The 60948-nt window shown below is 38.0% G+C and overlaps 2 protein-coding genes across 4 annotated transcripts; one reads left to right on the forward strand and one right to left on the reverse strand.

The window, feature by feature from the left end:
- Nucleotides 1–19745: 19745 nt before the first annotated feature.
- kcns3a (potassium voltage-gated channel, delayed-rectifier, subfamily S, member 3a) lies at nt 19746–50890 on the reverse strand. Of its 3 annotated transcripts, XR_015935444.1 has the most exons (5): nt 50672–50890; nt 48202–49235; nt 44726–44783; nt 33090–33141; nt 19746–19961 (listed from the first exon to the last, which is right to left on the reverse strand). XR_015935444.1 is itself a non-coding variant. In XM_088626100.1 (3 exons), exons 2-3 carry the CDS (start codon nt 49180–49182, stop codon nt 47686–47688), a joined length of 1275 nt encoding a protein of 424 aa, XP_088482226.1. In that variant the 5' UTR covers nt 49183–49235; nt 50672–50890; the 3' UTR covers nt 47209–47685. The 3 variants fall into 3 exon arrangements, 2 of the variants coding, with proteins under 2 accessions (XP_088482226.1, XP_088482225.1); XM_088626100.1 differs by lacking the exons at nt 19746–19961; nt 33090–33141; nt 44726–44783 and having other exon boundaries at nt 47209–48879; nt 49102–49235; XM_088626099.1 differs by lacking the exons at nt 19746–19961; nt 33090–33141; nt 44726–44783 and having other exon boundaries at nt 47209–49235.
- A 3429-nt stretch (nt 50891–54319) lies between these two features.
- On the forward strand, nt 54320–59017 carry LOC148675100 (uncharacterized). The gene is made up of 22 exons (XM_088626102.1): nt 54320–54483; nt 54561–54619; nt 54700–54792; nt 54873–54997; nt 55079–55225; nt 55334–55408; nt 55485–55649; nt 55726–55822; nt 55914–56134; nt 56270–56423; nt 56506–56714; nt 56789–56906; nt 56986–57185; nt 57308–57422; nt 57497–57666; nt 57743–57807; nt 57885–58012; nt 58097–58286; nt 58364–58505; nt 58594–58687; nt 58766–58852; nt 58932–59017. Exons 1-21 carry the CDS (start codon nt 54458–54460, stop codon nt 58831–58833), a joined length of 2661 nt encoding a protein of 886 aa, XP_088482228.1. The 5' UTR covers nt 54320–54457; the 3' UTR covers nt 58834–58852; nt 58932–59017.
- Nucleotides 59018–60948: the final 1931 nt, after the last annotated feature.

A 60948-nucleotide genomic window follows, 5' to 3' on the forward strand; every position in this document is an offset into this window, starting at 1 on the left:
AAGTTGAGATTCAATTGTCCCAGAAGAGCCTGTTGACATGAATTAAAACTTAAATCCTGCTTAATTTAAGAAAACTAGCACTTGTAAACTACTGAAAGTGACAGTGGACAAATCTTATTAGGGAACTATTCTTCTATATGTAGAGACGTAATGGCTGAAACACTAAAGAAGAAAAGAGCTAGTTCAAGTACTCTGAATCAACAGTGAATCCCAAAGAAGAAGACTAGCAGAAACAATTTGGAGGTGCTTTTAAAACAGAGACAGTGGTCATTCTTGGAGTTTTATGGTGTTGTAAATTGAATAGCAGTAGAATTCCCAGATGAATATTTAACTGTGTGCATTTTTCAATATTGTACACAATAACAATATTCTTTTTTTCTTTTTATAGTACTTGATAACCAAATATGATGTCTAGAGAATGCAGTGGTGTACAGTACATGAAGAAAATCTTCTGCCAGCATCATCAACTGAGACTGTATAAAAGTACAATGTGGTTGCAAATTCAGGTATTGAGTCTTGACAGGTATTGAGTTTATTGGAAGCAGTTTGAACTGCAAGAAAGCATAGCTGAAAGGTTTTGTTATTTGTACTGTATTACTGCCATCCATCAGCTGCCTGTTGCTTGCATGGATTGAACCTATCCTGGAAGCACAGGACACACAGACTGGGACAACCAAACAAGTTGCCAATTCACTTAGACGGCATTTCTGGGGAGGTGCAAAGAAACCCAAGCAAGAAGACCAAACATTGAGATGACATGCAAAATCCACATAGAATGAGCCTCAGGTGGGAACTGAACTCAGGAGAATTATGATATTATAATTAAAATGAACAACTCATACTGAGAAATAAGCAATACTTAATAAACCACTGGATTAAACTCTCAGAAACTCTGAAACTAACTTATCAGCATTTAAAACACATAAGACTGAATGTTTTTGAAATTTTAAAAAATACAAAATATCACCTTAGGTGTTTTGTAAGATAATTAACATTTTCATTTTATAGAACATCTCTATTAAAAAAATTGTCAGATAATAAACTATAACATTAGGACTAAGTTTCAGATACTATGGACATCCACTGATACTGAACAGGGCCAGGGGCTATTGGTTCAGGATCAGAGGGTAATGACTCCCATGTATCACTACATCTCTGAATGCTTCGTCTTCATCTAAGCACCATCTTCCCCTACAGCCACTGAGCAATTTGCAAAACCTCTGCATGTCCTTAGCATACTCAGCATGTAGAATGTGGTTTATAACATGACTGCTAGAAAAGCAAGCTAAGAAACTTTAAAAAGTACATTGGAAAACTAACTTTGCAATATCATATTATACAGCTTCCTATGGTTCTTATGAAGGTTTCTGCATTTTATTTAGAAAAGACAGAAATTTGGACTACAGGATTTAGGATGTTCATGTACTGTAATTCATCAAGAAGGTTAATTAACATCTTGTAGTATTTATCTACAGTGGGTACTAATACAATTTTGTTTATAGGCTATTGATGAGTTTAATGCAGTAACCTAAAGTCTGGCCATGTTTTTAATCATAAATATCTCAAGACATTTGCAAAGAACAGAATTTAAATGTGGTGCTGCCAACATTTAATACACGTTAAAGCCAGATTCACAATCACCATTTCTGGAATTATTCTAATTTGAGTTTACTCCTCTTATAGGAGTTTACAGATTTACTCATCCTCATAGGAAAGTGGACAGTATTAGAGCAGCCATAAGTAAATATTCTAGTAGAATACAATTTTTTACATCTTATTCAAGGAGTACAATGTTTTTGTATGCAAGGCACCACATACATCTCAAGAGAATGCTTTGACCTTTTAAAAATTCTAACAAAAAATAACTAACCATAAAAAAGAATAATAAAGTGAATCTCTACCTTAACTTTTCATTTTCTGCTAAAATGAACTTTTTTATATGGATTTTCTATTTTGAAAGAGTAAATCAAAACATTTTGACAATTCTGAAAACTCTCAAACAGGAATACATATTTTGAGTAAACTATAATAAATATATCTGTAAAGAATAAAGTCAGGGAAGTGTAATCTTTTTTGGGTCTTCTAGATAATAAGAAATAGGCATATGCTGGAGGTTAAAAAAATTGAATTGTCTGGAAAATTATATCCAAGATCTTAATATACAGTAAAGATTTAAACCACTTAGCCCGGATCGTGGTCGCCGACGACCACGCTGGTCTAACCAGCCTCCACTTTTTTTAAAGATAAACGCAAGATAAACAACATTTTTTTCAAACCACTCCACAAATTTTCTCACATGCATGTATTCTCCAGTATCATCACAACAAAACCATAAAGTTTGTTTCCACAGATGTGACACTATTGTGCAATAAACCACATTTTTACCAACAAAACCGCAAAAGCAAAAACCAGCAAAATATATATATATATATCCCATGTTTTTACCTTATTCTGAAGCATGATATATATCCACAGTAGCCCAGACTAGTTTATCTCCAGACCTTGAGGCTACTGACTGTTATTGCCTGTGTTGTAAATAGTAGTAAATGTTTAAAGCAGGACCACGAGAAATAAGGCGATCTGATTGGTAAAAAACGCCGTCATTCATTGTATTTTCAGCCATTCAGAGGCCTTAGGGGGTAAGACTTCCTCTAGAAGCCTCAGGGTGTAATCCGCCTGCCTTTTAGCTGTCAATCATTGACTCAGAAGGGGTAACCAATGAGTTTTTTATCAGTTTCTTATCAGTGCTCCTTTTTTTCACACCAGAAGGCAACTCTGGGGGTTTTTTTCATTGCATAACAGGAGATAAAGGCTCTCTAGCAGTGTCTAAAGGTGTTTATAGCAATTGCAATTGTCTTAATTCTTATTATTTTGAATATTTTTATGATTTTGTATTATAGGCGTGAAATTTCATTCCGGGTCCAGTCTTCACAAAACATGATGTAGAATTTTTTCTAATTGATCAATTTGTCACAGAGTTTTATCCAAGCAAGTAGTCACCTAGAACAAGGTTTTCAAAACATTCCCAGGCCTTCTTACATGCATAGAGTTGAAAAATCTGACCTCTGAAGACCAAACAAACATACAAAAGAATAACTAATAGGTTTATTCCATGCTGAAAACAAAAGAATATGTTCACACTCAAAGCCAAGGGGGTTAGCTACAATTTAAGACCTGAACCAGGCTCCTGCTATGTTCTGCTGCAGAGATATAACAAATCAAATCAAATCAAAGTTTATTTATCAAATGCACAACAATACAGCGTGCAGCAGTAGTTGTTGGCAATGAAATGTCTTTTTCGCAAGCTCACAAAAATCACAAGAATCACAGAAATCACAAAAACACAAAAATCACAAAATTTAGGTTATGAAAATAAGGTTACATAATAATAGATGTAATAGAAACGGAATAAAACTCAATATGAGTAGAGCTGCTATGTGTCAATGGTGTATGCAATATATACAAGTAGTGCAGTTAAGCTGAATACAGTGAAAACCATGTAGCCATTACAGGTGATTTGGCTATTTAGCAGTCTTATTGCCTGGAGATAGAAGCTGTTCCGTAGTCTGTTGGACTTGGACTGAAATGCTTTGGTACTGTTTACTGGACGGTAGGAGGGAAAACAATTTGTAACTGGGATGACTGGGGTCCTTGAGAATGGACCTGACCTCTTCAGATATCTGAATGTTAAAGGGGAGGAAATTCCAGGCGGACATTGGCTAAATTTGTCACTGGAAATAAGACGTTAAAGGCAAAGTAGGAAATCTAGGTGGGGTACCACAAGAGTCAGGTCGAGAGTATCCAAATCCAAAACGGGAGACAAGATAAATTCGAAACCAGAGAAAAAACAAAGTCGGGTAGCCAGAAATCAGGTCGATAATAGTAAATGCGCACAAGAGAAAGCCAAAATTTAATCTCAATAGTGAGCCAAGCACTGAGTGGAGCAGGAGGGTATAAATAGAGAAGAGCGTGAGGAATGACAATTCATTAATTAGTACACGGGTGTTGGCAGCAAGAGGTGCACGTAGGAGTGTGGTTCGTGACAAGTACTTACAGTACATAAAACAGAGGACACGAGTGGCAGCTTACGTGGAACTGCATTTATATCCAAGAACAGGAGGTACTTCTTTTTCCAAAGGGATTGTGGAAGTGTGCAACAAGTAACCACTCAGGTTGCTGAAGCCGATACCCTGGCTTCTTTCGAGAAATGGATGTATGAAATCTTTTAAACAGTTAGCTAAATGGGTTAGATCGGCCATCTCTTGTGGCTTTCTTAAGCTCTTATGAATAATGGAAATTCATAAGTTACAATCTACAGAATTTTGATTCTACCTTGTTTCACCTCAAGGGTATTTTAAGTTCTTTTCAAGAATGTTATAGTGTTTTAAATGAGTTAAATATAATAAAGTGTTACATGTATATTTCCCTTTGTGGTCTGTTTTCTATCTTTTCTGAAAAAGTGAAATTTCATCCATATGAAAAAGATGAAGTATATACTTATCATAGTAATAAGTTACAGACATTAATTTAGAATATTCAAGGTTGTTTTCATAAATGTGTTTTTGTATAGTATATTGAAGGACAATTAGGTAAAACTATGGAATCAGACTGTTCAAATTTAGTTAAGAACCACAGTCTGCTTATAATCAATTGTTTGACTGTACAATTATACCTCCAATTTGCTCTCATGAAGTCAACTTACAGTAAGTCATTATAGAATTTGAAATACTGTAAACTTTTCAAACAGTCTATCAAAATTCTAATACTATTCCAATTAATGTGAAATATTGAATGTATTCATGTCTTTTTCAAAGATCTTTTAACAGTAAAACATTGTACTGTAATGCAAAATGTGAGTTCAGTCACTAGCAACACAGAATTTATTTCCAGTCATAATTTTTGTGAGTTGACGGTTTTGTGAGTTGATTTAGCATTATGTGAATTCATGGGGCCTGACTTATAAATCAAGTGGACTTTATTTTATTTTTAGATGTAGAAATTGAAGGATATGAAGGATGTTGAAGGATATATTCTTATGTTGATTTTTGGGTCTGGCATTTATCAACATTTAGAACTTTATAAAATGTCATTTTTATCAAACAAAATGGCAATCTGTTATCTCCAGAGAAGGCTAAATGAGTTGTATTTTTTTTTACACAGGCCACTGTTGAGAACAGAGGGATTTAAATAAATTGGTGTTTTGGATCTATTATCAACACAACAAGTATTTTTCCAGTGAAGCTCGCATTCAAATGAAATGTGTGGTTTCTTCAGAAGCATATGTGTAGGTCATGCAACATTTATAGTTATAAGAAAGATATAACACTAAAAGTCCAAGTGGCATTTTAGGATATGAGTTCTTCCTACACTATATGGGTGGGAAACATATAGCACAAGAGCAAAATTAGCTATTTACCATCTGAATAGATGTAAAATGTCCATTGACATTAACCCAGTGCACAATAAAGGGCTCATTTACATTTATTTAGTATTCATAGTATCTTTACAGGGCTTCTGAGATGCGCAAGTAGCTGAAATGTTCTGGTCATTTAACAACTGCAATTACAAGAAGAAAAATAATGATCAAAGCAAAGTTGCTTTGAGAGCAAGTAAACAGTGATGTTACGAAAGGGCAAGGAAAACCTAAGAAGAACAGAGCAGCCTAGATTTAAGACAATCAAAAGTGTTGGTGTGTCTGTGGCATGAAGTGGTGGAGAGGTTCTGAGTGAAGGAACAATCATAGATTTGATGGAGCCAGTCAGAACTTGGACAGGCAGACTTCAGGGAAAACCTGGTTGGAGTTGTAATAGATGTAGTCAGACCAGCACATAGGACTTTATCATCTGGTGCCGAATGTCCAGTCTAATACCACAGTGACAGGAAGAGGAACCAGAGACAGGTGCTGTAGAAGGTTTCATCCTTTGGATAAGACTTTAAACTGTATTCTTGACTAATTGGTGAGGAAACATCCCACAGCTGGCAATTTTCATACAAGTAGGGAGTTAATCCTAAAATGCACTTTGGCCTTATGTACTCTGCTTTGCCTGAAGTTCGCCCTTAATTCAATTTCTGAAGTATTGTATGTTCTTACTTCTCATGCTGTGAAGTACGGCTTAAAATACATCATGGCTGCTTCTCATCACCCTAACTGCTGTTTCAATGTTTCCGTGGTGATGTGCCCCTGTATGTAAAGTGCTTTCAGATCCTTAGGCATATACAGTAAATCCAAGCAATTATTGTAATACCCTTTGGATGTAATATACTGTAGCTGAAAAGCTTTTTGCAAGTGCACTGCTATTGGCTGAAGAACCTATAATTATTGGAACTGTGTTGCCTAATAGAAATAAATACAATGAGCCTGCGAAATTATAGAAATAGGAGGTTTCACAGCATGGGGAGCTTGTTGTGTCAGAAGAAAGGTTTGGCAAACCTCTAAAGAGGAAATTAATCTCCATTAATTATACATCAACAGATCATTGGAATCCGAAACGGTCTTAAGCATGGAAAGAAACCATTGTATTGAATTGCAATACTGTCTGTGAAGCCCACTCCAGATTCCACACTACAGAATTTGATGTCATGCAAAAGAAAATATGGCACAAACAAGGTCATAAAATGTGATTCCAAATGTCTTAAAAATTAATATTTTCCTGTATATAGTAAAAATTGTAAGTAAAAGTTACAGTATGAGGTGTTTTCCTTGTGAAAACTGCCCCCCGAGTGTCTAATCATCATAGCTAAGCATCTCACCTGTCATGGGGGATAACACCACAATGATAGACTTACAATGATAGACACATTACTCTAGCAAATAATTACATGAGTGTATTTAAAATATTACGCTTTTTAGATTTTTAAATTGTTTTTGTAATGGTTTGTAATTTTGTGGCCACTTAATGGGAAATCGGGAATTGTGTCTTTACATCTTGGTTTGCAGCAGGGAATCCCATCCAGCACTGGCGAGAAAGAAGTGTTGATCTCCACCCACCTGTGAAGCCATTTATCTTTTGGGAAATTGGTGCATCTTTCGCCGACATCATTGCAAGCCTGCTGGGACCCAGGAAGCTGGGGGAGCTCCTGTTTCACCAAGAGGGCACTGTTCAGATAAGAAACAAGTAATAGGTTTATTCCATGCTGAAAAAAAGAAGAAAGAAAACACAACGTTTCGGCAATGTGAAGTCAGAATAGGTGTGTTTTCTCTATTCATTGGAAGTTTCATTTCACACCTCTCTACACCTATTCTGACTTCACACCTCTTGATTGGCCTCTCTTTCTGTCCCCTGCTCCCGCCTCTCGCTCCTCCCCTCTCCCAGCCTTTGTTCTCCCGCTACATTACCTTTGCCTACTGCCTTGTCTCTCTCACACCTGAAGAAGGCTCCGTGGCCGAAACGTTGTGTTTTCTTTCTTCTTTTTTTCAGCATGGAATAAACCTATTACTTGTTCCTTTGCAGCTTACACATGCTGACGCAGCTACCCACCTGAACTGTCCAGATAATCCCAACCCAATGGAATCAGGGAGCTCTAGCCCCTGGGGAAACCTGGCTGGTATAGTGTGACTTGATCTTGACCAAGACATCAACTTGCGCTGTGTGTGAAATGGGGGCCCCTTGAATACAATTTTTATACTACCCAAGTACTGTACAATGACTCAGTTTTTTACCAAGTGGATCATAGTATTCTGAGGCCGTCTCTCTTATCCCTGTTGTAACCATGTGCTATTCTGTGCAAAGCAGTGCTTCACTCACTCTCAAATAGGAGCACTTACAGCTTATTTTCTCCATTGGGCTTATCTCCAGCTTCTGTGAGCCATTAAAAAATGCTTTTTGCAGCATTAAGGATTAAAAGAGCAATAAATATTCCTAGTAATGTGCTCATTTAGCTTGCAGTAAAATTCCATTATGTTGATGCAGATACAGTTCCTCTCACAAAAGAATGGTGAAATAGTTTTTTTTTTATTTTTTTGCTGTCTTGAAGATACATCATAAAATGGCTTCAATATGCTTTATCTAAAAAAGACAACTAAGACAAATGTTGTTTTTGTATTCAAAGAAGGAAATATACGTACCCAGAAAGAATATTTGATCAGCGCAGAACAAAAAACAATATGCTGTGAAAAGTTAGGAGTCTATTACAGAACAAAAATTGACTTTTTTTTTAGTTCCAAGTCAGAGCCTATGTTTGGTTTACAGTCAAGCAATTAGTGTGTGCTATCATGAAATTAATAAGAATAAGTGCAATAAATATTGATTTTGTTGTATGTTAATTTCATGCCAACATTCAGTCATATTATAACAGAAACATATTTTATGTCAGAAGAATGATTTCATGTTACTAAAAAAATGAACACATTCACTTTAAGTACATTTCTGAGTATAAAAGGCAGTATTTTGTTGCACTTGCCTTCGAGAGGTCTGTGACCAATTGAGCTCTCCAACGTTTTATATTCATCAAACATGTAGTCTTCATATGAGATGCTCTGCTGCAATGACTTTAAGTTCTTAACTATTCCTGACATGTTATGACTTCAATTTGTATCTTCAGCATGTAAAATACATTTCTTGTATTTCTAAGATTGTCAATTTTTTTTCTCGTGATTAACTCCTCTCTTGCTTGTATGTTTTCAGTCATTAACGTGTTGTATACTGAAACACCGCCCAATAAGTATGTCTTCTACATGAACAGACCAACTGCTACCGAAAATTTCAGGATGTATTTGCGGCTGCCAGTTACATCATCAATAGCAGCCAGTTCCAGAGAAAGCCATGCATGCCCAGGCCATGACACTATCTCCACTCTTTGCAGATGAGTGAGATAGTTCCAGAGGTGGCCATGCATGGCCAGACCAGGCTTCGCATCATCTACTGTACAATTCCTTTCTTTCTCCACATCAATTTGGTAGAAGCGTATGTTGGTTTCATCTATGCTTTTAGTGTAGGACATTTCTTGAAGCCCTGGAATGTGTCTTGTTCTTCTTTTCTGGACTGATTTCAGAGCATCGCCATATTTTCTGTAACATGGTGACCAAAATATCTTACTAGTGCATTTTACAATTTTAAAATAACAATCCATAATTTCAATTTTACACTTTTCATTTCTTCCAAATCTATTTAAAAGATGTTAAGAGATGTGGTCGACATAAACACATAAGTCTTTTTCTTAAGTAGCATTTTCAAGCTCAGTGTTTCCTATTTTATATTTATAGTATGGGTTTGCTTCCTGCGTGTAATATTCAAAACTTGGCTATATTAATCACCAAGGATGAAGTAAAGTAATTTTACACATATTTTAGAGACAGAAGGAGGATATCCCCCCAAACAGGCAAGACTCTTTGCCACTGGTGTTCCCATTCTCGCTTACTCTGTCCTCTATTCTCCTGTGCCTCATATCCCTTCTTCCCTCCTCTCTCTCACACACACCTGTACAAGCAACAGTGCTTTTTCCTTCTACATTTCAGTGTGTGATTAACCTTTACGTGTTCCTTCGCAGTCAATGCAATTTTCTTTGCAGCTTCTTCATTTTAACTTCTTGAGTGTTCAAATTCTATTATTTTGGTCATCCTATTGTGGTGAAATTGACTAGGTTACTAACAATACCAGTATCTAGATCATTGATATTCCTACGAATTAATTCCTATGAATTAATAATCAATCTGAATTAGGAATGATCTTTCAGGGGAGAATAAACTTAAGTATACTTACTGTATGTTCAGATTTAAAAGAGCATTACTTCAGTTGCAGCACATTTAGTAACATTATTTAGTAACATAGTAGCATTAAGATATTATAAAACAATTTGCCTTATTAGTTAAACGTATTTAACTATTAGTAGAACTAATTTCACTATATTAATGGCACTCAATATTTATGATACTCTCCTAACACCCTTATACACCCCTTATAAAGGCCTAAAGTACATATGATCTGCAATATGTAAACCAAAATGGGTTGTAAAAAATCCCAATAGAAACAGCAAACTGTACTCTTAGCAGGAAATATAAAGATTCAAAGTCATTTGCTTTGAAGAAATGCAACTCCTTACCTGCAATTGTAATGCCTTTATGACGCAAGAAGTCTTAGTGCAGTTAATGTTTCAACTGAGTTTAATTTGCTACAAAAAGGGCATTTTTTGGAGAACACACAAAAAACACACTAGGTTATCCTACTGCAATGCTCTGCATTGAACCAAAGACGTTTTTTTTATATAATATGAGGATATCCCTAGTCTTTCCTTGAAATTACCACAAATGGGTGTTTATTTGCATTAGAACCCATACACAGATTCCCACACATGGCACAATGGTTATGTTTGACAATGGTAGTCCTCTCTTTTCAGTTATTCCAAAATTTCACTCTGAACAGATGTTTATCTCCTGCAAAGAGCACATTTTAAGTGAACCCCAGATCAGGCTGTTCAACAAGTTCAGCTTTTGAAGATTTCCACCCATTGTGTACAGTAAATACATTACATAAAGCCAGTAAGGATTTGATTAGTTTTTGTTACCTTGAAGGGTCAAGTGCAAGATTACCCTTTTGTGCTTCAGTGGCAGAAAGTGCAGTGAAGTGTAACCTGTAGCAAAAGCCTGGGGGACTCCCAGCACATAATCTCTACCTTCTGCACTCTCTCTGACATTATCAAACTGCTGTCCTTGACTATAAAGCACAGGAAAAACGCAGAAAGGCTACAGAGCAGATATAAGAAACTATACTGGCAAAGAACACATAATACAAAAAGCAGATGATGATTAATAAAGCAGTCTTGTAAAATCTTTCTTATGCTGTAATGTGATGTATTAAAATCTTTTATGGCTTTTTTTCAAATGTTACAGTATAGAAAATTCTGTCTTAAAGTGAAACTGAAGTAGGTGAAATCCTGAGATGCTGGAATTTTCAAGTACAAAATTTTTAAGAATCTCCATGCATTATTTTACACATATATTGACTCAGCCAAAAGGCATTATATCCTTAATTTAATCAATATGATCAATACACAGGGGCAGTCTACAACTGCAGAATGCCTCAGTTCATCTTAAAAGGCTTGCAGAAAATGCTCTAAATAAGCAGAAACATGCACATGTTGAGATGAAAGTAGCTGACTGCTCATGTGGTATAATTAATGAAAAATTGATTCTTGAGAAAGCACATAAGCGCAGCCTGAAGCAATGTTACAATTACTTTCTGCAGTCAACAGTAATTGACAGGTTTTTCCTCCTTTTGCTATTTTACAAATGTACACAATCAAAACCTTCCAGCACATTTGCATGACAGGCCCTAATAATTTATTGACATTTTAATTTCAATGGGTGGTTAAAATTCAATAAAAACAGTGATTGTAATAGCAATAGTTTTATAGAAGATGCAGGTGAGGATTAAATAAATGAAAGATTCTCTGACTGTTGTGTTTAAAAGATTCTGATTAAATGTGGATTATGGTGACCAGTTATAAGAAAACCAATAATAATGATAGTAACCATAGATATTTTTTTCAGTCTCAAAAAAGAACCAGCCTTACATCACTGAAACTGTACCTTTCAGCACACTTTTGCCAAGTGTAAGATTCCATGTTTTCTCTAGAATTATATTGCGTGGCATCTTCTACCCCACTTCAGGTAATCTTACTGGTCACTTGCTACAGTATAGATTGGCTATACATGTAGGTTGATGATTAACTAAGCAAATACTAATAATCCCATTTATTAAGAGAACCTTAGTCCTTGAGCCCTTAAGGGTATTCAGCCCTTGATTCCAAATGATCTCTAAATTACTTAATTTAAATAATCGCCTGTTTAACAGATCACGTTGGAGCTGCTCCGTGTATTTAGAAATTGGTGATTTAAAGTTGACCTTCTGCAGGTTCTCCAGGAACAGGGTTGGAGACCCCTGCTCTACACAAAGTAGTTTTATTTAAATTCTCAATGCAACTGAACTATGCTGGATAATCTCCCCATTGCAAAGAGCATGCGAGGCACTTTTCAAAACCTGTAATAATAATTCACCTCTGGCATCTTCCATGGCTCAAAACATGGTAATAACACTACATATTAATTATATATGCCCTACATATAAATATGTTATTTCCTTTATCATTTGCATTTAGAAACAGTCCTTCATGTTTCTTGGACTCATCATGAAAGCTTCAGCACCTTAATTTTTTTCTTTTTTTTCCCAGAATCAGTAGTACCATGCATATTCCTTTGTCCTCCAATCACGAATCTCCTCAGTGCCCAAGTTCAGCTTCAGAGTGCAGTTATTGAACAAAACATTTTGTGCATCAAAGCCTGGAGACAAAATCCATAAAATGTGCTGAGAGGGTATTTCCTCCAATGAATTTTTCTTTCAGTGAAAGCTATGAACATGCTTTGGCAAAAACAGGCTTGGATCTTTTAACAGGTTAAATTTATAGATAGATTTGTTTACTAAACGTTACCAGCACAGTGACTAAAACTCTGAAAAGTGGATTCTCATTTTAAATTAGAAATAATAAAAGAGCATAAATGTGATTGGAGATCACAATCCTTCCTCTGTTTTTTAACAAATTGAAAGGTTCACTAGATAGGAGAGGACTTTTCTTTGAAAATCTTAAACTGTCTTAAAAATCCAAATTCTGAGCTGTCATCAAGTAATCTAAGTGAAAATAAATACTGATTAGTAGTACTGTTTGCCCCTTTTGAACTAGAGGCTCTTGTGCACACTCTACTGATGAAGTCTAAAAGGATAGAATGCATAACCTATTGAATCTGTGTATACTGTATTTCCACTTTTTAAATTCATTACATAATGGCTGTCATGTAAATTTTCACAGGCACGAAATACCTAACACAAAAGAGATGACAGTTTTTAAAATTACTCAAATTTTAAAGACAATGAGTCACTTTTCACCAAAATAGCATTATTTTGCCCTACAGTATAATGCGTTAACTGTTAGCTCAGACAACAGGAACAAGACACTATTTGAACTCCAGGTTAGCACTTCTACAACTGGCCAGGTTTAAGTTGGGACTGGGTTGAGTTGTGATCAATTCAGAATTCATGAGTTGACTCCAATTCAGTACAATTCTTTACAAAATCAAATGTCAAATTCTATCAGAAATATTTGTTTAAGAAAATATCAGATACACTATCAATTCCCATTCATAGAAAAGGATTTAAAGTTAAACTCTGTTCAATCCACGTGGTGTTAAGGTATTCAAAAAGAAAACCCAGAAAGACTCCTTAAAAGAATATTATCAATACCACCAGCTCTCCTACAGATGTGTACTTTTCAATGCCCATATACTATGAGTGGAGATTGCAAAAATTGACAAATTCTGACATTTAATAGAAGTTTGTTAAGAAATTCTTTAACCTGTCTTAAAATCGTTTTTTATCTAAAACCTAAAATAATTCATAAGAATTTAAAAGAGTAATGGACCTGATATGTACATATCAGAAACAGAATCCTTTGCAATGCAGATTTCCCACCCAATGACTAGTGTCTGCAGATACCCTGCTGCTGACATCGATTAAGCCCTGTCACATCTGTAATTATGACTGAACATCTCTAAGTCTGAATACCTCCTAAAACATCACTCTCCCTCCCTTCTTCACAGGTAAGTATAGTATTTCATGCTTAACCAAGTAAATCCCATTCCAAAAAATGCAGCATAATTGTCTCTCTGAAGACCTACAAACAAATGTCTATTCCATGAAAATGAGGTTACCTAATAATTCATAACAAGGACCCACCATCTAAAAGACAGTTCAGTGACCAGTCATTGTCAATTCTGCCTAAACACAGCTACAAACCAGTTCTCCTGGGCCATCTCCTCCTAAATATACTCCCAGGTGTCTGCACTCCTGCTCATTCCACAGCAAGACACCTAAGAGGTTTGGAAGTTTGACGATCCGTCCCCCAGTTAGAGCTACTCTTGGCAAATTATACTCTCAGAAATCTCCCAGCACTGATTTAAAACCTGGACTTTACCTTTGTTCATTACAAAAATCGATGTATTGTCTGAGTGAGCACCACTTTGACTGGCCTCGTGAGTGCATCTGGAGCAGACAGGCTAGTCAGCAATATGTGTAATTTGTTTATCAGTGCTTCAATGGATAAAAAGTATAACAGAGTAATAGATGGCAACCTTGTCAATTCCCCTCAGGATGAGAAAAGGAGAACTTCGTGCACCTTCCAGCTTCAATACACCAAATACTCTACAGTAAAATAACTTTCCACTGAAAACCAAAGGCCAAAGCCAAATGCAGTATAACCCTAAGACAATACTAATGGTGTACAGTATGTCAACAGAGCTTTTTCCTGCCCAATAGATACCTCATTGCAAAACAATGGCAGCTCTTTCCCTCACCCATAAATATACTGTTGGTTGAAGTAACATGATGGTCGGGTCATTCTGGAACATAAGGAACAAAAATGATTACAAACAAGAGGAGGGTGTTGAAAATGATGTAAATGTCAAGCAGTCAAATGTCAAAGCAATTGATGCCAGAGCTGATGGTAGTGTGCACCATGGTACTGGCTAGTGAATTTTGAATTAATGAGAAACAGGGAAGGAAGGACAAGTCTCTACTCAACAAGTTTTTCCACTAAGAGTTGAGTTTGTGGAAAAGACAATGTGTCAAATAAAAGAAACATTTGGCACGTTCAACGATGAGATGTTAAACAATGACCATTTTCACATGATTTGTGAAATGGCTGTTAAGGATTCGGCCAGTGAAACCGAAACCAAGTAGTGAACCCACTTGCGGGAGCCGACAGAGACAAGCCGTGATCCAAATACCATAGCCGAAGGAGAGAGCCAAGAGTCCAGGGGAACCCAGTGATCCAAACAGGAAGAGAGTAGCCAAAGCCAGACCGTAATCCAAAACCGTAGACGAAGGAGAGAGCCAAGAGTCCAGGGGAAGCCAGAGAACCAAACTAGGAGAAAGCAACCGAAGCCGAGCCGTAATCCAAAAGACGTAGTAAAAGGGGATAAACCAAAGTCGGAACCAGAACAGTACAAGGAGGCAAAAGGCATAGCGCAACTAAGTAGCTCGAAAGGGAAACCAATACTGAGCGAGGGGGTAGGGAAAGACTAATGCTTAAATACCAGATGAGACGGAGGTGTGGTGGTGAAAGCGTACACTGATAGGTGGACTGATGAACCAAGGCTACGCCTTCTTCTGCCTCTTTTGTTGCCGAGAGGCAGGGATCGTAACAATGGCTTGTACTTTCAATGCTACAGAATAATCTTGTTCACTGTAGGGACACTTAGGAAGTTAAGTCTAACTTCACAATTTGTTTACGGCACACACAGGTAAAAGGTCTGCCTTCCACCCAACACACTTTACTGCTCTTCTCTTAGTTACTGATACTTTTCAAAACACTTGTGCAGCTTCCCTCTGTTATAGAGGTCCTTGAGCTCTCTGTGGCCTTTGACTGTGAACTCACTATCCTTCTGTCCACACTTGCTGAGAATCTTAACACATACAGTTCTCCTCTTGGCTGATCACACTTGCCAGATCTCCTGGCAAGGCTCACATTTGTGTCCCATCCACTACTGGTGTACCCAAAGGCACTGTTCAGGAAACCCCGCTGTTCTCCCTTTGCTCCAGCCTAGAACTTCTTTCTCATCATCTTCTTTAGCTTTTCATACACCTTCTATGCACCAGATACTCAGATATTTTTCTCTTTTCCCTTTGATATCCCTCTTTCCTCCTAGAACAATTTAATATCCGTTTCTCAACAGTCTCCTCCTGGATTCACTCCCATCATCTCAAACTATACTATACTCTCAGTCTGGTGTCATATACTGTATATATTTCCTTCATCATCTTCGCCTTCTGTTAAGCTCTCATCTCTATCCTTCTTGACTCTGCCACCCTCACAGTCTTGACCCTTCGCTCTCCTATTCCCATCACATTTCTAAACTGTCCCACTCCTGCTGCTTTCTGGTAAATAACTGTAGGATCTGCTCTCTCCTCACTGACTTTACTGGCTTGTCTACACTAATTATTATTCAGGGCCCATTCAGTACTCTCCCACCTTTACAATTACGACTTTCTTCAGGCCAATGCTGTCTCTCTCCAGCTCATTGAGAAGTTTGTATTTTGCTTTGTCTTTTTTTTACCTAGTGTCTCTTACAACATGCCATTATTCTAGTCCCTCCATGGGATTCCTATAGCTGTATGCTATTCATTTCAAAACTCAAGTTCTTGCTGGCTGAACCACTCTGACTCAGTGAATCTACAATCTCTCATCTCTTCTTGCTCAAAACAGTTCAATTCCTCACCACCTTTCAGCATCTCCTCAAGACCCATCCATTTAAACAGAACCTGTCATCTCTCACACTGTCCCAAACGTTTATCACCTACTGATATTGCAGTCGTATTCCTTCTTTACCACAATTAATATTTTATCTACAATTGGAATATCTATGAAATATTGGAAACTTAAGGGGAATTAATTTAGAATAGAGAATAGACATTGCTTATTTACTAAAATAGTACAAACTTATCCAGGTTGTGGAGGCCCAAACTGATCACCTGTAAGGAGCCTCTGGATGACATTTTGGATTCACTCAGCTTCCCAATTACCAAAAAGCCTTGATGGCTTTTTCTCATTTGCAAACTTTCTATGTTCATATAAACTTCTAACACATGCCTAACTTATGGTTTTGTTGTCTTGCCATTTCTCTTTTTACTTTTTTAATGCTTTTGACTGATTTTATGTGTATTTACTTACAGTACATTATATAGATATGGTATATTTAACAGGTTGCATGGTAAGGGAATCTACTAAGCTAATAGTAAAAAATATTTAGCACATTACGCTAAACAAGATGTCCGTCTTGATCTTAATTGGATTCATACAGAAACAAAGTACTTTACAGTTACGCTGTTGTGGAAAACTATAGTACAGTTGTGGGGGAAGGGATTAAGCTACCCAGTTGTGCTGTTGAAGCCAATAGTTTGGCTTCTTTCAAGAAAAGACTGGATGAGATTCACGGATCATTTAGCTACTAGATGGTGCAACAGGATTGTTTCAGGCTTCACAATTCCACAAGTCTTTGCTCTTATTTTCTCTGTCCACCTCTTGACAAAGATTTAGAAAACGTTGTTTCATCTGTTAAACTGTCTGTTTCTTCTGGCATGACCAAAAATTATTGTTTCAAGATTTAGAGGTATGTACCTAAAACTTAGTTAAAAGTTTTGATAAATCCCCCTACAGTATCTCAGTCAAGCTGATTTTTACTTATATTGCTTCGATCAAATGAAAACTTTACTACAGCCCTGACACTGCCGGTGGTATAATGTAGAAATCAACATTTCTCAGTCTGCAATGCCAAGAGGAATTCACATCTGAACACCCACCCCCAGCTGGACGTCACATGTCATAAATCACCTGGCAGAGGGCTGAATGCCTCCACCATCAAAAGGAAGTGCCATGATGGGTTGGCCGCTACACCTGTGTAACGTTGCCATAGCCAAAATGTAAATGTAGTGGCTCTCTGAAGGCACCAGTTCTGTAGGGTTTGGGCATTTACTGGGACAATTCTTAATCGTAGCAGTAAATCACAAAATTGATTCTTTTGATGGCTTTAGAATCCAACCATGCGACATAACTCAAACAACGCACACACACAGGTACTAATACACGAGGATACATTTATTAATACATAGAATATGCATGTAAAACTAACAGATCTTATCGAGAGGGTTATCAGAATACAAAAGGTATATATTCAGTCAGTTACAAAGTGTTACACACATCAAGAGGACATACGTTCAGTATAATAATAATAATAATAATTGCTTACACTTATATAGCGCTTTTCTGGACACTCCACTCAAAGCGCTTTACAGGTAATGGGGACTCCCCTCCACCACCACCAATGTGCAGCATCCACCTGGATGATGCGACGGCAGCCATAGTGCGCCAGAACGCTCACCACACATCAGCTATCAGTGGGGAGGAGAGCAGAGTAATGTAGCCAATTCATAGAGGGGGATTATTAGGAGGCCATGATTAGTAAGGGCCAATTGGAAATTTGGCCAGGACACCGGGGTTACACCCCTACTCTTTTCGAGAAGCGCCCTGGGATTTTTAATGACCACAGAGAGTCGGGACCTCGGTTTTACGTCTCATCCGAAGGACGGCGCCTGTTTACAGTATAGTGTCCCCGTCACTATACTGGGGCATTAGGACCCAATTGGACTGCAGGGTGAGCGCCCCCTGCTGGCCCCACTAACACCTCTTCCAGCAGCAACCTTAGTTTTTCCCAGGAGGTCTCCCATCCATGTACTGACCAGGCTCACACCTGCTTAGCTTCAGTGGGTTGCCAGTTGTGAGTTGCAGGGTGATATGGCTGCTGGCATATATATATGCATTCAGTATATCATTCATTAAGACCGTTTCGTAAATGAACTTGGTTATAACTTCTACATTAGATACTCAAAACAAGTACATAACTCTTAGGAATTAAATTGATATCAACTGGTTTGGATAACAATTGAATTCTCGAGCTGCAATGCATTGAAGTTGAATACTCATCCAATCTCTGGGGATTCAGATCTCCTGCGGGCACAAAGAAACAGTTGCAGGCTGTTGCTGTCCAATCCGCGCTCTCTGGCTCGGTGCCAGGCTGGAAGAGGACCAGTTCGTTCCTGATGAAGAGCTAGTTCTGAATAGTGATTCAGCTTTCCACAGTTCCGACCTGTTCACGAGGCCTGCTGCTGATGCTAACCTCAGGTGGATCCTCTGGTTACTCTCTGGCAACCTCCGCTCTCGACTCTCAGAACAAAGGAAAGTTCTGGCACTCGGACACACTGGCCGTTCCATGGTTGTCCGGGCTGAGTCTCAGGATGATCAGGAGGCGCGCTGCGAGAATGTCCTGCCCTTGGGAGCCTTCTGCTCCTGGGCCGTCCTGCCCTGGAATTCTCCTTTGAATTCCCTTTAGAATAGTCTCAGAAGTCTACTGAATCTTACTGAATCTCCTAGGCTCTCTTTGTTGCCTGTTTTTACCTGGAAGAACTTCAGCTCGTTGATTGGCTGAAAGTTCCATGGGCATCAGAGTCCCACGTGGGTTACTCGGCCCTACCAGTCCCTGATTGGTTGATCAAGCTTAGATATGAGTCACTTACTCCTGACACTTAGGAATGCAGTCCAGATGTCCATCTGACGCTCCCTAGACAGATAGGCGCCAATGGATGACCATTGATCATGATAGCCAGGCTTAGCTAAGTGCATCCCCCTTTGGGAGCTGTCCTAGGAAACCTTATCAAAAGAAACCTTAAATCAGCCTGCATGAATAGTTTCTCTGTGGCTGCACCACAGAGATGAACAGAGAAATGGGGCCTCATTTGGGAAGGCTCAGAACACTTAATTCTTTCTTATTAATAAGCCTCGCCGCTACACCTGGCAACAACATCACGACCAATCACCATCAATGCTGATGTGATAAATGGTGTTGTACAGCATTTTGGACCTGCTCTCAAAGGTCCTGGCAGCTTAGCAACAATAATCACATGATTGTGGTCACCGCTGTTCATGCCAAGCCACTGAAGGTAAAAAAAACTTACTGTAAAGAGACTGTGACAAAACTCTGTCCAAAACTTTCTCCAGTAACTGGAGAAGTAGCTCTTGTAATCCCTGAGTGACTGATTTGTGATTTGTATCATGACAGATTGATTTATATTTACTCTTGTATTGATTAGACTGCCATATATTGTTAAATAAACGTATTCTTTAAAGCAACAGTTCTCAGTTGGCAGAGACAGAGCTTTTATTTTTTGGTAGCAAAGTAAATACTAGATGATGGCAGTTCATTGTCCTTTAATGAACTCAATGATCACAGCAAGCAGATCTCCTTCAATCTGAAGCCACTGAGTCTTGTAAAACTCCACAGCTAGTCCATTAATGCTTGGGGCTTTTCCAACAGTCAGCCTATTCGTCACCTCTGTCACAAGCTGCTTGTTCTCTTCTCAGAAACCCTGGGGAGACGATCAGGAAACCAATGAGAATAAGCGAGAGCAGAAATTCGCAGCCGCTTTCCAGACCTCCGCAGGTTCCATCATCAGCTGATGTGCTACTGTCCACAGTGCATCACTTCGCAGTGCCCATCTGTAGCGTAGTCTGAAAAGCTAATTTATGGAAATCTCCAATATCTGAACATGAATATGATGACATTATGCGTCATACCCTTTTGGCCTACAAAAATAGTAATCGATGATAAATAACCCAAATAATAGCTGCATATTTGTTCCCATTTATAAACATAAAAATAACATTAATAAATTCTCAATGGATATATTTCAGAAACATCTTCAGTTAGATTGCCATCTTATGGTAAAATAGAGCAGTTCAAATACAAATCTGGGCAAACAAAAATGTACAGCCAATTTACAAGTTTTTGATAAAATGAAGAGTGCAAATGTATAACAATTTGCTTATAAACAACAAAATGTCACTATAATGAACAATTCCTTCAAGGTGAACATCCTATTGTAGGAGGGGGAACTACACGTCCATGTAGATGTAAGCATCCCAGATAATCCAATTCATTCTTCCGTACATATACAGTATTGTCCCATATCTAGAGTGAGCACTGTGATCATCTTTAAATATCTGTGTGATCCTTATCCATCATGGGCCCAAAAACAGCAAAAATACAGTATAGTGGTTTAACTAAAATTCAAATGAAAAAAAAGTCACACTGGCTACTTAAATTAGGCTGTAAAAAAGTAGAAGGACAGCACTCAAAAGACATTTTTGCAGCAATGATCTTAGCAGCATGAACAGTGTGAACAGCTTACAACCAAAGGGTCAAGATTAAAAAGATGGCAGAGACATGCTAGTGGGTCTTCAATGCATAATATGCAGTACTTTGCTTATGAAAGTTCTTAGAGGTTTGTATGCTTTAGCGATTTAAAAACAAAAAACAGACACCAGGATACTAAGGAACTCCCACGTGATACCAAACAAAGTACATCACACTATGTTTCTGTACCATCAGATATCTGCTCTCAACATTCCTTAGAAAGCTTTTCAGAACACTAAATTTAGGAGTATTTGGGAATAGTTGGGAATATTTGTGAACATTTGGGAATCATTCTGATGGAATTTCTTGTTACAAACTATCTTCATAGAAAAATCTGCATGGAAACAATCCGTGTTAAAATAATTTGTCATTTTCAACAGATTGGCTAATTCTGCAGTTGAAGCTTTACACTTTACAAACAATTTCTTATGTAAAAAGCGCAAAAAGGCCTTTCAGTATCTTGCAACATTTCACTGAAATATGGCTTCTGCTGAAGTCTCCAATATGAACATTTTTAATGTAAAATATAAAGAAAAAAATAGTATAGCTTTTTTTGCTGTAAAGGTGCAATTATCCTTGTCATTCAAAGCAGATTTTATTTGATCCCATTACTGACTGTTAGAGATCAAAATGAATTAGTCAAGATTCCTCAACGGGTAATTGTAAATGACAGCTATGCACAACCTTTTGTCTTTGTGCTAGATCAATAATTAAACAGGACATTGCTGTAATGACAATGCAACTTTTAATTTAAACTGTTGTCATTATAAAAATAAATCTTAAATATATTTAAACAAGTGTGAAATGTTTTCTATAACAATCCATATGAGAATGAAGACTAAATTTCATAGTGGAAATTTAATTTCAAACTAATTTTAGACTATCACAATGCCACATTTTAGAAAAGTATTTCAAAAACAGATCTGCATACACTGAAAATGTATATTCAATGTTAGTCTCTATGAATGTGAAGATTGGTAAATATCTAAAGCAAGTGGTATCTTCCAGATACTTCAGAATGGTGCCACCAGGCTCCATTACTCCACTTTGGAGCACAGATTTTCAGAACTAAGATAAATTAATTCACCAAACGTTGAATTATTTAGCAATATGGCACCACATATACAATAATTAATTAATATATACAATAATTATACTATATTGAAAGACCAGATTATCTTTTAAAAATGATTGAAATTGCTCTTTCCCTTTTGTTAATTAACAGTTGTTCTGATTTGTGCAGACGTGCCCCAGCCAAACATCAAAGCATTAGCAGCCTAATGGAGCATGTATGAAATGTAGAGTAATTAAATCAAAATGCATGTATTGCACATATGAAACATAAGAAATGTTAGAAACGAGAGGAGGGCACTTATCCCATCTATCTCATCTGGTTCCTAGTAACTAGTAGGAAAGTTCACAATAACTAATAGATCTGAGGCCCTTTCTCAGCCATTTCCTGGAAGAAGCAATGGTTTATTGTTTTGGTTTTAACAACAAGGCTAGATAGCTTGTTACAGATTCTCAGAGCCCTATTTTCAAAGAATTAACTGAGTGCTACTGGTGCTTTGTAGTGATCATGCTAAAAAAACTTTTTTATCGGGGTTTGAGCTCCAATTTAATCTGAAATCCTTAGGATTTGACTTAAAACATTAGCATGTTTTATAACAGCACATGGTTTTTTAAGGACTCTGGGCTGTTTTAATTAGCTTACTAAAGCTAATTAAAAAGTACCTACCTTAAACTCCAGAAGAGAACTGTGAGGTCTACTGTGATTAATCTTACTGTTGAGTAAATACTTTACAATTCCTTCAGTCGACTTTGTTTTTTGTTCAGTGTTTGAAGCAAACAATTGCAACTTTCTTTGCAAATGCATCATGATTAAAAGAGATGAATATTGTATACTGAATTCAAAGCAAAACACTGCTTGTACTGGAGTCCATTTGCTGTTTGCAAATCATCATAGCTCCAGTGCACAAAAAATTCAGCTAGAACATTTAACAAGTGAATCCCATAATCCTGGAAAGGGTAAATGTTTCTAAGATGGGGGTTTAGAACAGCCGTGGCACTTTCAGAATTATTTTCATAGCAGCAGCAGTATAATTTTGCACAGCATTACAGCCATATCTCTTGAAAAATGAAAAAAAAAGTACTATTCCATGCAGGCAATTACTCTTGCACACAAGTTCATCTTGTAGGCAAATACGCGGCAGGTTGATACATTCAATTGAACCAAAGACAACTCTCCGCTTAGGGAAAAAAAGTGATCAATAATAATGGAAAGGTGTGAAACAGCAGCCTTTTTCAGTTTCCCCAATATTGACAAACATGCCTTGTCAGCTTCTGTGGCTTGTACATTCAACATCGTCACTCACGACAGAGGAGATCCAAGAGGCAGATGGTGAAGCAGATGTCACTATATATTTTGTGAGAAGCTAATGGACCCTGAAATTAATAAACATTTTCTGAGTGTGAAGAACACTGTCTAGAAATCGGGGTTGATATATTTCACCACAAGGTTAAAGAAAGCGACAGGCGTTGGGAAGTGAAATGGTCCATTTTCAGTACAAATGAAGTTTCTCAGGCAAGCACTAGACAGCACCTAAGAGGAATGTGTGAAACCAGTTGTTGAAATTAAGATTAAAAACAATCATTCTACACATACAAGTGTGAAAATAAAATCAGTAATTCATTCAGTTTAGAAAAGCAACTGTCACAGTTGTCATCCCTCCTCTTGAGGGCGCTCCTACCTTTTGTTGTTGTGTTCCCAGTTTTATTTGTCCCAGCTGTTTCTTATTCCCTTTTCCCAATTTAAACCCGGCATCTCCGCAGTTCCGGGCTCAGCTTTGGAAGACGGACGCCACCCGGAAGCCCACCTACCACAGGGCACAGGAGTGGCCCGAGGGTATACAGTAGGCTTCATCACGGCGTCCTGACCTACTAAGCCCGGGGCTCGGAGGACTTCCTTGGACTTCCTTTCGGACTCATTGGCCTGCACTCCCCCCATGCACCAGATCACTGCCATCACCACCCCCTGTGTTTCTACCCGACCTGATCCTGCTGTGTCTGTCCTACTCCAGTCACTTCCGGATCATACAGTCTCGCATAGGGTCTTTACCTACGCATTTCATGGAAGTCAGAACCATCTCCCCTGATAGCAACCTCTTTAAGCACATACAAATGTATTAGAATAATTTATCATATTAAAGTGAAGTCTCAGAAAATGAACAGGAAGGACCACCAAAATATGTTTTTGGAGTTTTAATAGAAAGTAAAACAAAAAAAATATTGTCTCAAATCATAAAAGATATGAGATTGGTCATAGGTTGTGTGTTGGTCATACAGTAGATATGGAGAAAGAAAAAGTGATAGATATGGATCAGCATATAAACTGCATCACACAAATACTGGATCTTCCAAAACATTCCAGCAATTATTTAAATGAATTATATAAATCATATAATAAAGGTAATTAACAATAAATTAATCTGCTGAAGAGCTGATTTGCAATGTCCAGTGTTTAATTAACAGAACACTATAATATGCACTGTGATATAAGGGCATAAGAACAGTTGCACAAAAGAGGAGGCCATTCATCTAACCAACTCGGTAACTAGTAAGTAATTGGTCAGAGGATCTTAGAGTATTGGCATTCAACAACATGGTTTCGTTATCTAAGAGTAAAGAAGTGCCTCCTGTTCTGTTTTAAATGCACTGACTGTAGTTTCTACTTCTGTCCTCTGGTTTGTAATTCACTGCTCAATATGAATTAGACCATTGGGTAAACACTGCACATGCCTTTGAGGATTTTTTTGCAAGCTTGGGTCAGGTCCCCCCACTTACTTTAATTAATCTCAGGCTGTGTTTTGCAGATACAGTACCTGTAGTGTATTAAAACATGTCTGCTGTAAACAGATACTTAAACGCAAATCTCAGTAAACAACAAACACTGAGCAATTCAAATAACATGACACTGTACAAAGATATACAGATCTACTGAAAAGACAAGCACTGCAGTTCACAAACATCAAATGGAAAATGAAGATTGCAGCAATGGCTCACTAGGCGAAATGTGGCAATGGCTTTAGGGGTGAAAGAACCCCTTTTTTTAATGACTTGTGCCACAGGCTTCAGTCCTATCAGGTCCCATACACATCATCTGCTTGGTACAATGCACAGGACTGATTATCTCTGTCCCACAGATGTTTTTTTTTTTACTTCTAATGGACACTAACTAAACTATATTGATGCTTTTGAAGGAAGTCACCACAAGTATCTCTTTAGAAAATTTGTGAAACAAATTCACACATAAACTAGTAATACAATAGATTTAACATTGAGGCATCCTGAAATAATACTTTTACATCTTGCATATTAATTGTTTGAATTGGTAACCTCTTAGATTTTACTGAGAAAAGGCAGAGGCCCTTTTCTGTGTTGTTTGTATCAATTGTGAATAAATAAGTCTTGAGCTGTCTTTTCAGAATCCACTTGTAATGAAAATTACTATACAAATTGGAGCTCTAAATAAGAAATAAACAGGAAAAAGAAGATGCAAATTGTCTCTTTAAGAGACAGCTCTTTATCCTATCAGCTTATCTCTATCCTCATCAGTTAAAAAAAATCTATAAAACTGTTCTTTTAAAACATATTGGAAGGATCATGGGATGAATAGTAGCTACCATTAACCAAAACACTGAAAATATGCACCAATTCATTTTGAAGTTTAGCTTTTGGCAATTATTATTTGTTTGAGATTGTAGCTTTTACAAAACACTTATTCTATCAACTTTTTTCCTAAATGTGTTGTTGCTAGCACTGTTTAGAAGGCAAACTAAAACATCACCATTCATTCTTTTAACACATGACTATTTTTATTTAAATGCATTAATTAGACAAATATTTTTTTCCTTTCTTTCGGTAAGGAAAGCAGTTTGCATTTTATTTTAATATTTATTAAGTACAATTTTCTAGTGCCATTTTCCAGTTACTTCCCATTTAATGATAAATGTTTAGAACTTTTGTGAAAGGAAGATAAATAATTGTCTCAATAAGTAATGGTAATGAAGAGAATTGTGTTATACATTATAAATGCAGACTATCAGCTACGGATATCTCAGTACAGAGTTTGGTTTGATAAAACAAGGTCTCCAATGGTTGTTATGAGAAAACTTCAGTTGTGGGGGACTAGAGAAACATGACTTTAGTTTCAGGCATGGTTCTGGACTGGAGCTTGTTGGTGCCAATGAGCAGGGTGTCTGCACAATTAACACTGTCTTGTCTATTTAGTTCATTATACAGACCTCCAGGGTTACTCATATTGCTTAATATAATCAGTAGATATACCCTCTATGGTGATATATAATTCAGAACCAGGACAGAAATTTGACATGCCACCCATTTTCTCCCAGTCAAGTTTAGGAGATGAACAGATGATGGTATGATGTACTGTATGACCTTCAATAGCACTGTGATTCTCTTCAAGGGACCATTCTGTACCTTCTGCCAGTGGTCACTAGATAAGAACATACAGTAAATCAATGAATCTCAAGATCTTTACTGCAAATTGATTTTTTTTACATACTAAGTACCCGATGCACGAGCACTTTCCACATTTTACTAATACACTGTATTATGCTTTTGCAAAATTAAATAAAGAAAAAATATGGAATGAAGCGTTCGTCTTACACTCTGTTCTCTAGTTCCAATTACTTTGAGAAATTACCCATTTCATAAGACAGCACACTACACACTCCAGTTGCTTTGCATTTCCCCACTGTAACAGACAGCTGTTTTTCACAGCCTTTGCTGATCTTTCAGTTTTACAGCCTTCTCCCTGGTAATGGATCACTGCTCTGTGCTGTCTTGTGTATTTAGTTCATTACAGCTTAGACCTCCAGGGTTACCCATATTGCTTAATAAAAGCAGTAGATTGCTTCACAACTGCATGTTGTAAAGGGTTTCCCAGTATTATCCCAGTGATGGATAAATGTCAGCACACCCTTGCTATACAAATGCTTCTGTCAAAGTGGAAATACAGAGTGGGATAGTTTGTCATTTTTACTTAAATATCCTATTAACCATTGTGCTCTTGTTTTTCAGAAGCATTAAGACGATTCGATCTTTTATCTCTGGCAGTGCAACGGAGTGCATTACACATCACAAAACACTGGTTCACTAGCAAAGCCAAAGCTAAAAAAATCTTCTGAGTCTTGTTCCACCTGAGCTCTCAGTTATCCAGTATAGTGGGTTTAACTGCATAATTGTAATACCAATTGCCATGCTGACCTGGCTCTTAGTAGGCTTAGGCTCTCAGGCTCACAGTAATCTGAATTAAAGTGTTGAATAATCAACAGTAAAAGACCTTAAGAAAAATACTATATATGTCTAATTTAGAAATTTAATTCACTACTCAGGTAGGAGCAAAAACAATGAAATAGAAAAATGAAAAGAAAATCCATTACAAAGAAATGGAAAACAATGTTAGAATATATTGCTAAAACTAAATAATTTAAATAAAGGAATGCAACATTAAAAGTGTGCAATGTACTTATAAGACATAATTCAGAATATTATTAGCTAGGTGTTTTAGTTTTTATTTATGATCACAGATGCCCTTTAAACTGATTGTGAGACAATTCTCTTTGACAATTAACAAGGTGGCTTATTCTTAAATTCATTGTGAATTATATGCAGATTGTGTCTCCTTCTTCTGTAACTGAATACAGCAAACAGGTAACATGGATGACACTATTCTCAAGCTGACACTTCATTCTTCCAGCAATCCATTTTAGCTTTTAATGCCCTTTCTTCTCAACAATGTTTACAATTGTTTTGTAAAAAAGGTATCTTAAATGCTGACAATGTTGAATACCTTTCTCTTATGTACTCCATAGATTGCTTAAAAAGCAATCCTAGTATGAAGAGAGGTGTTTTATTTGAAAATATTTTTAAGTCCTAAATATTGTGTACGATTGCTCTCATTCACTGAATTACAGGCAAAAAGAACTACAGTAGGTTTTCTCTATTCTGTGCTAAGAGGTTGTGATTGGATCTAAATTACAATCCTCAAAAGGAGGTAAATGCAATGGACGTCTTCAGAATTAAAAATGAAACACAAATCAGGGAACACAAGTGGAAGCCCTGAGGAAAAACTGCGATCAGGAGTCACTTTTTTACACAAAGATTTGTGGCTTTTTCTTTTAAGAAATGGTTGGATGAAATCCTCAGAGTAATGTTAATGAGCTAGACTGGCTAAGACTGGCCTTCAGTGATTTGGAAACTTTCTTTTGATCTCATGCAAGAACTGCAGAGTCCTGAGTTCACACAGCTGTTTACACTGCTTACTTGTTATAATAAATTATTTTTCATTTTTTACTAATTAGCCTTCTTTTTCATTTAAACTCCCTAGCAGATAATATTTGCTGTCAGAATGTGAGAAAATGGTGAATGGATGGATGGAAACACATTGCTGAGTTGAAGCGAAGATCTCATTCTAGATTTGGAGCAAATGTTCTCCATATCTACTGTAGGAGAACAAATTGAGAAATGCTATGATTATACTGATTACCTACATATCATTTGCAGCCTAGCTTCCTTCTTAATCAGTAAATACCTTTGCCAAATGTTTCCTTCGTGTCATGAAAACATTTAAATCCATTTTCTCATGATGTGAAAATGTATCGTCTCAGAATTGCTTCAATCACATTAGTTGCAGATACTGGTCATGGTGATCACAATGTTATTGACTCTATGACACTTATCTTTCAGTGTTACAGTATGGCCTGGCATAGCATAGCCTTGTCATAACACCCTCTGAGCTGTCCCAGTGTCACTTCTATCTTGTGTCCTGTGTGAATGAGTCTCAGGGAGGCTGGAGATGAACATGACAGACATGCAGGGCCTGACTCTCCTACCTGTGTGTTCAGATTATGTTGTAATTGCGCAAGATCTAATGTGGGCCTGAAGCAACCTCATCCTGCTTTGTTCCATGGAATAGAGATCCAACATACTGTATCTCCCACCTCATCCATTTTCCCTGTTAAGCCTGGAATTCTGCCTTGCAACCCCTCCTCTCCTCCTGTTTTTTACTTTTCTCTGGCTTTCATCTTCCTTTGCACTGCTAACTTTACTTTTCATTTGCAAATGCCAGAGAAATCATTTTCACCATTATGAAGTCAACCTACTTGCTTAATTTAATTTATTTTTAAAACATTTCTTGGCATATGTATAACATCAGGTTACATGACGTTTACATGAATGTTTCCAATGCGTCCAATGCTTTCAACTTTTTCAGGAAAATAAAGAAAATAACTTTTTAAAGTTTCCTTTAAAGTTTCTAAGCTGTGACCCATTTGTAGTCTTACTTGTCCATTCTTTAAACCCAGAATCACCAGTTATTTTCCACTTTAAACACTTCACTCATACTGAATCAGCTCGCCTTACTGCTTAGTATGCTGTGCAACACTGTGAGAATAAAGATCTCAGCTGACAGAGCTCACTGGCAGGGGTACTGTACTTGTTGTTTGATGCACTCTGTGCTGCAGTACCTTGTTAGAGAGTTACTAGTGATAGTTGCAGGTGTCTGGCAAACCCCAATGGATCTGCTGCTCTTTTCACCAGCTGATTCAAGCCTGTCCTACCCTGGAACCATCAGACCAACAATGAACCACAGCCTGGGAGAATCCTGGTCATAGCTGGCAAATGATACTGTACTGTATATCCCAGGCTAGAACCATGAAATTGAAAAGTAATAACACTAACCTTCTTATCGTCAGAGGCCCTGGGGTGGATTGGTGTGTCATGCATTAATTCTGCTATTTCAAATAATCCTTTTCTTTAAACAATGCCTTTGAAGATTTTCTGACAGCACCAATGAATATAAAAAATAACTCCTAATATTTTGGAAGAATGTTACTTGCTTTAAGCACTAAACTGAAGTATATAAAGATATAGTATATATAAATTATAGAAATATAACATTTATATACAGTATATACATTTATATAAAATATAAAATATAATATAAACTCTTGTTCACTGGTCATAGTGGGGAGAAAGTGATCAGGGGTCTGAAGTATGTGACTTTGAGTTTTACTCAAACTAATTTTAAGACTTATTTGGGTCTGAAAGCAGGCAGCAGTGACTAATGCTTGGCATGATTTGTGTATTGCTCTAAAATACAATATTGATTATCTGAAAGCTTTTCTGATGTTTCACTTTAAAAGAACATTTTACTGTAAGTTGTTGCAATCACTACATACAGTAGCAGCAATGTTCAATTTGCTTTGTTAAGCTCTTGGAAGACTCTCCGTGTAAATTTATGGCATTCATAAATTTTAAGTATCAAAAAGTGAGATTTTTTAGACATGCTGGATAAATGTTTGGAAGATGTGGAATTTACAATAAGACATCTGCTTGAAAACACACACATAAAATCAGTTTATTGTCTTGTACCATCTTCAGTGACTTTATGGCTATTTGATGTAATGTACAGTATATAAAATACATTAGAATGTACTACTTTACATACATTCTTGCTGAGCTAATGGGAAAGACAGATCTACTCATTTCATTTTAAGACTTAAGCATATCCATTGCCTTATAACCAAACTGCTGATTATGCGCATTTGAAATTGTCATGGGACCCAGTCCTGACTCCTGTGAATTGTGTAGTAAAGACCCTATGCAGACGGTATAATCTGGAAGTGGCTGGAGAAGGACCATAGGGAAGACATGGTGAGGATTAGGACAGGATGACAGACAGGGGGGCGGTGACGGGAGTGATCTGGTGCTTGGGGGGCGTAGCGATCTAGTCCAGAGGGATGTCCAAAAAGAGGAATCAGGTCACAGTCCAAGGTCCAGGTACTGGGAGATCCATCCAAACGAACACAGGGAAAAGGGATACAGGAACATGGAAGGTAAAACCATAAATGAGCAAGGCGCTCTGAGCCCCGGACTCAGATGGTCAGGATGCCTGGGGAAAAGACCTTGTCCCCGGGCTTCTCCTGAGCCCAGTGGATAGGCGGGCCTTCAGATGTCCGTCTTCAAATACTGAGCCCAGAACAGCGGAGACGCCAAGCTTAAATTGTAAAAAAGGTCAAAAGACACAGGTGTAGGAACTAAATCTAACGGGAATACAAAAGGGTAGGAGCGCCCTCTAGAGGAGGGAAGACAATCGTGACAGAAATATTACACAAGGATCAATAAATTTATTTTAGGAAATGGAGCTCAATGTCCAGGGATCCTTCTGTTCACAAAACCATAAAATCAGATTATTCTGGTTAGCTTTTCTGTTGGGAAAAGAACTTTAACATCAAAACAGCAGAATACACTTTAAACTACTGAATCTGAAACCTGGGTGATGACTTCTGGCCAAGGTCATCAAAGGTTTTGATCTACATGCTGCAGTGGTGCCCTGCTGTTGCACTCTAAACTAAGGTACAGTATATCACTTAAGAATAGGATACATGAGATGGATAGTTACCTCCCTCTTATTTGGGTTGTGTCCCAGCTAGATTGAAAAGAAGTAACAGCCCTTATCCTCCTCTCATTTTCTTAGATTAATTAAAAAAGGCAAACAAAAGGAGAGGCTGGTGGTTCAAGTACATAATATGAAATCAAAGTCTCTCTATTGTACTGGCATCTCCAAAATAAAGAAACTGGAATACTAAACTCCATTCAGGTGCACTGAATTAATGAAAAACTGAAAGAATCACTTACTTCATTTACATAATACTTTTTGCCTTACTGTTTTTAATTGTACCATATTTGTTCCTTTCAATAACTCAGATCAAATATTTTTTACACAAAGAACATTCTTAGCACCTTTGTTTATCCAACAACTCTCCAGGTGGTGGAGAGGCTGTGGAGATTGCTTTGTCAGCAGGAGAAACTTGTACTGTCTTGACATTTTGTCTTCCAGTCAATAATTATGCAGATCACTCAACCCAAATTGTTATTTTGCTTTGATCATGTTCATGTCTCCTGATAGAAAAACACAAGCAGCTACAGATCAGGAAAACGATGTTGGGTACGTTCAAAAAGGAAGCTATGATGTTGTCTCCGTTGACACTGTAAGGCATAATTGATTTCATGGTAATTAGTTCCCTGTTTTAGTAAGAGTTTGAAATTCTCCTTGACACAAATCCATCCATTTCTAACCGCATCATCCAATTCAGGATTGCAGGGGAGCCAAGGTAAGCAGAGTGGGTCAAGGTGGGATACATCCTGGACAGGATGCTAGTCCATCGCAGGACACACACAGACACAGTCACACACATTCACACCAGGGACAATTTACAGAAGCCAATTAACCTACCAATATGTCTTTGGACTGTGGGAGGAAACCAGCGCACCAAAAGGAAATCCACATGAACACGGGATACAAACTCCAAGCGGATAGCATAGCGGGAATGTAGAATTGACCCCAGGACCCCAACAGTAATACTAACCAGTGCACCAACTATGCCACCACTTGATATAAATATACAATTTAATCTAAACTTGGCTGTAGACACTATATATTTATTTCTACGACTATATAGTTTTTTAGGTGATTATGTGCAATAGAATGGCATGGCAAATTAGTTATTTAGAGTTATATCTGTCTAAAGCACATAATGTTGAACTGAAATCAACATGAGTGCCCAACAAAATGGATGCCAGCATTAGGCCAATGACATAGGGTTAGAATAGCTCTGATGAACAAATCTTTGCCTAACCAGAAACATCTTGTTATGAGCCAATACTGCTGGTTTGATGCAGCTAGGTCCCAGTGCCAGAAAATAAAGTAAATGGACTCTGAGATAATGTGTATGTTCGGTACAAGTATTAAATTACCAGTAATTTAGAAAGATAAAGTTTCTCTCCAGCCTATAGCTCTCCAGAACACTAGAATAACCAGGGTTCCTCTAGACCAAGTAAACGGTTTTAAACAGCACATTCAAAATCACTCACATAAACTGAAATAAAACTGTGACACAGAAACGGTCACCTTACCTTTCCTACTTCTGCTCCCAAACAAATTAGTCAGACAAGATGCTATCGGTGCCAAATATATACATTTAATAAAATGTATAAGTTCTACAATGTCATAAACATTTCTTTTATTTTCATAAATACATTTTTTGCACTTGCATTCATCTATTTAAATCAAGATATACTCTTTCATGTATTATCCGAGTATAAAAATAAATAAAACTAGTATTTGTATTAACTGGGTCAATCACTAAACGTAACACTGAAATGTTCCTTTTCTTCAAGCAAACAGTCTATAATTTATTAATTAATGAATTTAGACCAGAGTCATGGATCGTCACAACTTGCAGTGAGGTCATCTGGCTCTTCCGTACCTGGTCAAGAAAGACACACAGTATATTATTTTGAAAATAAATCCTACACAAATTTATTTATTGGCAGATTTCAATCCTGAGCTTCGCAATCCACTAAATAAATAACTAGCTTCCTATTTACTAGACTTATCAAGTGTTAAATGCACTGCAAATAAAAAGGAGAAAGCTTTTTCCCAACCAAGGGAAGGAAATGACTCGGACACTTCCTCTCTCTCAAACTCTAAGGCAATACAAAATTTAAACAACAAAAGTGGAAAACATAAAACACACACAATTAATTTTTACTATAAGCGATTACACTGTCATCCCTCAAGCAAATCTGTATCAATCCTTACTCTTTTTACTGTTGCATATTGGTACAGCATTGACATTAGGAGCTCCATACACTGTATACTTTTTGTTTGGCAGAGCGGTAAAATTTCATGAAAAAGAGGCCACACAGAAGAGCCAACGGCCAAGAACAACACATTTGTGGCCGTGTTCAAATTATTTTGAGGGCTGGTGATCTAGGCAATGGCAAGTATGAAGTTACAGCGCTTCACAATTCTTCCTGAGGTGGAGGAACATACTGTAAATGTTACAAATAAGAGGAGGCCTTTTGGTTCATCCAGCGCATTGGTTAGTTAGTCACCTGGTAATTGATTGATCCAAGGATCTCATGCAGCTGTTTCTTGAAGGAAGCTAAGGTTCTGGCATCAAGCACATGGCTGTGTAGCTTGTTCCACACTCCCACAACCTTTTGCGTAAAGAAGTGCCTCCTGTCCTTGGTAAAATGCCCTTCTACTTCCAGGAAAGGCAGCATTAATGGTCATTGCATATCAGACAGTTAAGAAACATTCTCATCTTCAACTTAGGTACTCAGTCACACTGCAGAGAAAGGGGACACGGGTAGTTTCTCTGAAGTAATGACTGAGAATTTAACGTAAGCCATTACCGAAAAGGCAACATACTGTATAGGGGACTGGTTAATGTATTTTACCCCTGTCGAAAGCAGGCAGCCAGAAGGATTCACCATTTAGTCAGATCGAAATGTCTGAGCTGCCAACATTTCAAATAGACTTGGCAGTGAAGTACGCATGCAGGCAAAACAGAAATAAGACTTGACTGTCCTCTCATGAAACGCGATCCTAAGTTTTCAAGTAGAATGATTGGTGTCACAATGCCATTTATCCTATTCAGGTGAAAGTCATTCCTCAAAATCCCATTACATTTTCCACCATTCATTATTTCTTATATTGCACTGCTCTAAATGCTGGAAGGCATTTGCCAGTGCTTCAAAGCAATTGGAATAATGATATTTAAGTAATCGAATGCTTTAATAGAATACCTGTGCCCTAGTGACACTGAAGATGGTGTTAACTCTCTTTGCAAAATTCTTAAAGTAATTTAGGGGCTGCTGCTATTGTTTCTTGTTTTGAGTATTGTACAGGTTGCACAATTGTATTTACTGTGTATAATCCTCTGTGGTCTACATAGAAACTGAAAAGAATTAGAAATAAAAAGCAGCAGTTTTGCACCAGCATTGTGGTAACTGAGTATCCATCTAGCCCTATAACAAAAAAACAAACTTTTTCGTTAAATTTTGTAAAAACTATCCTAATAAAGTTTTGAAATGAATTTCCTTTGTTTGTACAGCCAGATGCAAACTTCTAAACAAACAAACTTTGGATTAATTCCATGAGGAAAAACTACCCTCTCATCTATTGTTTTATATTTAGATGAATTATTTTTAAAGAGCAAAACCTTGAAAACCTTCCTGGGATTTCCACTCTTGTCCAAGAGACCTCTTCGTACCATGTAAAGACAAGAGGCACCACAGAATAATGATAGTGAGTTTTTTGCATCCTTGCTGGCTTCACCACCCCAGTTTCGGTAGATGAGTCTGACCCCTTGGGATGATATGGCTGGGTCACTAATTCGGTAGACAGTAATGATGGCATTCCATAAAGAATTGGTTCCCTATCATACTTCATTTGATCAGGATACTTTTAATATCAATTTCGTAGCTGCGTCAGCATGCACAGGCTGCAAAGTAACAAGTAATCGTCACGCTCATTACACCTAGAGGGCGCTCTACGTTCCTTCTGTTCCTAGTTCCCCGTGATTATTCATGTCTTTCTGGTGTGTCTTGTTGTGTAGCCTATTTATTTCGTGCTTCTGCTCTGCTACTCGCTCAGCATTGTTGTTCAGTTGCCCTGAGACCCACCTAGCGCCAGGTCACTCCTGTCCTTGGCCTGAGGGCATGGGTTTCTATACGGCTTCTCCTGAACAGCTGAGCCCAGGCTAACCCCCGTCTCGCCACTACGCATAGGGTCTTTATCGCTCTCCAGCCATTCAACGGTTCGTCCTGTCGGACTTACGTGACAGTAATACAGTAGGTTTATTCCATGCTGAAAAGAGAAGAAAGGAAACAACGTTTCGGCTGTGGAGCCTTGACACCCAAAGAAGGCTCCACAGCCCAAATGTTGTGTTTCTTTTCTTCTCTTTTCAGCATGGAATAAACCCTAACTTGTCACTTTAAATATCTGGCTCTTTTCAATTAATTCTGTCCACAAAGATCGAGCTGAACAGGGGAAACGTTATGAAAGAGAGGAAGCCATTCCGCCCATCTTGCCCACTTGGTAGTTGGTACTGTAGCTAACTGATCCAAGGATCTCATCCAGCCTCTTCTTGAAATAAGCAAGGATATTGGCTTCAGTCAATAGGACTGGGTGGCTTGTTCCATACTCCAATAAACCTTTGTATAAAGAAGTGCTTTCTGTCCAGACTGGAGGAACTCATGCATCTCATTGATAGAAACCAGGGTATCAGCTTCAAAAATGTGCCTGAGTAACCTGTTCCGTGTGACTACAACCCTTTGTGTAAAGAAGAGCCTACTGTGAGACTTGTGAAACAGTAGCAGTTGGCAAACAGGTGGCAAACAATTGCCAAAACCTTCTAGGCACATTGACTTCAATGTCAATGTGGCAGTTCTCTACAAGCAACAGTACCAAGATCACATTCATCACTGTCAATGTATATACTCTTGGTTGTTCAGTAGAATTTATTTGCTGATGTCTGAAATTTTTTTAATTGAGACTTTTCTAAATAATTATTTCATAATATAGTTTTTCCATAAGTAATATGGTTGTACTTCACAGGGGGTTTTTCCAAAAAAACGTTTATAAAGCTTTATACCTAAAACATATCAGCTGCATCTCTTCTGGTCGTTTGCAACCTAAATGTGTTGTGACAGTGCAGCCCCACCAGGGCATGAGGCAGCGCTGTAGGTGTTACAGACCCAGGAGCTAAGGCGCGAAAGTCCAGGGGGGGTGGTAGACAGCCCACTTCAGTCTCCCGGGGTGAAGGAAGGCGGGCAGTCAGACTGGAGCACAGGACTGGAGAATCAGGAAAACTGATGCAGGATGGGGATGAGCCACCAAACTCCAAACCTGTGCTTAGTCCGTTTGGCATTTCAGCGCGGAGTGGTATGACCTCACAGGCCATGCAGGAAACTCCGGTCTGGGACAGTCCAGCTGAACTGCACCAGGAGCTGGCCGATTCAAGGCACATGCTGTCAGCTCTATCTCCTGTAAGGTAGTCCTCCAGGAAACCAATTTCCCAGGCACCATCTGGACCAAGCCCATGAAGACCCCTGTTGAGGTCAGGTTCCTGCTTCAGACCCAACCTCCGGTCTCATCTCACCTACTGGAATCCTCCAGACAGGACAGCTGTGGGCAGAGCTCCCAGGACAAGCCAGAGGAAATTAGAAACTAGGAACAAGAAGGGCTCTGCTGGGATGCTGGATGGTGGCTAAGGATTGGAGAGTGGTCAATGCTGCATTGACGAGAAAAGATAGCGCAAGGACTTAATGCCCTCAGAGCCAGACATCAGCTGTCTCCATGGCGATCAGGCAGACCGGAGATGTGGCTGGCAGCCACTGCAACTGCGACAGGCCCCAATATTGAACAGCGAGGCGGGCGAGCCAGGCGAGATGAGCGTAACAAAATGAAAATAAAATTCTTTCACTAAATTTCTAGGTAAGAAATGCTTTATTATTAGTTGTTGTGTCTTCCTTTAGTTTAATTGGTATTTTTTTCACATATGGAAGAGAAGAGAATGAAGTAACACAAGTATCACAAATTTCACATCTTCCACAAATTAAGTATGGAGGAGCAACCTCCCACACTGACAGTTCTGCAAGATAGTACTCAAGGAAATGCACTCATTTTAATGTTCTAATAACTTTTTCAGATTACCATATTGGAAAAACACTGTATAACGTACAATGAGAAAAGAGGCACGTGTCATTCATTTCCCCTGCATTCCCCCAGTTTCTGCCTCAGAAGATTTTGTTTTATTTAACATGACACATTTCCAATGTGTCCCTGCCACAGACTATTGACAAAATCAATATTAAAGCAGAAGTGGCCCACTTCCACATTCTGTTATATGAATGATAGTGAGATAGGTGACTTTAAGGCTTAGAATTGTAGTACAGTACTGTGAATGTTATCAGAAAAGAGAATAATGATCACTTGATTTTCGTGTTCTAATTTGATTTAAGTTTAGCGTACAACATTACTAGTTTGTACAAATTATGCAATTTTTCACAATACAGTATATTCCAAGTTAAGGGCAAGGTTCTTCAAACAACACAAAGTATATGGATGAACAGGCCCATTTTAGCAACTCTATTTATGAATTTTTAATATTTTTAGTCAATTTAGTATTTTTCATTATTTTCCCAAATGTCAACTACAAACAGAATGAATATTAAGTTTATCTTTCTATCAGTTATAAATATAATGTACTGTAGATTTAATCAGTAACTTTTCCTTCAGGGATTAAATTTTGCATCAAAAATTAAATCAGCTTGGCATCAAAATAAAATAATTCTTTCCTAGCCAACCATTTTCTATCCGCTTTATCCAATACAGTTCACAGGGGAGCAGGAGCCTATCCCAGCAAGGAAAGGGGGTCAAAGGCAGGAAACACGCTGGACAGGACACCAGTCCATCACAGGACACACATAGACACAGACATGCGCTCATTCATAAAAGGGCCACGTTTCAGAAAACAAAGAACCTACCAATATTTCTTTGGACTATGGGAGGAAAGCAAAGCAACTGGAGGAGACCTACAAAAACTCCACACAGATAGAAGCCCAAGTGCAGAATTGAACCCTTTGTCCCAGCACTGCAAGGTTAACTACTGTACCACCATGCCGCCAAAAACACTTTCCCTTGGAACATAATCTAAAATCTAGTACCCCCGTATGCTGACTGGGGGCTTATTGGGGCCTCTGTCCTGTATGATATTCTTCTGATTGGGCATTTAACTAAGGTCATGGGTACATGTGATACATGATCATTAAAGACACTAAGAGTAGGGGTGTGTGAGCAAAATATAAGATCCCAAGGGGGCTGTGCAGCTGAGGTGTCCCTGGGGACATTTTGATTGGAAAAACTGGTAGCAACTCATCAAGCGTTAACCCTGGTATCCTGGCTATCTCCTATTCTTGACTTGAGCAATTTGCCCCCCCTAAAGTTCTCTCTTAACTGGTAAAGCTGCCCGTCAGTGATGAATGACGTAGGTCCCCTCCTACACAAGGTCCATTAAGATGAAAAGCACTATATAAATGGAAGGAATTGTCACAATCAATAATATGCTACAGACATGTAGTTCTTCAGGAGTCCATGAACTGAACACCAGGGAGAAGGACCATGCTTCTTACTTCCCAAGAAAGACAAAGGAATGAGGATGTGAGAGAACAGCCAAACTTGTTTTAACAGCTTTGGACTGAACCCTGTAAGATCATATGAACAGTTACTGTACAAAATGAGAGAAGGCCATTCAGCCCATGTAGCTTGTTGGTAGATATTTGCTCATTGATCCAACAATCTCATCCAGTCATTTCTTGAAAGAAGACAAAGTACTGGCTCTCACGTCCCACACTCTCCTTCGCAAACGCTATTCCATTCCTGTCACGCCCCACACTCTTCCTCTCAAATGGCGTTGCATTCCCAAACCCACTGTTTCAGAATCTCATTCCTACTTGAACCCATCACATTCCCATATGCACCAGATTCCACAAATTCTCACTCCTAAACCAATTATCCAACCACATCCCTTTCCTTTCAGTATTTAAAGTTCCCTCACACACCAACCTATGCTCACTATTGAGAAGCCTCCTGTAGAATTCTCTTGTGTGTTTCTAAGCCTTTTGATTGATCTCCTGGTACCAAATCTTTGCTCCTGCCTTTTGAGCACGCCTTTTGGATTTCCCTCGTTACCAGACTCTTTGCCTCCCTATTTGACCAAGCCCCTGGATTTCGTCTTTTGGATTGTGCCGTGCTACTCCGCATTCTGCGGGATTCACAGTTACGCATTAGGATCCTCCTATTCTACCAGTTGGCTTCACCGATATGACTGGGTAGCTTCTTCCAGAATACCACAAGCCTTTAGTTGGTGGTTTAGTGCAAAATCAATTTGAGATTCACATTGGGTTTAATCTACTAAACTGTAGGACTTCACTCCCTCCCTCCCCCTATCCCCCATTCCCATCACTTCATACCAAAATGGTATAATGAACCAAGGAGCTGCTACAAGGGTGATTAATAGCGTTATAAATCTATAAAGGGTTATAAAAAAGTGGAAAAGAATGAACACTAAAAAAAGGTTGTTAATTACCTGTACAACTATCCCTAGATTTACGAGCAGAATACGTTCCCGAAAATCCCTCATATAAAGAAAACTCATAAATTGAAGACTAAATTAACATTCATTTTTGTGGGGAAAAGTATAATGCGTTCCTGATCCCAAACTGTCCACCCATTAATGCTCAAAATACACCCAAAAAACCCATTTACAAACACATATTAAATTATTTTTGTTATTTGTCAAAAAATACAGTAACTTTTTTCCAGCCGTTTCTAGAAGAAGCCAGGGTATTGGCTTTAACAACATGATACGGTATTTTGTTATGGACTCCTGCAACCTCTACTGTAAAGAAGTGCCTCTTGTCCTTACTTAGTGCAAGAATTAATTGCTCCAATAAAATAAAATTCTCTAGCCGAGAAACTTTGTTTTTCTTTATTAACTTCAATGTTTATGTTCAGACTTGTATGCTTATGACCCTAAACCCCCAAAACATGATTCTTAAGACATCTAAATAGATGTTGAAATTATTTAAATTAGTTGTTTCGTAAAACCTTCCAGACTGGAATATTTGAGAGTCCCCTGCTTCATTGCTTGTACTTATAAAATCTGGTATTGCATTGTTCCAAGACATAAAAACTAATTGTTCCAGCTTAATTTATAAAAAAGCAATTTAGGAAGCTGTCCTTGTACTTTATGATCCATTTCTGAGTGCCATCTCTCAAATGTCGAGCACTTTGTGCTGTGAATACTAAATGTCAGTTCTGGAGCTATTCCAATTTTTATAGATGCGGAGACAGCTGAATGAGAGCAATCTATGCAAGTGAAGCACATTTAAAGGGAATCTAAATGTTGCATATTTATTTCATTTGAAAATTAATACACTTGGGGAAACATACAGTATACAGTATGCACTAGTTTACTGTGTATCTGCCCTGCAATGGACTGGAGTCCCATACCTTATCTTATCTTGCACCCAGAGCTTGCCGATCCTGAATTGGAAAAAGCAATGAGAAAATTGATGGATGCAATAGGTATGTGTAAACGTTTGCTATTTGTCACTGTACAACCTACGTTAATACTGCTAACAATCTAAGAAACATTGTTTTCAATACTTACCATAAACTAGGTGTCCTAGGATCATAATCACATGCTGTAGTAATTCTAAAGTTCTCTTCCAACAAACACTACTGTAGATCGCAGTTGACTGTCATACCTTTAAAATGAACATGTTGCTTGGAGTCACAAAATTACAAATGAATTTACACACTGCATTTCCCTTGGCAGAATAAAGTGAAACTGGGGAAGCTACATCTGATTATAGTCTCTCACTACTCACTAAGGTGTGACATTCAATAATTTGAAAACCAGCACAATTTTCAGCTCCGGGTTATTTCAAGCTTGAACAAAACAATGAGTTCTCAAATAGTTTGCTCTAAGGATTTTATATAAGAACTGCTTTTGCCTTAATTGTCTCATAAATACCAACTGCTGTACTGATATCAGAATTTACATTCCTCAACAATTTTATTCAATTTCCTATACCCTTAAGCCACAGTATTGGACATACAAATTCTGTATTCTGATGGTATAACAGTTATTTATTGAGGAACTACAATCAGTTGGTAGCAGAACACTCTTAACATATCATCTAGAAAGCTATTCCATCCAGCTGGAATTTTACATATGACACCTGCTCTCTATTTGACTAAGAAACTAAGAAACTATTTGATGGGAAACATTTAGAATTTTACTGCAAGTAATTTTAATCTAATTTAGTAGTAATTGTTAATTCCTGTTAAGAATTTAAATGGTTTAAATTGTTCAGTGCCACCTAGAATTGATTAACTTTTTCAACATTCTGCTGTACCTCATGGATTGGAATTTGAGATGACGAGAAGCGCAATAGAGAAAATACATAATCTCATCTGATATATTTCCATGCCAGGGGCTACTTACATGTACTGTATGATACTAAACACCCATCTGTAAAGAGAGGATGCAACAGGAAGATTTTATATCCAACCAGCACCTTTGTCTAGATATCTCTACCTCAGAATTAGACATCAGAGGATAAAAAAGAAAGGCAGTATCCAAGTAATATATAGGTATTATGAGACAGCTCACAAAACTATGTGATACTTCACTTCCATAGCGTGCCATTTTATATGCTTTCATTTCCATTAGCAACCTACTTTAACTATTTTGAAGTAATGCCTAACCTATTATTTAAAGTAGTGTCCTATATCTGAAAGAAAGTTAAGCACTACTTTGTGTAGTGTAATAATTATTGTTTCTTCAACTGCACTTTTTTTCTAATTACACTTCATCCAGTTTTGTTGAACTGCTCCGCCCGGGAACGCAAAGTACTGCAGAGGGTGGTGAAGTCAGCGCAGCTCATTACCCGCTGTGAGCTACAAAACATCCAGGATATCTACTCATCTTGATGTCTGAAGAAGGCCAGGTCCATTCACAAGGACACCAGTCATCTCAATCACAAACAGTTTTCTCTCCTACCGCCCGGTAAACGGTACAAAAGCATTCGGTCCAAATCCAACAGACTACGGAACAGCTTCTACCTCCAGGCAATAAGACTGCTAAACAGCCAACCTGCAGCTCCTTTAGCAAATCACCTGTAATGGCTACATGGACACATAGTTTTCACTGTATTCAGCATAACCGCACTACTTGTATATATTGCATATGCCATGGACACATTGCAGCTCTACTCATATTTTAGTTTTATTCTGTTTCTATTACATCTATTATTATGTAACCTTATCTTCATAACCTCAATTTTGTGATTTTTGTGTTTTTGTGATTCTTGTGATTTCTGTGATTCTTGTGATTTTTGTGAGCTCGCGGAAAAGACATTCCATTGCCATCAACTGCTGCTGTACGCTGTATTGTTGTGGATTTGATAAATAAACTTTGATTTGATTTGAATACTCACTCATCTAAGCATCCAGTTGATAAGGAGCTTTAGTACTGTAAATTATTTCAGTAAAAATAAGAAATGTATCACCATATTTCATATCCTATGCCTTTCCTGAAAGGTATAATCCTTCCATTAATTCCCTACTGATAAATTTATTTTGCATTTGTTACTGATACATTTTATTTTGCTTCTAACAATATCCTGAAATGCATTATGCAATGCATCCTCCAGCAACCAATATTTTAAAAACGAATCTCTGAATCAAATGTTGAATAAATATCAATCTCTGCATAACATGAACTATTTATAATGTGAGTGATTACTCTCAGTTCTTTTGAAGTTTGTCTTTGAATGTTTCATTACCAACATCCACAAGAAGAAAACTGCAGACTCTGAAAATGATAGTTCGATATCAATTAGAAGTGAGTACTGACAAAAAGTCACTAGTGGAATATATTTCTGCTGGCAATAAACATGTAACTAAATATTGATGAATTCAGGGAAGGTTTCATTAGTATGAAAGCTTTCTAAATAGACATTCATTAATGTATTTTCTTTTTGCTTACTAGCATTCAGAATGTTGTCAAGACTCACAGGATTTTATTAATAAAATATCAATGGTCAAGAAAATAGCGCACTACCTAATGCACTTTAAAACTACATGGGGTAATTGGTTCAGAAAATAGACTAATGCTTATTTATAATTTAAAATTATTTTGATTTATATCCCCTTATCTTATCTTAGAGCCTGCCGTTAACTTATCTATATCATATAGAACTATGTCATTGGAAGAATCTTAATAAGTGAACTTATTAAATCCTTATATAATTAAATTCTTTATTTGTTATTCATGGTCATAATGCTCAAATGTTAGGCCCGATGCAAAATGTCAAACACCTTAGGTGAAGCATAAATCATGCTGAGAGTTGATGCCCTAAACCAAGCTACAATATGCATATGACTTTTATAGGATTTTATAATACATGTTAAACATGTAAAAAAGTATGTATTACTCAATTTGTTATTAGTATAAAAATATATTTCAGATATTTCAATATGATCACCTATATAAAGTATATATTAACATATTGTATACTGTATGGTATACTTATAGTCTTGGCATTTGTTAGATGAAAACAAACAGTGTCTGCCCACTGTAGTTAAAATGCATTGATGTTTCTTTTATGTTTTATGAAATGTTCATTCAAATTCAAAAGTCTTAGAATCCTTAAGAAGGCATTCATAAGCTCGACCATGCAACCATCCTTGTAAGTACATGGTAATGCTATAGATGCATTACATTTCTGACAGAACAACCTGGAAAGGGCTTCAATGACTTTTACCTCCATCCATCCATTTTCTAACTGCTTTATCCTACACAGTGGGAGCAGGAGCCCACCCCAGCAAGCAAAAAGTGCAAGACAGGATACTGTCACGGATGTCCAAAGGGACTGACCGTGGGGAGCACGAGAGCGGAAAAAGACCCATATGCGTAGCGGCGAGACGGGAAAAAGACCCGGGCTCATTAGTGCAAAGAGTTCAGGAATGCCGTATAGAAACCCATGCCCTCAGGGAGTGGACGTGGGGCGCCCTGGTGCTAGGCGGGTCTCAGGACATCCGAACGTCAATGCTGAGCGAGGACTGAGACCCTGAAGGTGTGGCTATTCCTGAAACATGTGTCTTAGAGTTCTAGTGGTATTCCCAGTGAACATTCACATTGAACACAACAAAAACTCTGTATTTACAGTATGTGCTTGTCACAGCAGAGGTAGCAATGAAGCTAAGACAGATCACTTCATGCTGGTGACTTTAACAGAAACATACTGTACAGGAGGAAGAACATGCCAAACTTGTAACCGATCTGCACATTGTTGTTTTTGTATGATATACTGTGATAACACAACAGAGCTACCTGTCATACAGAGCTGTGATTAAACATCCTGTAAGACAAAAGATTACCCACTGGATAAATTACTCAGTGTTTGAATGGCATTTTGGTTTATTACCTGATTAAGCACTTCTGTTCCAGCATGCCCTCCCCAAACTTCACATGATGGATGGACTCTTAAAAACAAATCAGACTATTAATAGGCCATTTAAGGAAACCTTATATCGCATGATTAAGTTCTGTTGTTCTGGAATGGCAGTCTCCAGCTTTCTCCCTGTATTTTGTATTGATCTGACATTTGCTGATAAAATATTAATCTGGATAGCAAGTAAAAAGACGAAAGAACCATTTTATGGATGCGGTTAATGATATGACAAAATTGTCTTCAGTAGGAAATCATCCAAGAGTGTCGTGAAACAGCTAGAGCGATTTTGTCCTTTGTATTCTTGCCATTAACATTATGTAATAATATGCTGTAGGTTCAGAGTTCATATCTGAATAATACACAAATGTACTGTACCATTACACATATTTGTACATACACTACTGTACAAATTTAAGACAGTCTTGAGTTATAATATATTACATGTATATGTATATTATGAATTTTAATAATTGCCTCTGAGACTCCACTACCATTTTCTAGTATTATAACAACTTTGAACATCATTAATACAGATCATTTTTTTCACTAGATGAGCCGAATAACCTCCTCACTTCTGTAACCTTTATATATTTTGTACATTTTTAAGCCTGTCTTTCAGCAAACTTTAGTCATATTTAGTCATATAAATCTTATCTTAAACCATAATAGCAAACATTTCAATGGTAATAATAATAGCAAAAATTTACAAATTCGCAAATTGCTGCAGAGGGTGGTGAAGTCAGCACAGCTCACTACCGGCTGTGAGCTACCAAACATCCAGGATATCCACTCAGCTAGATAAGAAGTCTTAAGAAGTCCAGGTCCATTCTCAAGGACCCCAGTCATCCCAGTCACAAACTGTTTTCCCTCCTACCGTCCGGTATACGGTACCAAAGCATTCGGTCAAAGTCCAACAGACTATGGGACAGCTTCTACCTCCAGGCAATAAGACTGCTAAATAGCCAACCTGCAGTTCCATCAGCAAATCACCCATAATGGCTACATGGACATACAGTTTTCATTGTATTCGGCATACTGCACTACTTGGACATAATATATTGCATACACAATGGACACATACATGTAGCAGCTCTACTTATATTGAGTTTTGTCTTAGATTATTTTATTCAACTTCTATTACATTATTATGTACCCTTAATTTTGTGATTTTTATCCCCCCGGTGAGCATGTAGAAAAGACATTTCATTGCCAGCAACTACTGCTGCATGCTGTAAATAAACTTTGATTGATTGATTGATTGGTTGACTGGGTGGTTGGTTGATTGATTGATTGGTTGATTGGCTGGTTGGTTGGTTGATTGGCTGGTTGATTGATTTCTAGTTCCTCAGGTGCTATCCCTGTGGAGTTTGTATGTTTGCTCTGTTTGTGTGGGTTTCAGTTTCCTTCCACAGTCCAGAGACATACTTGCAGGTTCATAGAAATAGAATATGGAGATAGAACAAATAGAAAGAGCTAAGGGAAATGTCTGTATTTTGTGGTTTATTATTTTCTTTGTATTGCAGCAGTATGTCTACCTCTTATTCTACATTAAAGGAGTCACCCGTGAAAAGCATGGGCTCCTGACGATAATCTTTCCATTACAATACAAATTGGATATTTGATGCAACAGTATTGTAAACAGAACACCTTTCTTTTCTATATCTCTACAGGTATTGTACAATTATGCACATTGTACAACTGTACATTATCATTAGAACTCATTGAAGAAAATCTAAATATCCACTTCCATTTTGAAATTTCACATGACTTTGTATTAGATTAAATTTCTTCCAAAGAAGTACAAAATTACGCTTAAACAGTACATATACTGTATATACGTGTATACTGCGAAACAGGTCATATATTATAAGAACCATATGTAAACATGACAGGTCATAGGCTCAAGCCAAATGTGTAGGAGAAATTTGTGTTCATTGTCTTTTCCAACCTCTCATGCCTATGTACAGTACAGTATATCAGTGAAAACCCAACAAAGACCATCGGTTCAAAAAAAGTGTAAATCTTGTGTGTTTTTTTCTGCCCAATTTATTTCAGTGGGTGATATTTCCTTGTTTTACTCTTTATTTGTAAGTACAAAAGTGTAATATTAAATATTACAGTCCCAACTCTGGCTGTTCCCTGTGTGTGTTTACTGTGTGCAAAAACAATATACAGTACATACTTCACTGTTTGTGGTTTCCGGGCCATCTGGAGATGCAGTCAAGGCTTAAATGTATTTGCATCTTTCTGTACGAAATCCTTCATGTGTGTTTTGATGTGCTTGCAATAACACTTTAACAGAATATAAATGTTATTCAATGCATTTCTAGTTTATTCTGTCTCACAATCATTAATGAAGTTATTCGATCCAAGGTCTTACTGCAATATATAAGAGATATCACTGTTCTTCTTGATTCAGGGTATTGATTTAATAATTAGGAGGCACAATTTATTGCTGTTGTATATCATACTTTATTCAATCAGCATTTCCATACCATGCTGTCTCGATCAGATCATGCATGTATTTGTCTCTTCCAAAACCAGTGTGTGACACAAAGCACTATCATGCCATTTTGTCATCTGTGTTTTTATTCTTTTGTTCTCTGTATGATAAAATACTTTATTTGTTCACCAGGCAGTATATAAATATTCAACAATATATTTCATTAAATAAATAATCCATTCTCTGTCATTTCTTTGTTCAAAACTCTGGATATTCAGTACACACTGTCAAAAGAGACTTTGATGAAGCTACCAAGCTGAATTTATTTTTTCTTTTAGATTTCAGTCATTACCTAATGCATAACAGATAGACCCCCTAGTCATGTGCAGTGTTATTGATAATGTCAGGAAGCAATATTAAGATCTATTGATAAATAGCCCTGAGACCTGTAAAGTGCTTTACTTAGTTATTGTAAAGTTATTGTAGAAGCTCAAACTGGATGCTTTGCTGAACTGTTTTCCAGAGTGTCAGCATTACAAACATTTTCAATGCCTTGAATACTGGAAGCATCTGTCTCATCGCAATCACTGGTTATGCTGCTTCCAGAAGAAGTGCTAGCAATGAAAGAATGCATTTTTTGGGCGTACAAGTCTCTTACATTGAAGTATGGAAGATCGGGATCTTGAGTCTTTACTTCTATATTGCAGTTTTCCACATCCATAACTTTTTGCCTTTGATAATATTTAGAAAACTTATTAAAAATAATGGTGATTGGCAGGGCAACTACCAGTAATCCACAGATAATGCATAAAGTGCCAATTAGCTTGCCCAGCAAAGTTACAGGATACGTGTCACCATAACCCACAGTGGTCATGCTGATAGTAGCCCACCACCAGCCAACAGGGATGGTCTGTATCTCCGATTCTTCATCATCCCTCTCCACAGAATACACAAGAACTGAGAATATGGATATCCCAACGGACAGGAACAAAAGGAGCAGTCCTACCTCGTGGTAGCTGTGTCTCAAGGTAGCACCTAAAGAACGAAGTCCAACAGAATGTCTGGCAAGTTTGAGGATACGGAATATCCTCATTAGACGCAGAATCTGGACCACTTTCCCCACGTTCTCCAGATTCTCATTCTCCTCATCCACATTATCAATGGCTAAGGTGGCATAGAAGGGAATAATAGACACAAAGTCAATAATGTTCAAGGGATTGCTTATAAACTTCTTTGGGCAAGGGGTCACAGTGAGCCTGACTATGAATTCTATGGAAAAACAGATAATACACACTATCTCAAAAACGGCTAGAACAGGGTCTTCAATTTCTTTGTCATTAGCATCAAATACTTGGAATTCAGGCATGCTATGAATACACATGGCCACAATCGATGTTAGGACAACACCCAAAGAAGCAATCGCAATCAATTTGGCAGAAAAAGAATATCCTGGGTTTTCAAGCCGGAGCCACACGTTTTTCCTAATCTCTGAACACCACGTGCCTTCAAATTTCTCAAGGTCTTTCTCCAGGACAGAAAGCTCTTCAAAAGACGAATCAAAACTCTGCTGCTCATCGCTCTTTTGGTCCCAGTCTTTATCGCCAGCATATTCCTTTTGCTCCTGGTATTTGTTGCTACAGCAAGAATCCAATGATAAGTCGGTTATCCCCCAGTATTCAATCTCCTGACAGAAGGAAAATACACAAAGTTCCTCCATCAGATGAAGTTTCCCGGTGTAGTAAAAGTTTAAAACGTACCGGAAAAAGCAAGGGTTTCTGTCGAAGTAATACTCTTTCTCAGCAACGCTGTAATCATCGCAAAGCTCCAGAATAGCGTCCTCCGATTTACAGTTCAGCAGTTTCCCAAGCCTGCTGTGGGGAAACCTCAGAAGAGTGCTTTGGTTTACCTTCTGTTTAAATCCACCAATATTCAGGTTAACAAGGTCCTCCTCTGTCCCACTCCTGTGGAGAATCTGTCCATAAACCATTTTGAAACCGACACATACGGTTCACCGTTCTCGGCTTGTTAGGACTCCGGCACCTATGAGATTCATATTGCTTTAATCAAAACATAATTGTACTTTTTATCTGGTCATTATTTTACAGTACAGCATTGTCACACAGGCTCATACTTAAATAACACCCCCCCCCCCCCCCCCCCCCCCGTTAAATCACCCACGGTGCGGTGAATTAATATTGTATATATCATGTCATTGTGACGAGTTCACTTGTAAATATGTCTCTACGTGAAAAATATAAAAACATGAATATCTAATAACATGCAATATAGTTTTATTTTAAAATGCCACTTACACACATAGTCTACATTTTCTATACGTACAGTAGATCAATTATTTGAATAATCGATATTAACATATTAATAAGATTAAGATATATCAACTAGCAAAAGTGAAGCAGACCGACTATAATTCTTTAATTGAGCATGGCACACATTTACGGTACGTTGAAATAATCTAATAATGTTACCGAATAATGAAGAACCAGAGTAAAAATTAAACGAGTTAATCGATACTAGATTTTTCTAAATTAAATTTTGAGTCCTACAAACAGCGACAGCTTTTCTAATGGGTAATTCAAAACTTACTGCAAAGTCATATGTAAGCTAGAATTGCTGTATACATGCATAGTATATTTATTTTAAACGTCTTTACATCAAGTGTTCGTGGTTTTTCTATGTAGAAAATGACGATGAATTACCACAGGAACCTTTTTTGCACGTTAAAAATCATCAAGACGAAACCTTTTTTACATATGGAATGAAAGTATCACGGGAATAATGCAAGGTAAACGTGAACAAGTTTGAGTTTATACTTGACACATTTATTACTTCATTTCACGGGCAATATGCCGTGATTATAATGAGGAGCAGGAGATGAATGTAAATGTGTTACAGTATGTGCACAGATTTATACTGTATGTGCTCACGAAATTAAATGAAATTTGCATTTGCCTCTGTTCAGTGACAGAAGAATAGTTGCCTAAAAAGTTAAATGAAGCCAACGCAATTACCCAACAATCGTCGACTACTGAAAAATAAAGTGTTCGTGGTATTTCTCTCATTGCACACTTCACCTAGTTTTACCATTTCTCCGTTTTGAGTTCCTTTAAGTTCCGAAATACTTATTCAATACCCAATAATGATTAGTAATATGTGAGAAACAAGATGAATAAACATCTTCTTGTAACCAACATACATTACCGTTTGGCTCAAATCGCTAACACTTGCTCGAAAAATAATATGTGGTTAACCTGACCTTTTCCAATAAACTTTCAGCGCAACTGAAATAAAACATAAAAAAATAAAAAATGTTATCTTTATCTGACAAATCCAACACTTGTGTCTCAATTGTGTCCTAGAAAAAACTTTCAGAAATGTGTAAAACGTCATACAATGTTATTCGCGGATTTTATTCAAAAGCGTAACAAATCATATAAAAAACCTCATGCATTTTGTACCTGATTTGTGATTCCTTGCTTCCATAAATACCTCTGTCGCTGGCGTCTCATTATTACTAACTTCCTAAACGGGATCAAGTCGATTAGTCTACCTCTGTATTCGCTGTACCCTTGCGGTATCGTGCAGCGCAGAGCTTCTCTCTGGCTCAGCATGCTGTGAATACGGCAATCTGTAGTGGCTTGACCAGATGCCCGGAGCGGCAACATCCTGGCGTCAGCACTTCGTGGTCGCTTTGATTGCATGCCCTCCAATTTTTTTGCATAGGACGTTCTGGTCTCATTGGACGGAAACAAGAAAAAAAAACACAGGGATACACATGAATAGAACTTTAACACATGTTCAAATTTCTTAAAGTACCACACAGGAAAAAATGTTGCTGTAAAAGTAAAAACATACAAAGTACTTTATCTTTATCAACATATGCGTCAAATTTCAGAGCGTAGTGTTTTTATACGGAGAGATGAAAAGTGACCTCATAAAATAATGCAGTAAAACATTTATCTTCATGTTTTACTGATCTATTTAAAATTTTTTGTGTTAAAGATTTTTAAGTGCCGAGTATTGCTTATAGGTCTTTTTAAAATAAAACTAGAATTGTCTTTCGATGCGGCACATTTGATACACTGATTAAAACGTAATCACAGAAATCACAAAAGTTAGAATAAGCCTTAGACTTTGAAAGTAGGGGATACTGTTGTCAACATCGATATACGGTGAAGTAAAACCTAAAAGTACTGTTTAAGAAACTGTTTTAGCTCCCTCTAGAGTTCATTTCTTGTCATATGATTGTACAGAAAGAAAATTGAAGAGCTGTTTTCATTAAGGTGAAAATCTTGAAAAACAAAAGTGAGACACACTGGAATCAAAGATGTGCAATTTGGAAGATTTTGTTCTCATTTTCTCTCTCAAAAAAGAAATCTGTTAAAATGAAAAAGATGATCCTATATGAGAATACCTACAGTATACATTCAATAACCTGTACATCCTATTTACATTTTACACCCTTGGATATTAAAAAATGATTATAGCTTACAAATGCCTTCGGTTTGTACATGCCTTCGGTTTGTATTTGCACTGATGTTAATTGTGGGAAACGAATGTACAAATTTACTTTGGGAAACAGACTAAATATTTCTGTAATTAACACCTGTTTGTTTGTCTTTCTATATTCTGATTGCTATTGAGGCGGCACGGCTGTTTTCACTGTGTAACCCCAGGTTCATGTGGGTTCTCTTTGGTTATTTTCCAGAGGCATGTATGCAACAGATTGACTTTATCAAAGAAGGCTCAGCTACTGAAGCAGCATTCCCTGTAACAAAACGACTTACAGTACCACTCCCAAACAAGGGCTTCCCATTGCGTCCCGACACCATGTTAAAAACAGACTGCTAAACTACACTGATCCGGCTGCCATTTCAGAGGCCAGAGAAACGGCACTCTTCCCGTTCTTGATTTTTATCCAGCAAATGGTCACCCTTTGTGACCACTTTCCTTACTAAAATAGCAGAAAAGCTAGAAGACTGTAGAACACAACAGTTCAGGGCAAGCTTGAACACTGAAGGCTCCTCTAAAAGCCAGTACAGCCTCACAGACTCATGCCCCTGCCGTACTGCAGTTGTGTGACAGATAAGTAACATACCTTGTCAATGCAAAACAAGGCCAACCTACCAAGGCGAAGAATAAACCTATTACTTGTTCCCAAGAATATTGTACCTTCTTGTTTAACTGCAACTGCCCTTGTGAAGGAAGGCAAAAGCAATGTCCCTGCAGGGCAGATGTAACCTCTGTAATCATCCAGGTGGATGCTGCACATTGGTGGTGGTGGAGGGGAGTCCCCATTACCTGTAAAGCGCTTTGAGTGGAGTGTCCAGAAAAGCGCTATATAAGTGTAAGCAATTATTATTATTATAATTATTATTATTATTATTATTATTATTATTATTATTATTATTATTATTGTTATTAATGCATGGCCTCAGCCACCTCAGCCACCCTGCTGTTAATATCAAAATATCACTAAAAGCCAGGAGAGTGGCCCTGCCTTGTATCCTGTGCTTTTGCAAAAGGTTCTGGGTTGTTGCTTTCCTTACCAGGAACTAGGTGGCTTTCTGATAGATGAATAAACGTGAGATTTTCCACCAAGACTCGTCTGTCCTTTTTGTCCAATTCATTTCCCCCGCAAGTCTTGACAAGCTTCACAGTCCCTACTATTGGAAGCAGAGCCATAACATAATGCTGCCATCACCATGCTTGACATTCAGGATAGCGTGACTGAAGGATGCACTGTGTTGTTTGTACTAGATGTAACATTTTGCATTTAGACCCAGGTGTTCCAGTTTTGAGACCACAAAACAGATTTATCCACATGTTTGCATATGTATTATTTAAATGCTATGCTGCAAATTCTTTGCAGGAGTTTTTTAGTACTGGCTTCCTTTTTGCCACTCCACCATACAGGCCAGCTGTGACTCACAGACTGTTTCTCCCAACTACAGTACATTGATGAACTTTGTAGCTTTTTCAAAGTGATTCTTGGCCTCATATTGTCATGCCTCACCAGTTTCTTCTTAGCCATCCTGCTCTATTTTGAAGGACAGTCTGATATAGGTTGTGTCTTGGTAGTTTGACACAACTTCTGTATTCAAAGGGTAGTCAGTGCCTTAGAAATTTGTTTAAGCCCTTTATTTTGGTCTGTGCTTTCTGCAACCTTAATCCCTGAGTTGTTTTGGAAGCACCTCAGTTTTCATGGTTGAATCTTTGTTTGAAATATCACTACCTGACAGAAATCTTACTCAAGTGACAGACCAACAGGTGTATCTATTGATGTGAACCATTATTATTACACACAGAAGCCCCTCAACTATGTACTGTAGCTCATTGTGCGTGCCTAAATAAGTTAAACTTATGAGAGAAAAGTTTTTAAAATACTTTTCCATTTTCTGTCATATTAATTATCTGTTGCTTTCCTCTCAGACACTTGGTGGAAATGAAGGCAACACTCTGAATTAGACTGTGTAGTTTTTGTGTTCATTTTGAATCATGTCATTAAGGTTTTGAGGATGTCTAAAAACAACGTTATGTCTGACTTTATTTCACAATTGTTCACATTCTACACAATGTAGCCTGCTAGGGTACAGTTTTCTGAGTACTTTTAACCGTTTGATTAATTGTGGTCCTAATTTTCCCGTTGCGCAAGCCATTTTTTGGTGCTTTGTAAACAATTTAAATTTCGGTCGAAAAAAAACATCTTGAAATGTCACTTTAAAATGTTTAAATGAAGCTGAAAGTAGTTTTTTGTTGTTGTTGTTGTTGTTGTTGTTGGTTCCTGTTAATGTTACTATAAGCTATTCAATGTCAAAACGGGTAGGCACACTATATTCCCTAATCTTCAATCTTCTTAATTGCAATTTAAAGGGTCGATATATCCCCAACCCCGTTTCGGATTAAGCTGTTATTGAAAATGGATCGGCATCTCTTCACGGACATCTGCATGAACACTAAATCTATTTCCCTATTTTCCAACAACAGGTGAACTCCTACTGACAACAGACCTGCAAATGGGAGACAGGTGCGCACTAATAATTGACCGATCTGTAATCACCTGCGCGCAACTTGGTTGTCTTCTTTATAAACCAGGCTCAGGGGGTTTGTTAGCAAGCACAGCCATTGCATTGGTTTTCCCCTCTTCTTTGGGTTTTGTTTATCCTCGCGTTCTTTTGTGGCTGCTTCGCTTCTATTTTAGGGGACGAAGCCAGGACTGCGCTGCTCTGGCTCCCTTTAATCTCATGATGGAACGTTTTCTTCACTTCGGGTGAGTCTTTCGTGCGTGCTTCACTTCTTGTTTTCTTTTTTTTTCCCGTTTAACTTTTTTTTTTTCGTTAAACGCAGAGCGGTAGTACTGCTCTTACTAATGGCAACTGAAGTCCAGACGCAAAGTACTATAGCAGGTAACATTTCGACTTATTTTCTGTAAATCCCTATTGGTTCTGCGTGGTTGTATGAATTTAACAATCTACTTCTTGTATAGATGCCTTAAAATCGCAATGCTTGGACAACGTCATGATGATGACCCTAGATAGTTCCGTTGTTTGGGGGAATTATCTCCAGATTGATGCCCTCAGTGAGTATCCTCAAATTCTCTAAAGTTATGGCGTGAGTGTCAAAGTATATTTCTATAAAAACCATTCTCGTGTTGTCCAGATGATACCGAGTTCATTACGATCACACCGGAGATCGCAGCACAGTGTGGCTTCAGTTTGACGGTGGATGACTGGGGAAACGCCACGTTTCTTGCCTCCGTTCTGAACTGCTTTTCTAAAAATGTGGTAATGGAGCTAATTTCTACTTACTAGGAAGGCCTTATTCTAGTAACTATAGAATGGTAACAATACTTCTGTTCCTCATAGGAGGATGCAACCTTCAATCTCTCTGTAAGAATTAGAATTTCACCAAATGTGGACATGTCTACAGCCTCCATGTATAATTATTCTATCAGCTGCAACTACTCCACTTGGGCAGCCAGGGAAATCCTCTGTGAAAGAAACTACATGGAGGTGAGATACTTAAGTCTTAATAGCAATTGACTACATGTCCTTTGCCAGTGAAGTGTGCACAATTGTAGGTACTTTAGGCACTATCTGATTCTTGCCTCCTGCCCCCAGGTGTCGGTGAGAAGAAGAGTACCTACTTTAAAGCAAGGTCTTCAAGATGATGACTGGGCTGCAGCATTTACAGAGGCAAGACTAATGCCTTCATCTCTTGAGTGATGGAAGTTGATGTACACTAACTTGCTCTTCCTTCCCATCCCAACAGGCTACTAAGGCTGCTTACAGAATCTGGAAGGTGGTCTTCTACCTGCCTGTTCAGAAGACCATGACTGCGGAAGAAGCTAAGGAAAGCGGTTATGGGATTCTGACTACTCCATCAAGACTTGTCCTTAGATCTGCTTACAATACATCAGAGAGTCAATTGCAGATGGTAATGACAAGGCCCACTTATTCTCCATCAGGCTGTATCTTGCCTTAATCTGACACCACTTTCTTTCCTGCTTTAGCTGGATTCTGTGCCAATGGCAGTTGTCCGAGCAACAACATTTTATAAGCAAAAATGGATGGTTATGCTTGTGGATTCAGCTGTCGCCTGCCCTGCTGGTGAGCTTTTAACCCATTAACAGTATTGGGTGTTTCTAATCCCACATGACCACTGACCAGTTGCTTTCTTCCTGTCTCCCAAAACTCCAAGATGGTGTTACCTTCACAGAAGACATGATAACCTGGAGGATCCCATACATCATCTCTCCTCTTGTGACGCCACAGGCTTTTGAGCCTGTTAACATTAGTTTGGGAATAAATGGCCAAAAGCTGGACCCTACAACTATCCAAAACCGCAACTATAGCCTGGATGTTGGCCCTGCAGTAATAACTGCCCAGTTTCCAGTGGGAGCATTGGGTGGTTACTACAAGGTTAGAATTAGCCTGTTGACAATTAACTTAAGCCAATAAAGGCAGCTGACTATAAAGAAGGCTTCTTAATCTTCCAGTCAAAGCAAGAATTTTAATTGTGCCAGTGGTCTCATTCTCATGAATGTCTTGTTGCAGAGCCGTGTGAGAAACAACAACTATGGAATAGTTTACAGAATTGAGCCAATGCTGGAACACCAGTGGAAGGATGATGTGTATGATGAAACCAAATACAAGATCCTTCATCCAATTACCACACCATTCATGCCAAGGCCCCCTACTGTAACAAATGGTAAGTATGATCTTTGCTCATGGGCAATGGAGACTTTACAAGTGACTCATAAAAAAAAAAAAAAATCTTCCCTGCCTTCTAGACACTGTGCCAGCCGATAGACTGTTCAATGTCACCCTGGGCTCATTCCTACCTGATGTGGAACTTGTGAATATCACCTTTGGGAATGAAACCCTTACTATACCAGAGGCTAACCAGCTGGGCTATAATGTCCAGGAGCACAGGTTTCCTAATGGCTCAAAGCAGTTTACTCTTCAGGTGCCTTTTGAAAGCCCGCATGTCTCAAAAGAGGTAACCTTGACTTCTTGTTTGGTGGGAGGGTTGCAAATGAAATGGAGTTCTCTAATGATTAACTTTTGTTGCAGCCAACCTCTCCAGACACCACAACTTACATTCTGCCCTTGGTGTATGGTTTGAAGATCGTGCCTCAGAATACCCCTTTTACTTATCCAGCTGTGATTATTGCCAGCCTGAAAGACATTGGTAAGTAATGGCTTTGATTGCTGGCATCCATGACTTCCACACAGGGGAGGAAATGACTTCTTTTTTTTTTTCTTGCCAGTTCCCCCATCTGTAACTGGTTACTGCAGCCTGACCCAATTCTATGTGACAATCAAACTTGGAAACCTAGGCCATAACTTTGTTATCTTTGTGGGCAAAAGGCAACTTACTCCCTCAATGGCTTCAGACTATGGCTATACTGAGAACTCCACATACATCTGGATGACTTTGCCATACAACTGTGCTGATGCTGTTTTTGAGGTAATTCTTTATCTGACTTTCTATTAGTGTGGTTTTCAATGTCCCAGTTGTTTAGGATGGATTCTAATCTAAATGGGAGTGATGGTCCAATACCTATAATGCTACATTGCTTTATTTCCAAGGTGATCAAGTCTTCAGAGTTGAGAAGCAGACTGGATCTTACACTGGTAGATGAAGAGAGGCATTGGGTCTCTGCAAATTTCTCTCTCTCCTGTAGCTTTCCGGTGAAACTGATTGGTAAGTTGCTTAACTGGGTGGGTATATCCTAATAGGGAGTCTTGCTCAATCACACCTTTCCTGTCCTCTCCTAGAGTGCCTTTCCAATGGAACTATGCCAACTATTGCTGTGAAAGTAGAATCGGTACCTGATCTTAACCCAGGGTCCCTAACCTTGAGGGATCCAAGATGTACACCTTTTCGGTATGATTCGATCACGGCAGTGTTCCGGTTCAATGTCAACACCTGTGGTACAACTAGGAAGGTAACATGAATTCCAAGCTTTTTCCCAATCTGGTGGAGGTCTTGTATACTTTCTAACTCCCTTAACTTCTTTCCAGTTTTCTCAGAACACAATGATTTATGAAAATGAAGTCCTGATGACAACCTCTGACCCACAATATAGGTGAGTACTATGTAAACATCTCCTAAGAATCCAGCTGGAGCTTTTGCTGTACTAATAGCTTGCCTCTCCTTTTGTAGGTTTTTGGTTACCTGTTACTATAAGATCAATGACACAAAGGTGGTAAGATTCGACACCAAGAACAACCTTCCCTTTGTCCCAGAACCTGCTCTAGGTCAGCTGGTTGTTGTGATGACCCTCTCAGTAGGTGAGGGTTTAGTTTCTTACCTTTCCACCTTAGTTTTAGAGTAGATATCCTACATCTCCTGAATAATCTCCCATGTTGTTACAGATGGATCCTACAATGAGTTCTATATGACTTCAGACTACCCTGTTGTGAAGTACTTGAGAGCCCCTCTCTATTTTGAGGTCAAACTCCTTTACAGCAGTGATCCACAAGTGGAACTGTTCCTGGAAGACTGCTGGGCAACTGGTAGTGCTGACAGAAACAGCTTCCCTAAGTGGGATGTCATTGTGGACAGGTAACTTCCAGTGTCTGGTAACTGGAACTGCATGCACATTTGTGAACTGGTTTGATTTTTTTTCTTTTTCCTCTCAGCTGTGAGAACTCTCTTGACCTGTACAAGACTGTCTTCCATCCAGTTTCCAAGACTACAAGAGTACCATTTCCAAGTCACCTGAAGAGATTTGAAGTAAAAATGTTCTCTTTTACTAAAGATGATGCTGCACTAAAAGGCGAGGTAAATAGTGGGGGGGAAAGTTCTTGGCTTGAACAAACAAGTAGTGATGGCTCTTTAAAGGTTTTTTTTTTCTTCTCCCTCCCATTAGATCTACTTCCACTGTGATGTTGTAATTTGTGATGCTAACAGCCCCTCAGACAGGCTCTGCAGTGGCCAGTGCATTCCAAGTAAACAGAGGCAAGGTAAGACTCAACCCAGATAGTGAAAGATTATTCCAAATGGCCTCGTAAAGAAAATGACTTACTTGGTCTCTTCAACAGTGCGCAGTGCTGACTATGACCACAGGAGGGCATATGTATCATCTGGCTTAATACTTCTGGAACCCTAACATCCCAATACCTTAACTGGTAAGACACTTTCTTTTAAAATGATTTTCTACTGTTTAGTTCTATTCCACTTATCTTTTTTTTTTTTTTCTGTCTGCAGGTCTGGGCTAATGCTGGCATGCCATAAATGCATTCTACTGTTTTGATGTTCCAAAATGTGTTGAACCTAAATAAAAGGCCAAATCTAATTTCTTGGTGTTTTTTGGAAACTAACCCTACAGGCTATATAATGCCTTAAAGGGGCAGGGGGTTCTCCTGTTGGAGTTGGCTTTCATAGCTTAAGTCCTTATGGAACTGAGGTTGCATACTAATTTAAGGAATCTATTGTACTTGGGTGATCCTGTTCCCATGGGGAAAAAATGGTTTCTCCCCTTTGGAACAGCTTCCTTTTCCTTAAGGATTAATCTACTTCATTCCATGAATTGAGTTCCTAACCCTTTTAGAACTTGAGTCTCAATTACTCAACTTCACCCATGGGCACAAATTCCATTTTAGTCTAGTGGATTTACAGCATTTCTTATAGCTCAAAGTATTTTGGGGTTTGCAGCATTTTAGTATTGTCACAATCTATTCAATAGTGTGTGTGATGGACTTGTACAGCACTGCTTTCTATTGGGTGCAAATTATCCCTAACCTGACATGTCCTTTTTAGCTAGGGCTAATGCATACTAAAGTATGTCAATTGCAATAAGAATAGCTCCTATTTCTGTAATAAAAGCTCTATTGTAATGAACCCAAAGTTACAGCTACTGCCTTAATATACAGGACTAGGATTTCCTGTATTAAGGAAAGGTATTGTAGTACCCTAAGGTAACTTACTAGTTGGACATGATTTTAAGCACCTGTCACTCAACTACAATTTTAGTTGTGCATTAAAGTATGCTATTTAAGGGTAGTGTTTGATATTGCTGCTGATACTGCAGTATGTAGGAGAAATTCTAGTGGGGGGGGGGGGGGGGGGGAGATGGTGGAGATGACTGCATTTAAGTAATGGGGCTGTGACCCAAGTTAGCGCTCAGTCACTCAAGTAGTCCAAACTTGACTTCTTAGTTTGGAGGAAGTAGGCATTTCAAGGAATAGAGTAGTGGGTAAATGTAATGCTCAAATGGAAGAATAAAGATTGCTCTTATTGTCAAATTAGTCCTAATCTTGATGTTCCATAACATGGTTATGCTCCTATGTTGAAACAACTGGTTCATTTTATTGATCCACTTGTAGAGGACTTGATTACACTCCAGTTTTTGGCACATACTGGACTGGGTATGTAAGTAGAAGATTCTCTAGAATTTGAGAAATCATAAAAATTGTCTCCTATATTGTACTGCTGGTGCTATGGGGTTGTGCACAGGTGATTTATCACTGTAAAGAACCACAATTGGCCTTTGGCTTTTTAAATAACTTAAGTGGAGGATTGTGCACGGTCAGCCCACTGTTACTGTGGTGCAGGATCTTTTGTATAATAGGACCCTGCCTACTGTGGTTTTATATGCATTTTAAATGGCATTCCATTCTCTGAGATTGCAAATGTGAGTATAGCCAGTGGTTTCAGTAACTCCTGTGATTCCTGCTTTGGTGTAAGTCTTGCTACTCCTCATTGGGTACAGCAGTACATGTGGGAGAATGCGGTGATTTGTGAACAGACGAGCTGTTTTGTTTTTAATTGGCACAATGAGAATAAGTGGCAAATTGACATTGTCACCAAGTTCTGTTGTGGGCTAACTGAGTGTGGGGCCTAAAAGCTTGTTCCCCTCCTATTGCTTTGGTTTGTAGGTAAGGTTCTAGTATCTTAATGTGACTTAAATGGCTGTACCTCATTTTTAAACTCGTTCCTGGAAATTGTTCTGATTTTATTTGCTCTACATTTCAAAACTTTTTTCAAGAATAGTTATTTTGTACTTTATGGTACAAAACAATGGCAAACTAAGTAATCACAGCTGATATTACTATGAAAGTGTTTAATCAGTATGATGCATAATGGCAATCATGACTTCATATTCAAAAGTGCACAGAAGCTCTACTTCAGCTCAAGCTCTAGAATGCGTTAAATATGAAATGGGGTTGGTGGCAGAGATGAGAGGTGCACCACTACCTGGGAGCTGCATTTGAGCAGTTTCAAT

Source organism: Lepisosteus platostomus, chromosome 3 (genome assembly GCF_059453375.1).
Source record: "Lepisosteus platostomus isolate fLepPlt1 chromosome 3, fLepPlt1.hap1, whole genome shotgun sequence".
Classification (NCBI taxonomy): Eukaryota; Metazoa; Chordata; class Actinopteri; order Semionotiformes; family Lepisosteidae; genus Lepisosteus; species Lepisosteus platostomus.

Coding starts and splice junctions, on each gene's coding strand:
- kcns3a (XM_088626099.1), bottom strand. CDS start 49,182: ATGGTTTATGGACAGATTCTCCACAGGAGTGGGACAGAGGAGGACCTT.
- LOC148675100 (XM_088626102.1), top strand. CDS start 54,458: ATGATGGAACGTTTTCTTCACTTCGG. Junction 56,715..56,788: donor GCCCGCATGTCTCAAAAGAG/GTAACCTTGACT, acceptor CTTTTGTTGCAG/CCAACCTCTCCAGACACCAC. Junction 57,423..57,496: donor CTTTCCGGTGAAACTGATTG/GTAAGTTGCTTA, acceptor GTCCTCTCCTAG/AGTGCCTTTCCAATGGAACT.